Source organism: Rattus norvegicus, chromosome Y (genome assembly GCF_036323735.1).
Source record: "Rattus norvegicus strain BN/NHsdMcwi chromosome Y, GRCr8, whole genome shotgun sequence".
NCBI classification, from domain to species: domain Eukaryota; kingdom Metazoa; phylum Chordata; class Mammalia; order Rodentia; family Muridae; genus Rattus; species Rattus norvegicus.
In genome coordinates, this window is record NC_086040.1 from 57,322 (window position 1) to 129,410 (window position 72,089).

The 72,089-nt window shown below is 43.8% G+C and overlaps 1 long non-coding RNA gene and 2 pseudogenes across 1 annotated transcript; all 3 read left to right on the forward strand.

Annotated features, from left to right (window-relative positions):
- Positions 30,245 to 31,867, forward strand: LOC103694542 (sex-determining region Y protein-like; annotated as a pseudogene).
- LOC103694541 (LIM domain-containing protein 2 pseudogene) lies at positions 34,688 to 35,120 on the forward strand (annotated as a pseudogene).
- Positions 47,373 to 51,213, forward strand: LOC108353310 (uncharacterized). The gene is made up of 3 exons (XR_005498752.2): positions 47,373 to 47,900; positions 48,243 to 48,376; positions 50,529 to 51,213. It is a non-coding gene; the product is annotated as an uncharacterized LOC108353310 (long non-coding RNA).
- Positions 51,214 to 72,089: the final 20,876 nt, after the last annotated feature.

Genomic DNA, 72,089 nt, shown 5'->3' on the forward strand with positions numbered 1-72,089 from the left:
ATGAGATTAGACAGGGTTTAGATGAGCTACCTGCTGCCTTTCTAGAGTGCCTCATAGAGGCGTTCCTCTAATACATACCTTATGATCCCAACAATGAGGAGTGAATACCTTTATAGACCATGCTAGTAGAGGTATGGTGTGGGGTGGGCAGGGGAGTTTTTTTTTTGCGGGGGAGGGGGCCTCCAGAGACTATAGGAACTACAGGATAAGTCATTGAGAGATTTAGTACAGGTTGCTGAGAAAGTCTGCCATACCAGGGAGAAGTAGGAAGAGAAGGAGTAGAGAAAGAGAAAGGAAGAAGATGAAAGGGAGATGAAAAAAGAAAAGTGTCAGGAAAGAAATATACCAAGAATCTTGGCTACAGTAATTAGGGAAAGCAGAGAAGAGAGACCCCAAGCAAAGTGAGACAGAAAACCCCTTGAAAAGGACCAGTACGTGAAAGATCCCCTGGAGCGGGGAGACCCTCACTCAAGTCTCGGGATCACATGACCCCATCTCCAAGAACTCACGTGAGACCATCCTTGCTGTAATAACACTAGGTATATTGATAGGAATCAGTGCACTGGGGACGAGACTCGTATCCCACGGGGGTTTGGAGGAGTTAGCTGAGAGAAGGGGTATTTAAAGGAAAAAGCCAAAACCCATTGGGGTAGGGATGGCATACTGGGAAAATGTCGAGAATACCAGTGAAAAATCACAAGGGAAAGCTTCCTGTCTCCCAAGATTGCTTTTAAGATTGTAATCTAACTTCATGGTCAGTAGTTCCTGGGAGAAGTCTCCTGTTAGGACAGGATCACCTACTTAAGGGCCTTATATTATGCCCTTTTATCTAGTTCCTGGGAGAGCAGGCTCAAGAAAGGTGACCTTTTACCTACTCACTGGCTGAAAGCAGAATCTGGAATTTGAGGTATTAATGGCTTCTTAGGGGTGAGTAGCATTTCTAAACTTCTGACTTCTTGGCTGTATATTTTATTCTTTCATTCGCACACTGCAACTACAGGGGCCACTGGACCTGAGAATGCCCTAACAGATGAAACCTGGGGTGGGAAATCCCACAACTTGGGAAAAGTGCCCCCAAACAGCAAATGTATCAATTGGCTCTGGGGGAAGACAGTGACTAGGAACCCCATCTCCAAGCACAGGGTAACTCTGAGAGTTGAGGGGAAACCTACTCAATTCTTGGTGGACACAGAGGCACAACATTTGGTCCTCCTCCAAGATGATGACTGTTTCTAAGAGAGGATCTTGGGTCCAAGGAGCCACTGGCATCAAAATGTATTTATGGAGTGTACCCGAAGAACAGTGGACCTTGGGATGGGATGGGTATTCCATTCATTTATGGTCATATCAGACCGAACCTACCCTCTGATTGGACTAACTCTCCAAAATGGAGGCCCAGATACAGTTCTTGTCCAACTCACTGTCCCAAAATGAGGGCCCATATAAGGTATGACTACCAGACTAGATGATGAGCATAAATTATTGAAACCACCTTTACTCAGACCAGGACTTGACCTTGTGTTTGGAAACATTCCCATCAGTGTGAGCAGAAGTGGTGGTCATGGGTAAAGCAAAATGCCATGCCCCCACGGAAATAGAACTCAAGGCACAGACTACTTCGATGTATCTCAGGCAATACCCTATATCTTGGAGGCAAGAGAAGTAATGAATCCACACATCTCCAGGCTCCTCCAGCTTGGGGTGTTGCTTAAGTGCTGTTCAGCCTGAAACACACCCCTCCTGCAAGTTAAGCAGCCAGGCACTAATACTTACCACCGAATGCAGGAGGTAAGAGCAGTAAACCATCCAGGGGCTGACATCCACCCTACTGTGCCTAACCCCTACACTCTGTTAAGTTATTTGCCAGCGTCCTGAATTTGGTACATGGTCTCAGACTTGAAAGAAGCTTTCTTTTGCCTGCCTTTGTCACCCCGAAGTCAAGAATACTTCGCCTCTGAGTGGAAAGACCCAGAGGATGGGACCACCAGTCAGCTGACATGGGTCTAGATTCTTCACCACTTGGGCTCAATCCAGCTACCTTATTGCCCGATCCCACCTCAAGCCACCACATCACAAATGTCTAGGAAAACTGGCAAAATACCACGGGTGGAGAAAAGAACTATCCCATGACCCCTGCTGAGAGAAGAGGCTGCGTGGTTTAAGGGCAGGAGCAGGTTTCTCCATGAAGGTCAGAGCAAAACTGGTGATGCTGTAGTGGAGAGCACAAAGGTTATCTCATAGAACCTCTACCACCCCTATTGCCCACCAGTAACACCAGTGCCTTGGCGCAGAAAACTGAAATAACTGCCTTGGAACTTGGGGCAGGCAAGAAAATTAACATAGATGTGGATAGCAGGTATGTCTTTGCCACAGCCCAACTCTAAGTGATTGTACAAAAAGAGGACTGCTCACTTCAGAGGGAAAAGAAATAAAAGGCAGGCAGGAAATCTTGGATTTCTGGGATGCCCTGATGAAGCTGGCAACTGTGAGTTTTATTCATTGCCCAGGACATGAGAAGGGAGCAGTGGCTATGCAAGAGCATATCCTGGTTATGGACCGGCAAGAACCACCCACTGCAAAATGGAATTGGACTAATAGATGACCTCACTTACAATATATACCTAAAGAAAAGGCCCAAACGGAATTGGACTAATAGATGACCTCACTTACAATATACACCTAAAGAAAAGGCCCAAACGGCTAGCCACCCACCAGCTATTACTTAGAGGACAAAGAACAATGGTGCACTCAAGAGGGTAAAAACTATACTGCCCAGAAAACAAGCTGAGGACTTACCTAACCAAATGCATAGATGGACTCCTTTAGGGGATAAGAAGCTCATCCAAGCAGTCAAGGTATACGTAATGGACCTTAAGGTTTTAGCCAGAGAAACAGTAGAACAGTGTAAGTTAAGTCAGCAAGTAAATGCTTATGTAACCAAAGAACAAACAGGGCAAGAGACATAGGGGAGAGCAGCCTAGGGGTACATTGGGAAGTCAGTTTCACAGAAGTTAAGTGAGGTTACAAATACCTCCTAGTGTTTATAGATACTTTCTCTCGATGGGTTGAGGCTTTCCCCCACCAAGCGGTAAACAGCTACTGTGGTAGAATATATTAGAAAAAATCTTCAGAGTGCCCAAGGTAGTTGGATCAGACAAAGGTCTTGTTTTTGTTCCTAAGGTAAGTTATGGATTGGCAAAGACATTGGGGACTAATTAGAAGCTCCATTGTGCATACGGTCCCCAGAGCTCAGGGCAGGTAGAGAAAATGAACATAACCCTAAAAATAGACCTTAACTAAATTGTCCTTGGAGACTAGTGCTGAGTGGATGGTGCTCCTTCCCCTGGCGGTCTTCCGATCCCGGAACAGCCCCTACCATTTTAACCTGATCCGTTTTGAGGCCCTGTTTGGTACTGCCAACTCCCATGGTGTACAGTGGACCCTCCTTGGAGGTATCCCAACTCACTGATAGAAATCTTTTCTTGAGACTCCAAGCCTTTCATTCAATACAACATAAGATTTGGCCCAAACTGCCTTTATAGGCTTGAGGAATGCCAGAGACCCCTCTCTGTTTGCAGACTGGTGACTCGGTCTGAGTCCAGAGGCATCAGGCCCAGTTGCTGGAACCACGGCAGAAGGGACCCTTCCTGGTGCTGTCAATCACTTCCAGAGTCCTCGAGGTGGACGGTATTGAGGACTGGTTGCAGGTGTCCCATGTGAAACCTGCAGACACCCTGCACCCCGGAAGTCCCCACTGTCCCCATGTGCCACTTTTTCAAACCTGGACTGTGGTTTTCACAGGAGTTGGAGATGAGGTCACCTCCTTGACCCCCAACACCTGGTGGCCCAACCTCACTTCAGACCTGTGCCAGCTGACAGCTGGACTTTACATGTGGGACATCCCCATCTGTGACAGGAGTGCTAACAGAAGCAACTGCCCTTATGGGAGGAAGAGATGTGGGGGGATGATAGGATGTGCATTCCCTGCATAGAGGTATCACCTCTGGGAGACCCCCATTTACTTTTTTTTTCTTTTCTTTTTTTTTTTTGGAGCTGGGGATCAAACCCAGGGCCTTGGTTTGCTAGGCAAACGCTCTACCACTGAGCTAAATCCCCAACCCCGCCCCCCCATTTACTTTTACACTGGAGCTGGAAGAAGCTGGGCAGAAGTCCACTGATGCAGGGGTCCAGACCAGTTTTATTGTGCTGCCTCGAGATTCAAGACTACAGAGACATCTATAGGAACCCCTCCTCCTCTTGGAACTTGATCACGGTTAAAAGAAAAAATTACATGACGAGGAGCCCTACCCGGGGCAAGGGAGTTGGGGCCGGCACTGAAGGGTATTGGGATTCCACAGCTACAAATGCCACCTGTAACCCAATAACAATCAGATTCACTCAGAAAAGCAAAGAAGCGATAGCAAGGCTAAAGGGAAAAACTTGGGGACTAGGGCTGTACAAATTGGATTATGATAGTGGTCAAGGTGAGAGTAGGAATAGCCAAAGAGAAGAGAGCGAGAGAGAACAGAGTCAGGGCTACTCTAACTGCTCCTCTTGGCCAACCACCCTCAAGTACCTTGTTAGGACCCCTAATTGTTCTGCTATTGTTGACCTTTGGACCCTGCTTACTGAACAGGTTTAGACCCTTCATAAAAGATAGTATAGGTGCTGCTGATGGCCCTGTGCAAACAGTATGAGACCCTGAGGACCTCAAGGATATGAATTAGTCTCCAGAGGCCCCCGAGTGAACCTCCAAGATTGGAGCTTGCACAAGAAAAAGGGGGAAAACGAAGGACCCTAGAGACTTTTGCCAGCTTTAAACCCATTCACCTCAGGGCATTGCTAGGCCAGGGACACCCACAGGGACATTGTTGTGTAGAAAATTCTCAAAGTGTACTGACTGATGCTTACTAGCCAATAGATTGTAGGTTAATTTGCTCAGCCAGTAAATTTGAGTTGTAACCTCGCTGAGGTAACCTGTACATCTAAAAAGTATAAAAACTGCTTGTAATAGCCAATCATTGTCGCCTTGAGGGTTTAGTGGAAGGTTGATCCTGACTGCTGCAAAAGTAAACCTCTTGCTTTTGCATTGATCTGCATCTCGGTGTCTCACTGAGGGAAGGTGTCTTGTGGTAAGTACCACTGACCAACCAAGGGTACACTTGGCCAACCTTTGACTAGACTTTCAGCTTTCTTGGGTCCTCATGATGCCCTAGTTTCAGTTGAGATAGTTCTACAGGAGAACAAGTCCTTCCTTGTCCCCACACAGGCTGAGATGCTAAGTCAAAAAACTTCCTGGCAGGGCTGGAGATTTAGCTTAAGTAGGAAGCACAAGGCCCTGGGTTCAGTCCCCAGCTCCGAAAAAAGAACCAAAAAAAAAAAAAAAAAACCTCCCTGGCATAAGAGGCAGAACGGCTACCTACAACACCAATTGGCATACCATGAAAGTGTGCTCAGACTTATCAACAGGTAGATTCAGTAGCTAAAATATTTCTTCAACATGGTAAGACACCTGGCTTACTTTACACAGAACAAAGAGATATTATATGGCTTTATTATTTCTGTACAGACCATTCAGGATGGTAAGCTGGCGGTACTCAAAGAAATATTACAAAAGGGGACCTGGTGCCCCTTCCATTTCCAGGACTCCTAGATAGTAACTGATAATTTCGAGATCCCAAAATTAACAAATGCCTAACATAGGGTCAAAGATTTGACCTGATATGCAACTCCAGCAGGGAAATGTAATGCCCAAATTAACCTGTAAGCCCTATCTGCCAAAGGACCAAGTAACTTCCTGGAATGCTGAAAATTGTAGTTCCTGGGGAAATAACTGTGAAAGTACAGCCTCCTATAGGCTTGTAAGCCCTTGCAATGCATAGCTCCAAGCTATCCTTACTGAGAAATTCCAGAGAATGGTCCTGACTAAGGTCTACTTCTTGATCTCTAATATTAAATAAAGTTTGCTTTAAATTTGGCTCAAAAACGGTAGAGGTGATTTTTCTGCTGAATCTCAGGATTAACAGTTTTCCCTTTCTATGTAAGGACCTGAAGTGAAAGTGTTGTGTTGTTGCTGCTGTGGTTGTAGTTGTTGAGCTGTTGTGTCATGTCCCAGGTTGCTTTCTAGAGGGTGAGTTGGGGGTCACAGATTGTCAGGTCTGGCTAGCCTTCTCAAGACAAGGTTAAAGGAGCTAAAATAAAGCAGAAGCAGACAAGGGAGATTTACTCCTACTGGGAAATAGGATAATGAAATCCAGAAAACACCTCCAGCTGAAAGGGTCCATGATTTGCTGATGAACCATACCGCAAACTCAAGTAGTATATAAAGGCAAAGAATGGTTTATTGTATAGAAGTCCAGCATGCTGGCGTCTCCAGTTACCAAACTAGAGAGACAACCCCCACCTCACCCCCAAGTGAGCTCAGAGGATTGATTTATAGCACTTTAGGGGAATCCCCTAGTAGGTGGGCTTTGTCTTCCTCTAAGGTCATTCCATTCTGGGGTGTGGGAGATAGCTGGAAACTGTTGCTGACCCATTGTCCTTGCTTCAGGCCAGGGAATGGGGCAGTTTCTGACTAGCTGCCTGAAGCCTGGATTTTTAGGCTTAATTTCCTGAACTGCCAATTTGAAGGCTGTCATGGAGTCAGCCTGTCTCATCAAAGTTTATCTTACAAGTTTTGACCTAAGATAAAAGTTCATATAGAGGACCAAGGTGATGCACATTTGAAGCAGTCCTGATCAAGTTTCACCCCTCACATCTTGTAAGGTGGTTAGACAAGATGCTAGATTCATTTTAAATCTCTGTCGGAAAGACTTGGTCCCTCTGTAGTTGGTACTATTTCCTTCTCCCAGCATGAGATTCTGCCATCATTAGGGCCCATTCTTTTAAGTCTGATAACCAGATTGAGAGATATGAGTGTATCTTTAGAATCTTTGTTTCTGCCACACCCATTACAGAGGAGGGGTGATGTTCTCCAAAAAAGCCATATGTTTTACACATGACCCAGGAGCAGAGTATGGACAGGTATAAGATCTAGGTTTTGGAGTTAGTAGCACTGAAACATTTAGTGGATTTCTAGTTAGAAAGACAGACTCAAAAGAACACAGAGCCCATGTTTAAAAGGATCGATCAGTCAAATAACAGCCTAAGATGCTTGAATGATGGGTCTCAGCATGAATCACAGAATGTAGAGGTGGGGACAGATTTGGCTTCATTTGGTGATCTTTAACAGCCTCAGTTGTTCCCCTAAGCTGCCTGCAGGAATGTGAAACTGCTTTGAGATCCAAAAGCAAACCAACAACCCACTAAACTGTTTTCAAAGCACACAAGATCCCTTTAAACCAAATAGTTTGAAAACAGACCCACAATCTTGCTACCTGTCTAACTGCTACAACCGATATAAACCCTTTAACTTCTTTTATCCATACAAAACCCAAACATTTTAACTCTTCTTACAACCTTTCTAATTTTACCTCCCCTTCCCCATTTTAGCCTTTCTTTAAAAATTAAAAACCTTTTCAGTTTTTGAAGCCTTGATGTCTTTATTGTTTTCCTTTCTCTTAACGCTATGAAACACAGCACTTTAATACTACTTGAAAGAACAAGCCTCTGTTTTTCTCTTTTTATCATTAGAGGATGATGGAAGAATGAACAGCAATTTGTAGTCAGGAATAACAAAAGCATGGTAGTTGTTTTTGCTTTTTCACTGAAACCTATTTGTGAGTTCACCCCTCACAGTGGGAAACCTGTTGGTCTGGGGAAAGGCAAAGACTGACTTTTACATGTCCAATTATCTTGAGGCATGGACAATTTCCCATCTCCATGATGCAGTGGGGGAAATAAGGTGAGAGCAATCTCTTTACTGTCTTTTTACAACTTGATGTAGAAGATTGACAAAGTCTATAAAAGCCTTCCTACAGTTTTGTCTTTAAGAAAAGGAATTGCATTTACCTGTTTACTTACTTATGTAAATATCCTCCTTTAAGGAGGATATAAATAACTGAATGAAAGAAGTACAGGAAAACACAGGCAAACAGGTGAGGGATTGCATAAAGCAGTCCAAGACCTAAAAGAGGAAATAGGAACAACAAAGAAAACACAAATGGAGGCCAACCAGGTAATGGAAAACCTAGGAAAGAGGTCAGGAATTACAGATGTAAGCATCACCAATATCTCAGGCTCTAAGATCAAGACTTGATAACTGCGACTACATGAAAATGGGAAGCTTCTGTAAGGCAAAGAACATACTCAATAAGACAAATCGACATCCTACATGGGGAAAAAAATCTTCATTAAAACCACATCTCACAGAGGGCTGATAACCAAAATATATAAAGAACTCAAGAAGCTAACCCACAAAAAATCAAACAACCCAATCAAACACTGGGGTATAGAACTAAACAGAGAACTCACAACAGAGGAATCTCTGAGGCTGAGAAGCACCTAAAGAAATGTTCAAACTCCTTAGTGATCAGAGAAATGCAAACCCTGAGACCCTGAGATTCCACCTTACATCAGTCAGATGGCTAAGATGAAACTCAGGGGACAGCAGATGCTGGTGAGGATGTGGAGAAAGAGGAACACTCCTCCACTGCTGGTGAGACTGCAAACTGGTACAACCATTCTGGAAATCAGTTTGGAGGTTCCTCCGAAAATTGGACATTGAACTACCTGAGTACCCAGAAATACCACTGTTGAAAATATACTCAAAAGGTGCCCCACCATGACACAAGGACAGATGATCCACTATGTTCATAGTGGCCTTATTTGTGATAGGCAGAATCTCCAAACAACCCAGATGTCTCGTGATAGAGAAACAGACAGAGAAAAATGTGGTTCATTTACACAATGGAATGCTACTGAGCTATTATGGACGAGGGTATCATGAGTTTGCAGGCAATTGATTGGAACTAGAAAATGTCATCCTGAGTGCATTAACTTAGACCCAAAAGGGCATGCACTGTATGTTTTCACTAATAAGTGGACACTAGTCAAAAAAAAAAAAAAAAGCACTGAGTTCCCAAGATACATTCCACAAAACTGAAAACTTGCAACAGGCTGAAGGGCCCAACTGAGGAGATCTCAGTCCAACTTGGTGGGGAGAAGAAAGCAACCACAAAGGGGGAGGGACAAGGGACAGGGAAGGGAAAGGGGATGAGGGTAGGGGGAACAGGATCTGGCATTGTGTGGGGGATAAGAACTGAAGCCCTGAGGGCCAGCAGAATGAATGACTCACAAGATTAAAAGGGGGCAAGGAGAGGGGAGGGGTAGATGAAAGGCCATACAGTGGGGAGAGGGAACTTTTAGAACCTACCTCCATCAGAAAGACGGGTCAGCAAGTGAGGGTTGGGGTTGCCATCCCACAGCCAAAGTTCTGACCCATAATACTTCCTGTCTGAAAGAAATGCAGGGATAGAAATGGAGAAGATCCAGGGAAAGGCCCAAAGAGGGATCCAGATCAGGAGGAGGCCCAGAGACCTGACACCATTACTCAGGCTATGGCGTTCACAAAAAGAGACCTATCATGTCTGCCCTCCAAAAGACCCAACAAGCAGCTGAAAGAGTCAGATACAGATATGTGCACCCAACCAATGAACAGAAGCTGCTGACCCCTCTGGCTGAATTAGGGAAAAGCTGGAGGAAGCTGAGGAGGAGGGCCACCATGTAGGAGGACCAGCAGTCTCAATTAACCTGGACCCCTGTGATGTCTTAGACACTGGATCACCAACCAGGCAGCATACACCAGCTTTCATGAGGTCTCCAACACGTATACAGCAGAGGACTTGTGGGCCTGGGTTCAGACGGAGAAGAGGCACCTAACCCTCAAGAGATCCCAGGGAGTATAGAGGTCTGGTGGGCTGAGTGGAGATCAGGCAGGAGGGGTATGCAATGTGGAACTGTCAAGGGAGAGGATGTTGTGCTCCACTATGTTCATAGCAGTCTTATTCATAATAGCCAGAATCTGCAAACAACCCAGATGTCCTTCAACAGAGGAATGGATACAGAAAATATGGTCCATTTATACAGTGGAGTACAACACAGCTATCAAAAACAATGACTTCATGAAATTCTTAGGCAAATGGATGGCACTAGAAAATGTCATCCTGAGTGAGGTAGCCCAGACATAAAAACACATGGTATGCACTCACTGCTAAGTGGATATTATATTCCACAAAAGTGTGGAAAACCTAAGAAAGAATTGACAGATCATATGAAGCCTAAGAAGAAGGAAGACCAAAGAGTGGATGCTTCAATCCTCCTTAGAAGGGGGAACAATGTACTCATGGGAGGAAACACGGAGACAAAGTGTGGAGCAGAGACTGAAGAAAAGGTCATCCAGAGACTGCCCCACCTTGACATCCATCCCAAAGCAGCCACCAAACGCAGTCACTATTGCTGATGCCAAGAAGTGCTTGCTGACTGGAGTCAGATATGGATTCTCCTGAGAGGCTGTGCCAGAGGCCTCCTGACACAGATGAGGAGGGTTCCAGCTAACTATTGGATTGAGCAAGGGACCCCAACGGTGGAGATAGAGAAAAGACTGAAGGAGCTGAAGGGGTTTGCAACCCCATAGGAAGAACAACAATATCAACCGACCAGAGCCCACCATTGCTCCCAGGAAATAAGCCACAGACTAATGAGTACACATGGAGGAGCCCATGACTCCAGCCACATATGAAGCAGAAGATGGCATTGTCAGGCATCAATAGGAGGAAACACGCTTGGTCCTGTTGAAGGCTCATATCCCCAATGTAGGGGAATGTTGGACACTGATGTGGGAGTGGGTAGGTAGGGGTGCGAGCATCCTCACAGGAGCAGGGGGAGGGGCAATGGGGTATCAGTGAGGAGGGGAAGGGGATAATATTGGAAATGTAAATACATACAACACCCAAGAAACATAAATTTAATAAATCTGGGTGTAAAATAAATTAATAAATTAATTAATTAAAAGAAACGAGAAAATAAGAAATAAGAAAAGTATTTTAGTCAGTAAACTTTCCTTCAGCTCTTGAATGTGTATCACCAGCAGGCTCCGTGTCCATCTTTGCATCCAAAGTTACTGCACAGTTGTGTTTCCAGCTATGGATGGATGAACCCGTCAGGCATTGTGGGCAAAGAATGTGGTAGACATGGTTGCTGCATCTGTGGTGCTGGTGGAGATACTGAATTGTGCGATGAAGACCAGGCCTGGGACATGACTGTCCACACATAGTGTGTGCCGAGGTGAGTTTACAAGGTTCTTGTAAGAAAGATAGTTTGGAATCTCTAGGCACTCCTGAGAGGTCTGTTTTAAACCTTTCCTTGGAACTATCTTGTTTCAGGCCATCCTGTGGACTTTGAGATCAATACCCTTTTTCATTTTTTTAATCTTAGTTACTTTCATCTGAAGTAAAGAAAGGCTTTTTATAAGGGGGTGCTGAAGGACGACAAGGAATTTTAATTTCTCTAGCACTTTGCTAGCCTCTGGAAGGCAACTCAGATTTCTCTCCAACAACAACAACAGCATTTCATACACAAAGGAATTTTACAGGATTTGTTTCACCTTGTTACTATTTCACTTTTACACTTTTTCCAATTTTCTGTCATCCTTCTTCTGAAACCCACGGCACATGCCCAAATTATTGTCTAAACATGGATCGAACCCTTCCTTATTATCTTTACCTCCTCTTAACCTCCCAACACATAATTAAGTAGACAGACAGAATGTTTCAAAGAACTCCCCATGTTGTCCAGTGTTTACAGGTCAGAAGTCAGTGTGTTTCCCAAGTCCAAACCTAAACTGTGAATGTTGTGAGCAGATGAGCCAGCATCCTTCATGGTCCAGGTGGGGTGACATTTACCAGAGCCAATGCAGACATGGACATCACAGGGACCTGGAAAAGGGGTCATGGTTGACAGAGGCACAAAACACTGAGATCACTTCAAGAATGAACAATTTTTATCATCCCCACTGCCTTTTCTATATTGCTTAGCTTGTTGCTAGAGAGTTCTGCTAGCATTGCTCAATCCTAACAAAATCTTTGCTTTTCTTATCTGAATTCTTCCTCCTCGTTCACTGCCCTGTAAACAGTGCCCCTGCAAACACTTGTAAACTCTTTGGTAGTCAGATGCTTCTGGTGCACTTGAGAGTCAAGATGTGAGCTCTGGACCAGTGTGCATTTTAGAAGGATGGCCTTCCAGGAAATTTTATTGGCTCGGGTAATCACTTGTACATGCTAGAAAATCTGTTTTGGGCCCTACCTAGGTACTCAAACTTTGTGCAGTGGTGGGGTGGAGAAGGGGAGGATAAGAGGTAGGGGTGAGAAGCATTGTTAGACACTGGGAGGAGTCTAAATAGTAATTAACTCTGACCTGCAGAATATCTGAAGCTGTGAGCTGTGGGACACAATGGTCTGTGAGCAGGAAGATGAGGTAGAGGCCAGGAAACCTGAAGCTATGTAGTCTGCAGAATCACTGTGTTTTATAGAACTCATTTGTCAGCTCTTAAAAGTCATAAGCTGTGAGCTCTTAACCACCATTACTGGCTCTAGATTTAGGAGAGAGAGAGAGAGAGAGAGAGAGAGAGAGAGAGAGAGAGAGAGAGAGAGAGAGAGAGAGAGAGAGAGAGGAGCGTGGGAGGGAGGGTGGGAAGAGAGGGAGGGAGAGGGGGGAAGGAAAAGAAGAAATGCAAGGAAGGAAAGAAGGAAGGAAGGAAGGAAGGAAGGAAGGAAGGAAGGAAGGGAAAAAACAAGCAGACAAGCAAGCTGGGGTTCTTGAATGTCACATACTCTGACCTCACACTTAGTTGTTCAGACTTGTTACAACTTGTTACTTGTCTGACCGTCTTACTGATTTAGACGTGGTGGGCTCCAGAAAGAAAGCTGCTGTTTCCTCTGGACCACCAGATGCTGTCAGCCTAGGACAACCAGAAGTAGTGGGATCTAGGATGTCAGAGGCTAGGCTCTGGACCTTCAGATACTCTATACTCTGGAAAGGGGAACGTGTGGGCTATGTTGAGTAGAGATGCTGTGGGGTTGGGACAGTTGAGTGCTGAGGGTCCTAGACAGAGTGTAAGTACCTGGGAAGTTTGAAGCTATGTGCCCTGGACAGTTTAAAGCCATAGTTCTTGGAGACAGATACTGAAGGGAATCTGGCCAGGCTTACCCTACTCACCATTCCCTCTGCCTTGCTACAAATCAACTAGGTTACATTCCCAAAGCAAGCCACCAAGGGACTATTTCCTTATTTGGCCACTTACTTCCTCCTCCTGCACAGTTTAATACTGTAACTCTTTATATCAGTATAGGATGCAATCTGGAGAGTGGGTCATGGGCTATGGACTTTAGAAAGGTATTCTTCTTGAACATGCACTGAACACACAGCAGCTGGACTCTGAAGTCAGGTGTAGGCATGAGAAAGTGAGGATGTTGTTTTAATGACAGATTAATGTTAGACTATGTTAGCTCTGGGCAGGCTGCTATTGTGACCCTCCTAGAATCAGTTTGTGTCCTTCATCTCTGGTTAATTGGATAACATGGGCTATGTACCTCTGGATGCTGAGGATTGATTACAGCCCAAAGGAGCGGGCCTAAACAGCCAGCCAGTTCATTCTGTAGATGTCAAATATTGTTGTATCTGAATATAGAGGTGCTCTGTGTTCTACAGAGCCTGAAGTATAGAATGTCACCGCCTGCTGATGTATGCACCATGCAAATCCATGCATCATGTCTTCTGGACACTTCGGTGCCCTGAGTCATATAGAATTGAATGCTCTAGGCACTACATGCAGGGTGTAGAGACTTCTCAACAGTTGAACAATGTGTGCCCAGCACAGTCTCCTTCTATGAGATTCTGATCAATGCTGTGGGAACTGGATAATCAACTGCTGTGAACACTTCTTTGTCAGATTCCGTGGACTCTGGAGGACAAGAGTCATCCAGAAGCTGAGAGCTTCGATAGTGGATACTCCATGAGGACTGCTAGTTTCAAAGAGCTGTCTCTTGCCTGTGCTCCTGTTGTGTGACAAGACTTCTCGTGGGGTCAGGGAACACAGGTTTGAGCACCCCAGGTTGGGAGTTCATGACAGACCAAAGTGCACATATTAGGACAGTCCGACTTGGTGGACCAGTGGGTTTAATTGGGGTTACATACGGGTGCAGAAGTGACTCAAAGACAGCTTCCATTCAAACCAACCCCCCAGTGTGGGTGAAAGTTCACGAAGCTGGGAACATGGAGCACAGACTGCAGGGTAGAGAATGTCCTTTTCAAGAGATTGCTGGTCTAAACCTCTTCCAGGTGACTCAACTTGTGTTTGCTTCTTCTGGGCAACTGGTCTTGTCTCAAGAGTTTTCTTTGAGGCTTGGCTTCTTTGCACTGGGGGGAGGGGCCTACTGAATCTAGTCAGTTTCAGATGCTTGCTGAGCTCTTTTGAGTGGCTTTATCTCTGCCTATGGAGCTTCCCTGCGAGCTGGAATAGAGTTGTCTTCTCACTCTGCTTCCCTGCAGGATGGAATGTCCCACAACTGTTCAGGATCCTCGGGAACGTCAGTTACTGAAGGTTCTGGACAATGTAGATTTAGAAATTTGGGGTTGTCAGTCATCGAGAGATCTGGACAATGATTGCCTTTTCCCCCTGCAAAGTCCTAATCTGTAGGCTTGTGGGCAGTCACACCAGGTTGGCTCTGACCGTGACATGATGCCTGACATACGGACGATGTGAGGAATGGACATCATTTAGTCACTTTGTGCTGGTGGCTATCAGAAGGTCCAGATTACGGACAGTCATAAGATTAGGGCTGTGGGCTGTCAGACCCTTGGGGTTCTGAAAATTGGACAGCAGACTGTATGCACATATTAACTCTAGCTGGCCAAAGGCTGTGGGTTATACACTGTCAGAAATCATTGCTCATGCTGGGCCGTTGACCATGCATATTCCTGGAAGCTAGATCCTGTGGACAGTGGGCAGTCAGATACTCTGGGACCTAAAGTCACACAGACTGTCTATAAAGGTAGAAGCTGTTGACCTTGCATAGTAAGAGAGTGAGGGGTTCTGTATACTTGGAAGCTATGGGCTTTGGGCAGTTAAATGCTGTGGTCTCTCAACAGTGACAAGCTGTGAGACTGGAAGATGAAGGACTGCACTTGTGAGGGAGGTGGAAGTTGTGAACTGAGACAGTTAATAGTGGTGGATTTAGAATTGACAGACTCTGTGGTCTCTGGCCAGTCATTTGCTTTCAAGTCTGTGGAGTTTCATTCACTGTCTTACATAGTCAGAAGCTGTGAGGACTGGGCATTATAGGCACTGTGAAGTCTAAAGCTGTGGGAACCAGAAACTCTACAGATGGGTCCTCTGCAGAGCTAGACCTGGGTATGAGCTTTTTTTTTTTTTTTTGATTACTTTTTACTCATTCACTTTCCATCACTTCCCTTCACCAGGTCACTCCCTACCCTAATCCTACTCCCCTGCTCTTCTAAATGTGTGGGGTTGGGGGGACAGTAACAAGTCTTAACAGTCACTTGTGTGGACTTTTACATGGGTGATAGGAGGTTTGGACTGTCTGAAGCTCTAGTCTTTCCACAGTGAGACTTTGGATGCTCTGGTGATTAGACCGGTGACAGCCTGAGTTTGCATGCAGATGATATGGTGGTGCTGGACAGTTAGGTTTTGTTTGTTCTGAACAGCTCTCTATGTATGACATTTTTTCACAGCATACCATGACAATGACCGCCACTTAAAAAAGGTGGCATCTGAGACCCTGAGAAGCAGGACACACATCACTCCAGGGGCCTGACCATCTGAAATAAGAGGCTGCCTGCAGTAGGCTGGGATGGAGACATCTCAGTAACCTGAAGCAGCTCTTTATAAAAAACCAGTTGTTCCCATTTCTCCTAAACTTAGTCCTGCACAACAGCTGTGTAGCTTTCATTTGTACGTGGCTGTTTTGCAGTTGGCCTTGGTGTGCATAATTATTCCATAACAGCTGACCTTCCTACTTCTTTCTCCTTCTGCTCTGGTGAATTCTGTGTAACTAGATGTTCCCTGATGCAATGATTCTTAAACAATTGGAAATTGAGAGATAAGGGCACAGCACAGCACAGTCCTAATGGCCCAGGTGCATGCTGTGTGTGCTCATCTTGGAATCAATGTAGTAACTGCACAATAATAGTCCAGATTAATGCTTGACTTGCACAGAAACTTTAAAGGATTTATTAGAAAATGAATTAGAGACAACATTGGGACTCCAAGAAAGGAAAAAAAGTTATTGAAGTAACAAAAAACGTTTTATATAACATTTAACAGTGGATCCTAGATAAGGAAGTATAAAATACGTAAAATTACATACTAGTAAAACTAAGTCAAAATAGTGGAATTCTTAGGAGAGTGTTTATGTGCAATATAAAGGAGCAGAAAGCTAGCAGAACTATTGAGTTAAGGGTTAACTTGATTCTTTCTGACTACTGCCTGGCAGTTTTGTCTGTCATTTATCATTAGAGCTTCCCAGGAAAATGCAACAAGCTGAGCTCGGAGCTCTGAGCTCTGAAGTATAGTAGGTCGAAAGTTAGAGTTTAACTAATGATAAGTTTGCAATTGTTATTATTTTGGTCACAGGCCTGAGAATAGGGAAAGCTTGAAACTTTGGGTAACAACTGTAATTCTTAATTCTTTGTGCAATGTGGTTATTCTTTTGAATTTGATTTGGCAATGATTGTGCAATGTCTTTTCTTTAAACCTGCTTTTGGAGTAACATTAAAATAGTGGGGTAAGAAAGAGGCGAGAGAGAACGAGAGGAGCATGTGAAGCTAAGCGTGAGTGAAGAGAGAGTGTGAAGAGTGAATGAAGAGAGAATGTGAGGTGTGTATGAAGAATGTGTGTGTGAGTGAAAGGAAAGTGCATGTGATGTGTGTGAGATATGTGTGAGGTGTGTATGATGAGTGTGTGTGAGAGTGAAAGAGGAATTAAGACATCTGTGTATGTGTGTGTGAGTTTGAGAAAAGAAAAGTACAGAGGAGAAAAGAAGAGCATACAAGAAAGTGCAGAGTGTGCAGCCTCAAGCTGCAGGTGTATGTGTGTTTGTGTGTTTGTGTGTGTGTGTGTGTGTGTGTTTGTTTGTGTGTGTATGAGAGAGACAGACAGACAGACAGACAGAGACAGAGAGACAGAGAGGGAGAGAGAGAGATGGAGGAGGAGAAGAAGAATGAAAGGAAGAAGAGGAAGAAGAGGGAGGGAGGAGGAGGAAGATGATGAAGACAACAAAGAAGAAGAATTGAAGAAACTTTAAGCATTGAAAAATTGCCTGTCGGTTTGTACTCCAAAGTAGTCTTTTATACTTTTTCCCCTGCTTCCAGTTGAGAACTGTCATTCAGAATTGAGGCTGGACCCTGACAATAGTCAGAGACGGCCAGCTGCACTTGGCTCTGGATGGTTGCTAAATGCTCTGAGCACAATTCTGTGTGCCTGCCTGCCAGCCTATCTCCATCATAGTCAAGGACGCCAGCCCTCTGGTACTGTGAGCTCCCAGTGAATCAATCTTAGCTTCTTGAGGTACCTTGTTCATGGGGTACTTCATGACAATACAAGGATAAGAAAGACACTGGAATTTAGTGTGGCTTCAGATGTCACATGCGTACTTGTAACTATTGCAATAGTCTTCTGCATGACTTCAGAACCTCTGTGAGTTCATATGTGCAGCTGCCCTGCTGTATGAGAAGGAATACCATTGACCTGTAGCCATCCACATCCTCTGGCTCTCATATTCTGTCTTTTCCACCCCTACCATTCCACAATGGATCTCTGATCCTTGGAAGGCAGAGTGCAGTCTAGAAGTTTTCCACTGGCTTTGCTGCAACTGGTGAGTCTGACAAAAGCCACCTAATGGGTTAAGAGACTTGAGAGATGGCTTCGTGGTTAAGAGTGATTTGTGTTCTGACACAGGAGTTTGGCATACAAATGCCTGTAGGAATTCCAGCTCCAGGGGACCCAACACTCTCTGCTGGCTTATGCTGGCACCTAAGACATATGCCCCAACCATGCACAGCCAGGCAATTAAGCACTTGACTAAAGGTTTTTTAAAAGTCCTGCTACTCTAAAAGAACACAGTCTTTGTTGTGATACTGTCTGCCTCTCTGCCTTCTTAGTAGTCTTCTAAATAAAACTTTTTCTTTCTCCAACAACTGCCCTGGCTGTTTGCCCTTTCTAGCTGACAAGGAGTAAATGAACTTAGGTTTGTGATTATAACACTGGCAGCAGGTGACAACAGTCCCCAAAGTATATCATGGACTTGCATAGAGAAGCAAAACACACAAAGTCAAAAAGCAAACAAGCTATAAAACACCAAACCAACGGGCGCAAAGAGCTATTCTCCAGGTTTTTCAACTGCAATGGCTGAGCCCAAATGAATGATTTTTTCTTTTGAATGTCAAGTGACATCTGATATCCTTTGTTTAGACAGGCTGACCCCCTGCCATTGTGACAGGGGACAAATGAATGATTTTAGAAAAGCAAATGTGTGCTGCATAACCATATAACAAAAGCTAGGTATGGATTTTGAGCACCTCACTACACTTTCACCACAGAACTGGCATCCACACCAATGTTTATCACGCCCTTGTGAGGCAGAGGAGGGGAGGAAGGCTAAGACTAGCCTGGAATTCATAGCAAGACCCTGCCTCCAATTCAAACAAACAGGCCCTTGATAAGTAGTGTGAAATCACATGGTTTTATATTCTTTTTATAAAGTGAAGAGCTTGCACAGCGTACATAGTTGGTGTCCAAGTTTAAGTACCTCTTGGGTTAACGTCCATGGTCATCTATTGCTTCAGTGTCACACTTGGAATCCAAACCTAGTTTTCCCTTCTGTTCAGGCCAAATAGTAGTTATCAAGTTTTAATTCACTGGCTCCCTGAAGACTCCTGGAGGTATGGGTACACAGAGAGGCAAGGAATGGTTCTTTCAGTAAACTAGATGTAGCCCAAGGTAAGGTAAGTAGCGTCTGGACCTGTCACATTCCAATCTCTGCACAGGAAACACAGCTTCTTTTCTAACATTGACCCCACAATCGCCTAAAACTCATACTGATTGTGGCCAGTATGAGTCACACAGTGAGTCTGAGGCCAGCCTACAGTGCATAGTGAGAACTTGCCTCACTGGTGCTCATAGGCCTCACTGGGTTTACAGGAGATGCTAGGCCTCCTCTTCTCTCTCTTAGCTGGTGTCTGGTACATGTTGGACTCAGCACTCTGTTACACATTTTACAGGGGAATATCAGGAAAGGGGGAAGCAACCTCTAGCCCAAGATTGTTTATTGGATGAGGCATGTGTACTTGGCCAATGAGATGTGAAGTTTGGTTCCACCATACAGACAGAGAGAGGGGGCAGACATTTCTCCCCATGGGAGGACTGTAAAACCCACTCTCTTGCCCCTAAACCAATGTTCCAGAGACGTTTTTGCCCCTGGTCTCCATGACAGTGTGTACACATTCCCTTTCTGCAGAACTCGGTGCTGAGAATGACTTTTTCTTTCATCAGTCTCTGAATTTGTTACTGTTTTATTCCCAACAGAGATTAAGTGCACATGGGAGAGAGCACAACATTGTTACCCTGTGTACTTTTGTATTTTGATGGCTTAATGGGGAGAAGAACTGGACAGATGGGACTCAGAGATACATTTAAGGGTGCTTGTTGTACCATCCTGAGTGTAAGAAAAGTAAGGCAGAGAGGCAGAATGACTCCATCTCAACAGGCTGAGACTGTTTTGTTGCAATAGTGAGTGGCGTCAACCTTTTCATGGGATGAACGTTGAGTGCACTTAGTGGCGTGAAGGAAAATATTTTTATACATAAACACATACTTGGGTAGCTACCAGGAACTTCCAGCTTGTGTGTACTCTGTGTGTGTGTGTGTGTGTGTGTGTGTGTGTGTGCGTGTGTGTGTGTGTGTGTGATTTGAGTGGAATCTGTGTAGTTTGCTTTTGAGGCCCAGACATATTGTTTCTGCAGGTGGACAGAAATGAGCAGGCAGGATGGACCTAAGTCACTCTTTTTGACTGAGGGTTGTTGACCCTTACATCTTGACTTGATTCCTCATGACCTGAGGCTATTATCATTATCCAACATAACCCAATTCTGGAAGGGTAAAAAGAAGATGGGAGAGGGGTCATAGTTTCATGTGAGTGGGAAGGCCGGGTGGCAAGTGGGGATGGGACACCATCCATCTAGAGGAGTCAAGGAGATGGGTATGTTCTGAATGGTGGATGGAGCATGCTGAGACCCTTCCAGGTAGGATAGGCAGGGACTGTGAGGTTTGGACCATAAAGGACTCTGTGACCCTCTGAGCAGTGCAAGCTTGTAGTCTACATTGGAGAAACTTGGTGAGACAGCAGAAAGAACCGGAAACAAAGAGTGAAGTTAGCACAAATCATAATGTTAGTACCTGACTAGGAAGCAAAACCATCACTTGGCAGTCAGGTAAATGCTGTCTGCCCCTTTTCTGTTTTTAATTCTGTTCAGTGATGGCTTAGCTTTCTCTGGTACTTGGCCAGATCGGTCACAGAAAGCCAGCATCCTTCCTCTAGCAAGGCAGAGACACCTTCCTTTTCGGCAATCATTACATCTAATGCATTGCATTTTGGGAGGAACACTGCAGCCAGGCAATCTATTTGGTTCAGTAAGGTGACTATACTTTGCTGTACCAAAGTCAGGTCTTCCTTTGGCTGTCTTGTACCGCTTGGAGCTCAATTGCTCGTACGTGGGTGCCTCTTAATGCCTCGTGCTGGTGAGATCCACTGGGAGAGCTGCTTACATGGAGGGTTTCTTTGGGTATGAGGTGAATTTCAGTAGGGTGAAGACCGTGTAAAAGTGTGAAAATGCAGATGATAATGAGGAAAGGAGTGATCCAGGGAAGGAGACAGACTGAGAGAGAACTCATGGCCCATGCATAAAAGGAGGCTTGTGGTTGTATTTTTGTCTGTCCTTGTGTGTTTCAACCACCTTTCAAACCAGTTAGGGTTTGTTGGTGCATGAGCAGCATTGTTGGATGAAGAGGGCACCGATCCTCTCTTTAGCAGTAGTCAGATCTAGTCTTGGGGTAGATATTGCAGCAGCCATGGTTCTGAAGGGCTAGAAACTTCTCTAAGGTTTTTGAGAACTGGTGAAGCAGAGACATTAAAAGGATATAGTTCACCTGTTTTAGCTCTGAGACCTGAAAACAGTGCTCAGTGTGGCCAAAAGAGTGAAGAGGTGGATCCAGGAGTCAGAGGTTGCCAGAATTGCCTTTAGGAGTTTAGCATGCAGATTCCTTTTTGAGCTGGCAAAAGGGACTGTGTAGAAAGGGCAGCAGCTGTTGCACCCTAAAATAGTGTCTGCTGAAACATTGAAAGAATGGTCCAATGTGAGCAATGCCTTGGGGACTGTGAGAGATGATACCGGAAAAGGGCAGAGGACCTTATTTTTTCCCCCTCATGTCCACTTTGTCCCCTAGATTGTTGTTGGATGTGATTTTGTGCCTCCTGTGACAAACATTTTCATTCAATTCATAAGGCATGTTTTATTCTTGTTGGATGTCAGTCCACAGCTATAGGTTCCAATCTGGTCGGTGTACTTGAATCTAGACTTGGCCTTCTGCTTTGCTTTCATGCTTTCCCAGATATAATCTACAGTACATGCCAGGCAGTTGTGTTTAACTTTGGTCTGTCCAGACCGAGATCTGGGAAATTGCTGCTCTTGTTAATATTTTGTATGTTCTTACTGGTGTTTATTTACATGCTTTTCTCAGTTCAAACAACTGTCCTTGGGTCATTGCTTTCTTTGTCACATCCGTGTACAAAAGTACCTTCATGTATACAAGTACACAGAAACTAAAGTAAGGGTGGGTACACTATTGCAGCATAGTCAATCACATTCTTTCAGGTCCTAGGTTGTCAGGTCCAACAAGAAGAATAGCAGGAGACAACGGTGACAGGGTCCATCCAAGGGGTCACGATAAAACTCAACAGATGGCAAAGATCCAGGACAAAAGTCAGGAGGTAATAACTGTACAACTTTGTAGGGAACATTAAGAGACAGTCCAAAATAACTTTTGTTTAGTAACCTCAAATGCCATTGTACAACTGGCTGGAGGATGTACCAGAGTTTTGTAGGAAAAAACAACTGTAATAGCAGTGTGCTACATCAGGACTCCCAGATAAAGAAAGACCACCTGGAAGCGTTTTTTTAAAAAAAAACTCCATGGAATTCGGCATCTAATCGGCAATTTACAAGACAAATAGAACCCCATTCTGAGTTATGTTTACAAAATTGTCTAGCTAAGTTTCCAAAGGCACCACTTCAGTACACAGAATCATTGCCCTAAACTATGAGTTTGATGGCAGAGAACTTGGCAGCCCCCTTTAGTCATGGATCATTTGTGGTTAGTGTGTGGACCATGAAATTAGCTCCTGTTAAAATGAAGACTTGAAAGGCATAGCAGAGGGCATGGTCAATTGAACTAGCACGCAGGTCCCATACCAGTCCAGTGATAGGCTTACTTTCCAGGTTCCACTGTTTATAGCATCCTCACATGTCAGTGTAGGAGACAGTGAGGCCAGAGTAGTTGATTTTTCACTCTCTGTTCTTTGGGAAATAAAGGAAGCTTGTGAGACTGGAAGATCCTCCATGAGGCAGGAGCTGGTCAGGTCTACAACAGTCAGAGCTGGTCAGGCCTGAACAGACAAAGACAGCACCATCAGCCTTTTGACATCCTATTTTCCTATGCATATTTCTCCTGCAACAAAGCTAGCCTGGGGCTTACTCTTGTCTTCCATACAATGGACCTACTTATAGGCCTACGGAAATCCTGCTATGCAAGTGTATTATAAATGAAACCTATTTTACCCAAGCATTTATTTTTTCATAAAAATAGTTTTGTTTTTGCTTCTAGTATTCCAATTTTGAATATTATTTTACATTAAAGAGAGTAAGTTTACTTGCTTCGAGATACTTGATTCGGACTTAACTTTGACAACATATACAGATGGGAGATGTAGTTTGTCCATCCTGCCAAGCTAGTCTCGGTAAAAGAAATAGATCTGCATTAGCTTGACTACAATCACAGTTCTGAGTACATGAAAGAACGTGATCGTTTATAAGGAGACTGACCATTAATTTGTATGGCTTAAATGTCTTTAAGAGCTTACAATTACTAATGTTCAGGACACTAGATTTTTATAATTTTATCTTAATGAGTCGTAGAAATTATCATTTTGAATTGAAGCTCTTTTACAATGAAAATAAACTTTGGACTATCGATTACAGTATAGAGAGAGAGTAGGAACCCCATTTCTTTCTATGAATCCTTCTACAAACCACCAAGGCTTTTTATGTGACTCAGGGACTCTAAATAGATAAAGCTTCACAAAGTTAACAAAGATATAAGGGATTAGACATACATCTTTCAGTCATATCTTGTCAACATGTGTTGACTACGATAATTATGGGAATGTATGCTGGCATATTGTACAAGAGAAGATTACCTTATATGGATATTTAAGTATTAAGTTTTTGTCGTAGGTGCTAGGTTAACAAGAACTAAGAAGGTGCAGGCAGTAGACAGAGCGGTAGACACCCATAATTATTTTTATGCATTTGAAAATACTCTTCAATGTATGTGTGTGTGTGTGTGTCTGTGTGTGTGTGTGTGTGTGTGTGTGTGAGAGAGAGAGAGAGAGAGATTTATGTGATTTTAATGTATATACGACATTGAATACAACATCTTAACTACCATGAGATATAAAATAGTAGGCAGAGACATCATTTGTTATAAGAAAATTTTCAAGGGGAAATGTTAGGCAATATTTGAGGCCTTTCTTCAGTATATCTTCTTTGAAGGGATCCTCCCTATTTCGAGTTTTTAGCCTGTATACCCAGAAAACCTTGCGGTCTCATATAACTAGAGCCTAATCTCATACAACCAGGTGGGAGGATTGACAAGATACACAGTTGAAAGCCCAGTGATCTTGCCTGTCTCCTCCCTTTGGAAGGAATAAGAACAGTTAACAAGTCCAGCTGTGTTTTAGGCAGTCTCACTAGAGTTCTGAAGACAGAATTTATCAAGACATTTTGCCACATCTCCTTATTAAGAGAAGACTGAAACCCTTTCCACACAGAGTGTAACGAAGCAAATTAATATTAACTGTGTACAACCTGCAAAACCTTTAGGCTTGCAAGCACCCAGGCAAACCTTGTAGAAGGCATAACCCAGTCTTTATGACTTATATAGCATGTAGTCTCTTAGTTTTGTTCGGCTTGTATCAGAGTCATCATTACATTTATGTTCACATCATCTAAAAGAATTTAGCTGTGGGAACCCAGTTAAAACTATGGTGCTGGAACAATGATTAAGAGACTCTGAGCTGAAGCCCCCTTTATTCTTCATATGTATGAGCATGCTTAGACACAAGATACAATATAGTTTTCCTTTTCGCTGGTTTTAAGAATATAATGTCTCTACACACATACATTGTTTGGTGGTTTTGCAAGGAGAGACAAGAGGGCAGATGGAGAGAATCTGGGTTAAGGAGGAGAAAAAGAAAGACAAACAAAAAAGGGAGGATACGAGGAAGAACTTCCTAACTTTCTACTTCCCGTCTACCTACCTTCCATAATAAAACAACCTTTTCTCCTGTTGTTTATATTTTCTTCCTTAACTGAGTGAAGTGACAGTCTATTTTTCTTTGTAGGTTAGACATTACACATATTTTACTAATTCAATTATGCAGATTTAGCTCAATTATCAGATATAATTTCAACAAAGTCAAAAAGGAGAACTATTAAAAAAATTAGAACATTAGGGGAAATCAATTCATGCTGACGAACAAAATAGTCACTCTGGGCATGAGAGGTTTTTTTTTTATATATAAATACTTGTTATTGGATTATATTATTTACACTCTAAATGTTTTCGCTTTGCCAGTTTTTTCTCCAGAAATCCGCTATCCCATCCTCCCTCAGCTTCTATGAGGGTGCTCCTTCACCCACACCCCCACTCCGTCCCACCTCTGCCACCCAACATTGACCTACACTGGGACATCAAGCTTTGAAACAAGGGCCTCTCTTACTGTTGATGGCCAACAAAGCCATCCTCTGCTACATATGCAACTGGAGCCATCCCTATGTACTCCTGGGACATTGGTTTAGTCCCTGGGAGCCCTCGGGGGGCTATTGGCTGATACTGTTGTTGTTCTTATGGGGTTGTAAACCCCTTCAGCTCCTTCAGTCTTTTCTCTATCTCCTCCATTGGGGATCCCATTCTCAGTTCAATGGTTGGCTGAGAGCATCTGCCTCTGCATTTGTCAAGCTCTGGCAGAGCCTCTTAGGAGACAGCTCCTTAGGAGGCTCCTGTCAGCTGAGAGGTGTTTCTTAGAGTCCTTCAGCCAAAGTCCTAGGACCAAGCAGAAATTGTCTAATCAGCTTCCTACAGAGTCAGGGCCATGTCAATTTCCTGACTCCAGTGGCCTGCAAGAATGTCTAACATGACCTCCTTCATATTCTGTCACAGACAGAATTTATGAATCTGTGTGTCACTCAGAATTTATGAGGATCTCAAAGTTGTGGCAATGACATGGAAATGGATACCTTCTTCATATACCTTCCTGGGCAGCCCCTAGTCTCTATACCCTTAGGCGCCAGCAGGAGTGAATGGTTTCCTGGGACTGTGGTGGGTCCTTTTGCCTAATTCCTTCCTATGATGATTATAACCAAATGGCTAGCATACTTGTCTGATCCCGTTGCTAGCGTGGCACTGGTGGGGAGCATCGACACCTACATGAATGTTCCTATAAGCATTGCAATACCTAGAAGCACCTTAGGAGTCATTCCTGGCAGGGCACCCTGTATCTTACAGTTCTGAGTGTGTACCTACAAATATGGGATAGAAGGTGACATTGGGACTACAAGCAGGACACGTGATGTGGAGTAGTTGTTGATGATAAGGAAGGTAAAGTATTTGATGGATATACAGCCTACGTAGGTGACTATTGGGGTGTGTGTGTGTGTGTGTGTGTGTGTGTGTGTGTGTGTGTGTGTGTGTGTGTCTGTTGTTGTTGTCAAAATATAAAAAATAAAAAAGTATGGTGGTCATTTATCACCACTTTAGGTCTATTCCACAGTGTCCCAAGATATCTGCTGGATATCTTAACTGTCAGTCAGCAAAGCCTCTCACTTGCTCTGCTCCAACCCATATCACACTACCGAAGGCCTCTCTGTGAGCCATCAGCAATCTTTCTTCCTATTTAGTTCCCAAGGCAGGTTTCCATGCCAGAAACACACATCCCAACTCTGTGGTGGCCAGACAGCCAGTGCCCACTTTCTTACACTAAAATCACTACATGAAAGAACACACAACACAATAACCTTTGGCCCAATTAATAAGATACAATCGCCCACCTAAACATACAAAGCCCAATACATATCCATCCCTTAAAAACATCCATAACAACCTGTAAAGGTACAGCATGGAATCTTAACATCCCCTGTCATATTGTTCTGTCACGGCTTCTGTCCCTCCCCCTCCTGTTTCTTCTTTTCCGTTCCAATCTTCTCATCTTCCTTCAAACTTTTCTCCTGCCTGTCCTTCCTTCTCATTCAAACACAGACCTCCTTCTATCCTGTACCTGCCTCACCTGTGACATCATCCCAAATGTGTGTTTTTCTATCTCCCTCTCACTCTCTGTCTCTCTCCATCTCCCTGTCTCTCTCTGTCTCTGTCTCTCTCTTCCTGTTTTTCTTTGTATGTGTTTGTGTGTGTTTGTTTCCCTCTCTCTCAACCTCTCTCTCTCCCTGCTTTTCTTTGTGTGTTCCTCTCTCTCAGTCTGTCTCTGTCTGTCTTTCTCTGTCTGTCTCTCTATATCTATATCTATCTATCTATCTATCTATCTATCTATCTATCTATCTATCTATCTATCTATCTATCTATAGACCACTCTCTCTACCTCTTTTTCTTGTGTGTGTGTGTTAGCACATATGTGAATAATGTTGACTTTCTTCTATATACATATATGTCATTTGAGTGTAAAGAACAATGAGAGATATGCTCATCAACAGGTAGATATTTATTTGAGAGTGGCATCTGACACCAGCAGTGCTGTTCCTGAAGTGTTAGGAGACATTCAGAGGGTGCTTCTCAGTACATTCTGAGATGAGCTATAGCTGATGTCCATACCAAGAAGGCAGTTGGGCAGGAAAAGGAGAGGTGCTTCTAATGTCAGGATAGAGGGGGTTCCAGGCCAGAATAATCAAGGGTTTGGAAGAGAGGCTAGTACATATTTTGGCTATTTGCTGTGTGTGGATTTCCGTGGAATGCTGGATCTTTTCCCTTGGCCGTCTAGCCTTAGTCACTGCAACTTCAGGAATGTCAATGCAGGATAGAGTGTCTCAAACACTTGAGGTCCTTTGGTTGTTGTATTGGCTTCCCCAGCCCTTGTTTGTCCTCTTTGTTCTGAAGAATTGAAACAGTTTTGGTCCTTGAGGGACATTCTATGTCAGACCTGTCACTGACCCCAAGGACCACACAGGTCAACAAGACAGGGTCGGAGTAGGGCCATTGTACTCAGGTTTCAAGCTAGACTGTGGATGATGATAGGACCCCCCAGTCCTCTTGTCCTGTGTGATGGGTTTGACACAAGCAATAGATAACTACATTTGACTTGGTAAACTTGGGGGAAATAGACAGGGCCCCTCTCCTAACCCTGACAAAGAAACATTATTGGAAAGCACCTGGAGAAGGCTGGAAGAACAAAAGTACTCAAGGACCTGGTTCTCTAAGCCATTATCATATTGTTTTGGGGTAGTCCTGTGAGGAGAATTATAAAGGCAGAGGCTATCCATGGAATAAATAGCAGGCAAAAAGAATCCATGGCCAAGTGCAGCCTGTACACATTACCTTAGGTCTCTGCTAGGAAAGTTAGAAGGCAGTCTCAGGTAGGGAGTCCTCTGATGCCCTTGATGGGAGAAAAGGGACTCTGGATGCTATGATCTGGATGGCTGGCAGCGTGTGCTTGGAGAAATGAGACAGGACTGGGACTGACATGCCATTCAGTGACACTACTCCCTCAGCAACTGGTAGTCATGAGGTGTTATCCACGTGAGGAAATAGGGGTAGAGAAGGGCTGTACTTGAGGATACAAAGTGGCAAGATGCCAAAACATGCCTTTGCCAGTGGATGGAGAGCCAAAGCCAAGGGCAGTGGCTTGGCAGAATGGACGGGGTCCTTTCTGGAGCTGAGTGAGGAAGTCAGAGAGAAAGGTATTTCCTCCTCCTAATAGGTTACATGCACTCTCTTAGGAAGACAGCACACAGATCATCAATGCCTCCATCAAGAGCAACCAGGCAATAACAGGCTACCAGACAAGGCATTTGGGGCACTTTAACTCCTGCTTCAGAGTCCTGGAGGACACACTAATTGCTCCTGCCTCATGTGGGAAATCACAGAATGTTGGCCTTGACAGAATTCCCTGTGCCACCCTCCAGTGCAGTTCTCAATGTTGGGATGTGACCTCACTAGACACACTGACTCAGACACAGGATTTAAGAGTAAAGTCTGGGTTTCTGAGAGTAACCCAGAAAGCCCATCCCCGCAGTGTTAGGAAAGGTGCAGCTTCATTGTCAGCACGGTTATGGAACTCCCCAACTTCCATCCCATCAGTGCCCTCAAACTGACTTTCTCCACAAGTATCAGCTTTTCCTGTTATTGTGTCCACAACACAGGAAAACTGCTAGGCCTCACCTGGGTGTCTGGTGCCCCTCCACCTTGACTTATATTGACACAGCAGCTGCAGAGCAGGGATTGATGAGTCTGAGGATCATGGGGGCTTCTCCAGATCTTCCCTTGCTGATTCTCAAGAAGATGTGGCCCCTTCCTACTTCAAGGTCTACTTCTTCAAGGTCTGGCCAAGACCTATCCGGCATGAATATACACAGAATATGAAATGCCAGCACACAATTGAGGAAGGCTGGCTGGGCATTACTCACAGTGTTTCCTTTACTCTTACTTGAATTGAGCTGGCATTCAGACTCTCTGCCTGAAAGGACTTTGCCTCAGCATTTCCCGAACACCCTTCCTGCCCAAGAGCTGACAAACCTTTCTGTGCCTTCTTGGGCCAAGCAGACAAATGTGGTAGGTCCTTCTTGGGCCAAGCAGACATATGTGGTAGGTCCATCTTGGGCCAAGCAGACATATGTGGTAGGTCCTTCTTGGGCCAAGCAGACATATGTGGTAGGTCATTCTTGGGCCAAGCACACATATGTGGTAGGTCATTCTTGGGCCAAGCACACATATGTGGTAGGTCCTTCTTGGGCAAAGCAGACATATGTGGTAGGTCCTTGAAGCAAACTGAGAGAGACATAGGCTTGGCTGTGGATGTTGAGAAATACCTGTCCTATTGCCTCACAGGAGGGACCTCTAGCAAATGGCTTTTCCCTGACCTGGAGGTCTGCATCTTCTGCTCCCCACATTACTCTACTTACTGACATTGGCTCCTCTGGTAGGCCATCTACCGTCCACTGAACTAAGAGATGGTTTGTCTGGCACTCTGTGAAGTGTCTCTGCCTGTGCTAAGAGTCCCCCTACCATCCCTTGTATACACTGCTTATCTTCTGGACAATGTGGTCAAATCCAGATAGGTCAGCAGCTCTGTGAACTCTCATATACCAGGCTGCTCAGCCAGGATTGCATGTGTTCTCCCTCCAGCCTTCTCTGTCGGAGAGAGAAGTACTTCTGGATATCCAGACAGATGTCTTCTGCAGTGACCTGAGGCAAATGTCTCTAGCTTCTGGATGGGGGTCCCTCTGCAGCCCACCAAGGCTCAGGACACATTTTTTCAGAGTAGAGAATACAGTAGTGTGTTTCTGTTGTATTTGTCTGAGTGTCTGTGTGATTATCTGAATGTGGAGTGTGTGTGTGTCTGTGTGTATCTGTAAATAATTGAGTCTCAAATGCACTTTAGCAACATGCCAGCAACAACTGTTGGGTGTATTGAAATAATCCTAATAACAATATTTTTAGTATTACTACATAGGAAATTTGTACAAACGAGCTTTATGATGCATGTATATGACAAAGAGAGAAAGAAAACTTCCTTGAGATATATGTTGAGTTTTAGGTTTTGTAGCTTTCAATTCTAAAATTCAGCATTACTACTGTTTTTGTTTTTGGTTTTTCTTTGTCCCATTGTGTAGATCTTTATAGTGGGCTATTGCCCTGGACAGACTGATTCTTTTTCTTCATGCCATCTCGCTTACTGGACTAGGATACAATTGATTGTTTTCCTACTTATCTTTGACCCTCTCTACCACTTGTACATGCTTGTTTATTTCTCAGTTAGTCCATCATAAATATCATGTATGCTACAGGGCAAAAAGAACGGCTTAGTATGCTCATTGTTGTATCTTAATGCTTGTTGCGAAGAAATGACCAAAGAGAAAGTTGTATGTTTTTAAGGAGTGTAAAAGTGCAGTCTCTACATTTACAATCCACAGGGGTTTTGGTTGACAATATGTAGGTTTGTGTGGTGGCTTCAAAGTAGATTAGTTGGGCTGGACGTGGGAGGTCCCGAGGGAGGAGGGATGAATATTTTCTTACACACTTTAAATACTAAAATCTTTGTTACAAACACAGTTCGGATACTAGCTTTTACCCCTTACACTTTATATCTTGATTTCTGTCTCTGTCTGTCTCTGTCTCTCTGTTTCTGTCTCTATCTCTGTCTCTCTCATCCCATCTCTGACTTCCTGGTTGCAATCCTAATTCTTCCACTACATTCAGCATTTCAGATCTTCACTTTCAGTGTTCAGCCCTACAGCCTGAGGACATATTAATCTCTGGAGAAGGGAGAGCTTTGGGAGCAGTGACAGTTGTCTAGATAGCATGGAGGGCCATGTCAAGCGCCCCATGAATGCATTTATGGTGTGGTCCCGTGGAGAGAGGCGCAAGTTGGCTCAACAGAATCCCAGCATGCAGAATTCAGAGATCAGCAAGCAGCTGGGATATCAGTGGAAAAGCCTTACAGAAGCCGAAAAAAGGCCCTTTTTCCAGGAGGCGCAGAGACTGAAGACCCTACACAGAGAGAAATATCCAAACTATAAATATCAGCCTCATCGAAGGGTTAAAGTGCCACAGAGGAGTTATACTTTGCAGCGTGAAGTTGCCTCAACAAAACTGTACAACCTGCTGCAATGGGACAACAACCTACACACTATCATATACGGACAGGACTGGGCTAGAGCTGCACACCAGTCCTCCAAGAACCAGAAAAGCATTTATTTACAGCCTGTGGACATCCCCACTGGATACCCACTACAGCAGAAACAGCAGCAGCAGCAGCAGCAGCAGCAGCAGCAGCAGCACATGCACCAGCAGCAGCAGTAGCAGCAGCACCAGTTCCACTAGCAGCAGCTAACCTACTTACTGTCCACTGATATCACTGGTGACCCTACACCATAGCAGGAGCACCTCAGCAAAGCCCTGTGATAGGTAATCTCATGATACTGGCTCTGCTCCTACCTATCCCAACACTCCCCCCTTCTGTTATTTACAGCTTGAGATTCCTACTTGGTTTGGATACTGATTTCCCTCTGTTGTAATAAAGGACAGCTCCTTTTTTTGGGGGGGTGGTTGGAGGAGGAGACCAAAATGTGTGTAAGGATGTGTAGTGTGTAAGAAAGGAGAATGCTTAGAAGGGCTTACTACATACTTTTTCTTTAACAGCGTACTAATCGCATTGTTATTGCATTTAATCCATGGAAGAAACTAGGTTTAGACTCATAATGAATTTATTTGTACTGCCAGCTCAAAGGCAGCAAACAGCTTTAGAGCCAATACAGCTTGACATGCAAGAGATTTCACTGAAAATCTAAACTAGACAGGGAAAACTATAAATAAATAAATACTAAAAGTATAAATAAGTAAATACCAAGTATCCTTGTTCTTTTTGTTTTGTTATGTTTTTCCACAAAGTATATTGAAACTCTGGAATTGTGACAAGAAGTATTATTTTGGCTTTATGTCCAAGGTTTCAAAGCACTTAATGACACAAACTGTAAAATTAAACTGCTGTTAGCTAATTTTGTTTAACTAAAGAAGTTTCTTTTATCTCTGAAATAAGCAGTTTTTGGTCCCTGGATATTAACTTCCTACTGACCAGGGACTGTGAGATCCTTTGTTCTCTGATAATTGAAATTCAAAACAAAGACAATCAACATTACAAACCACACACACACACACACACACACACACACACACACACACACACATACACAGACACAGACACACACAGACACACACACACAGACACACACACACACGCACACACACACACACACACGCACACACACACACACACACACACACACACACACACACACACACACACACCATTAGAAAAAGAATTTCCTGAGAGACTGTTCTTCTAGGAACCAAGCTTAGTTAGCACCTGGCTTTCAGACATCAACAGTTGCTTGTTACAAAGGTAAGGGAAAACTCACCCAAATGAAGTCTAAATGCTACTGAGCCAGAACCACAAATTCTGATTGTCATTCTTGTCAATTACTCATCTTTACAAGTAGTTCAAATGCCAGTAATAAAGGATTTCTGAAATGTTATTGATGGCAAACTTTGATTTCCAAATACAGCAAGGCTGAGAAAGAAAACCATAAGGGGCATAGCCAAGCCAGCTTAGGGTATTGGTGGTGGGAGGCCAAGTAGGGAACTGGCTCAGACTGCATGTGAGGGGAGCAGGGTCAGGGAGCCTGAGGTGGCCAGTGGCAATTTGTGGGTGGACAGGTGGCGGCAGCCCAGACCATCTGAGACAGCATTTGGTTCAGTTTTTGTTTTTCTGGGAATGTCCTTCTATGTCACTCTGTGTGTGTATTCTGTTTGTGCTTTTTGTCCTCTCCTACAAATTTTTCTTTAATTCCTAGGACGGGGCAGGCACAAAGCATTCCACTGGGGCTGATCCTGAACCATTTTAGGACCTCACAGAGTCACAGAAGACTTGGGTCTGGTTGTTTATGATGTGTTTATGAAAAGATAAAGAGTGGGGATATGTTCTATGGAGGTGTGGTGAGGTATAGGGGAAAGGGGTGCCTCTGCAGGCCCATGCTGAGACATCCCTTCCCCTGAGGAACCAACCCAGGATAATACAGTATAGTATAAAGTTTATCCAGGGCATGGGGAGAGGAGTTAAGAGGGTAGTAGAGGCACAGGAGAGAGGGAGAGTGGGAGAGAGAGGGTGAGTGGGAGGGAGAGGGAGACAGAGGGGGAGGAGGAGGAGGAGAGGGAGGGACAAAGGGAGTGAGGGAGAGGGAGGGAGGGAGAGAGAGAGGGGGAGGGGGAGGGAGAGGGAGGGGGAGAGGTGGAGGGAGAAGGAGTAGAGGAGTAGAGAAGTAGAGAGGCAGAGAGGCCAGCTGTGAGCATGTGGAGGTGGAGGGGAGGGAATGGGGGGAGAAGGGACAAGGGAAAGAGTTGGTAAGAAAGCAAGAGGGAGGAAGAGAACAAGAGAGTGAGGAGGGGAAGCATCCCCTTTTATATAGTCAGGCATACCTGACTCTTGTTGCCAGGTAACCTATGGGGTGGAGCTTAGACAGAATGCTAACATTCCCCTGTTTGGGTTTAATAAAAAAAGAAAAATTCAAAAGAGATGATGGTGAAGCAGGAATAGGGTTGTCATTGTTGTGATCTCTACTTCCTGTTTGCTTTACAGCCATATGTCTCTAGGGAACCTAGAAAAGTGGGCATGGGGATGTTTGTCCAGTCTTAGAGTTGGCTGTTTCCTTGTTGTCCAGGGTCTGTTGAACCGTCTGTGGATAGGTGAGAAGGAACAGGTCCAATCGAAGCGTCTGTGTCTGTGAGGGGACAGTTCAGCATCTGGAGGTTGCTTCTCTGGAGCTGTCCTAGATGTACTAAGTGTCTGGACTTGGCAAGATGCTGGAACACACACACACACACACACACACACACACACACACACACACACACACATATATATATATATATATATATATATATATATATATATATTATAGGCAGAGAATAAGATTAAGTGTATTTGGGAGAAAAGTAAATTTTTCTTAGATGTACATTTGAAACCCAGAGGAATCCCACCCTTTGGAATAGGTAGTAAGTGGGAACATTAGACAGATAGACAGATTACCCAGATTATCTGGGTGGAGTCTATTTGGTCCATAAGGGATAGATCTGAGTGGGTTTCCTGTAGTTTACAAGTTTACAAAAGAGATAACAACAAAAGTTAATTTAACAACATGGGGCTGGAGAGGTGGCCCAGAGGTTAAGAGAACTGACTGTTCTTCCCAAGATCCTGAGTTCAAATCCCAGCAACCACATGGTGGCACACAACCATCTGAAATGAGATCTAATGCCCTCTTCTGGTGTGTCTGAAGACAGAGACAGTGTAATCGCATATATAAATAAAATAATCCTTAAAAAAAAAAAGAGTTAACGACATGAACATTCTTTAAGATAATCTGTTTGTGGAACAGAAGGAATAAGAATTTGCGATTATACAGTTAGATCCATGTAGTGAAAAGTTTAACAAGAAGAGGAAATACGGGGCTGCTGCTCAGGGACTACTGGCAGCTATGGCAGCTAGAGCCCGAGCCTCTTGCACCGGAAGCGGTCCCCCAGCGACCTACCCCCGCCCTGCGGCGCAGGCCAGCCCGAGCCTTCTTGGCTTGGCATCTCCTCCAGGGCCGCCAAGCACCTCTGAAGAGCCATGTTCCAGGCTGCTGGAGCCGCCCAGGCCACCTTGTCTCATGAAGCCAAAGGCAGCAGTGGCAACAGCACGGTGCAGCTATCTAAGTCCTTTAGCTTGCAGACTCAGGTGAAGGAGACCTGTGCAGCCTGCCAGAAGACTGTGTACCCTATGGAGCGGCTGGTGGCAGACAAGCTCATTTTCCACAACTCCAGTTTCTGTTGCGAACACTGCCGCACCAAATTCAGCCTGGGCAGTTATGCTGCAATGCACGTGCATTTTACTGCAAACCTCACTTTCAGCAGCTGTTTAAGAGCAAAGGCAACTAAGATGAGGGGTTTGGTCCAAAACACCACGTGGAGCTCTGGGCCCACGAGGAGGTGGGCTGAGGCACCAAGACAGCCTGAGACCCCTTTAACATCCATTCTCTCCCAGCACATGGCCTACAGCTGGGCAATGGGAAGGACTTGGGCTTGGGGGAGCAGGGTGGGAAAGGATGAGGCTCCCTCAGACAGGTTTCAGGCATAAGGCTCTGCTCCAGGATTCCTTGCCTTTCCTTGTAGGATGTTGGCAGTGGGAACCAGAATTGGAGTTTTCACCATACTGCTCCCTTTAACCCGTGTCTCCCTGGGAGGCCCACAAGTCCAGCTTCCCTATTTAGGTGCCTTTTCTCCAGCAAGGAGTCAGCATGCCCTCCTCAGGGTTCCAAGCTCCCTCACTGCCACCTGGGCCTCGTGTACCCCCTTGTCTCCCCAGCTACCTCTGCCCCTTAGCCTGGTTGTGAGCCACAGAGACTGGAAGAGGGAGAGTGCCATCTGCTGGGCCTCATAGATGCCACCTCGCTGGTGGGGGGAGGCCAGGGGGAGAGGGAAGACAGCCTGCAGCCTTGGGGGTCTAGGGGTCCCTTGTATCACAAAGCTAAAGCTCTTCCTAGAGCCTCAGGTGACCGGGTTGGCAATAGCTATGCTCCCCCTCTGTTGTGCTGTTGACTGTTGTGATCAACCCTGGTTTAAAAATGTTTAAACTGGGGGCTGGGGATTTAGCTCAGTGGTAGAGCGCTTACCTAGGAAGCGCAAGGCCCTGGGTTCGGTCCCCAGCTCCGAAAAAAAGAACCAAAAAAAAAAAAAAAATGTTTAAACTGAAAACAAAAAAAGGGGGGGGGGGATATGAAACATTTAATCAACGGGATCCAGGTTTAGATAAGGAAACAACCAATTCCATCTGTGAAGGCTTACGGCTGAACTAGTCGCTAGAAACTGAGTTTAGAGTCTGTGTCCTAGTTGTTAAGCTACAGCTACCTTAGCTGTCAATGTAGTCAGAAATCTGGGAATAGCTTATAATCTAGCAGTCATATGTTATTTAAAACATGACAGAGTGTACTACCCAACAGTTCCCTAAGGTCTCCATGGCAACTTGGGCAGACTCAGTCTGGCTTTGGAGCCCAGAAGACACAGAGCTTTTTCTCTGTGTAATGGATAGGTGTGACATGAGATTTTTGACTTACCTTAATTTAGATAAATCATTTGACTCTAAGGGTATCCAGTTTTGTACACTGTGTTTCTCAGTGGCTATCATATCACAATCCAAGCAGACTCTTGAAGCTGTGTTCATATCTTCTGAAACCTTTTGGGGCAAACTGTTAGAGATTTCAGAAGATTCTGTCTCATAAACTTAAATATATTAATAATTAGCAGATTTCTAACAAGATCGGGGGCTATATTGCCTAGTAATATCTGAATAGAGCATACCATAATTTAAAGGCAGTAGCAAAAATCCTATCAGACAGGATAAGAATGAAAGTCATAATACGGAACTTTGACAGGTTTTGTAGGTAGAGAAAAGGAATAAGAAAGTTGTGCTGTGAGGGAGAGAGTGATGGAACTGAACACAGGCCAGTCTTGGTAATGGCTAGTCTGTGGAGCTAGGTAGGGACAGGAGTGGGCACACGCATGCATGCATACACGCATGCACATAGTTGAGGTAGAGGGCAGCCGAGAGGTTGGTTCTTTGGTTCTGCGGTGCACGCTCCTAGTTCCACCTGGCATGTGGGCAGAGTTTCCACCTGGCATCTGCAAGCCCCTGACCACTGTTTCAGGCCCAGCCCTGGTTGGGGTGGGGGACAAGGAGGACTCAAAGTAGCCTGTTTCCCATCCCAGCAATGAGTATGCTATTATTGCGGTGGGTGACAAACAGATTATGAAAGGGGACAGGGCGAAAGCTGGATTTTTTTTCTTTTGAGCCTGCTGTGGGCAGAGAGCAGGAGCAGAGTCCCAAACACACATACACACGCAGGACACACAGACAGAGACAGAGAGAGGGAGAGAGAGACAGAGAGGGAGACAGAAAGAGAGAGTCATGGAGAGAGACAGAGAGACTGAGAGTCAGAGAGAGAGAGACACAGAGAGAGAGAGAGAGAGAGAGACAGAGAGAGAGTCAGAGGGAGACAGAGACAAAGATAGAGAGATAGAGAGAGTCAGAGAGGAGAGACAGAAGGACAGAGAGGCAGACAGAGAGAGAAAGAGAGACAGAGAGATAGACAGCGGAGAAACAGAGAAAGACAGAAAGACAGAGGCAGAGTGACAGAGAGAGACAGACAGAGAGTCAGAGAGACTGAGGAGAAAGAGAAAGACAGAGAGAGACAGAGAGACAGACACAGAGAGACAGACAGAGACAGACAGAGAGACAGACAAACAGAGAGACAGAGAGAAATAGAGAGATAGAGAGATAGAGACAGAGAAAGAGAGAGCGAGAAAGAGAAATAGAGAAAGCAACATAGAGACAGAGAGAATCCGTGAGAGACAGAGAACGAGAGAGACACAGACAGAGAGAGAATAGAGACAGACAGAGAGACAGAGAAATAGAGAGTCAAAGAAAGACAGAGAGGGAGAGACAGAGGGAGACAGAGAGAGAAAGAGAGAGATACAGAGAGAGACAGAAAGACAGAGAAAGAGAAAGACAGGGAGACAGAGACCATGAGAGACAGAGACAGAGAGAGACATAGTCAGAGAGACAGACAGACACAGAGGCAGAGAGACAGACAGATACAGACAGAGAGACAGAGAGAGAAATAGAGAGATAGAGAGATAGAGAGAGTCAGAGAGGAGAGACAGAGGGACAGAGAGGCAGACAGAGAGAGAAAGAGAGACAGAGAGATAGACAGAGGAGAAACAGAGAAAGACAGAAAGACAGAGGCAGAGTGACAGAGATAGATAGACAGAGAGTCAGAGAGACTGAGGAGAAAGAGAAAGACAGAGAGAGACAGAGAGACAGAGGCAGAGAGACAGACAGAGACAGACAGAGAGACAGACAAACGGAGAGACAGAGAGAGAAATAGAGATAGAGAAATAGAGACAGAGAGAAAGAGAGAGAGAAAGAGAAATAGAGAAAGCAAGAGACAGAGAAAGTCCATGAGAGACAGAGACCGAGAGAGACACGGAGAGAGAGAATAGAGACAGACAGAGAGACAGAGAAATAGAGAGACAAAGAAAGACAGAGAGAGAGACAGAGGGAGACAGAGAGAGAGAAAGAGAGAGATACAGAGAGAGACAGAGTAACAGAGAAAGAGAAAGACAGGGAGACAGAGAAAGCAAGAGAGAGCCAGAAACAGAGAGAATAGAGACAGAGACATAGAGAGACAGACAGATGGAGACACACAGAGAGAAAGAGAGAGACAGAAGGAGAAAGAGAGAGACAGAGAGACACAGAGAAAGACAGAGAGAAAGAGAGAGACAGAGAAAGAGAAATAGAGAAAACAAGAGACAGAGAGAGACCATGAGAGACAGAGGCAGAGAGAGACAGAGGCAGAGAGAATAGAAACAGAGAGACAGAGAGAGAAATACAGAGACAGAGAAATAGAGAGACAGAGAGACACACACAGAGAGAGAAGGAGAGACAGAAGGAGAAAGAGAGACAGAGAGACAGAGAAAGAGAGACAGAGAGAATAGAGTCAGACAGAGACATAGACAGACAGATGGAGACACAGAGGGAAAGAGAGCGAGACAGAAGGAGAGAGACAGAGAGACAGAGAAATAGAGAGACAGAGAAAGCAAGAGAGATAGAGACAGAGAGAACAGAGAAAGACAGAGACATAGACAGACAGATGGAGACACGGAAAGAGAAAGAGAGCAAGACAGAAGGAGAAAGAGAGAGAGAGAGATAGGGAGAGAGAGACAGAGAGCTAGCGAGCACTGGAACACTTGGGAGGGAAGATGGCTGCACACAGGGAAAGAGAAGGTCTCCTCAGCCAGTCTCCAGCAGGACTCAAGGGGCTAGGCCAGACCTGCTTCTGCTCTCCCAGCCCACCATTAGAACTAGAGGCTGCAAAGTCAGCAACCAGGCAGGGAGGGTGGCAGAAGCCTAGAGAGACTGGGGGTGGGGGAATAAGAGTAGAGAAATAGAGAAGTAGAGGCTGTCTATGAGTACTTGGAAGAGTAGGGGAGAGGGGAATGTGGAGAGACGGACAAAGGGGGAAGAGAGTAAGAGCAAGAGAGCAACAGAATGAGGAGGGGGCCATCAGCCCCTTTTATAGTGTCATGCATACCTGGCTGTTGCCAGGTAACTGGGGGGGGTGGAGCTTAGACCAATGCTAGCAGTTTGTCCCTACAAGCTAGGCATAACTGCAGGAATGAATGACCCACCTATAGACTGAGGAGGGGACTTTCCATCTCTCCATCATTTACAGGGTGAAGGTTTAGTTTATGAGACTTTGAGGCCACCCAGACCAACTGTCATACATCTCCACGTGGCAATACCTGGTTGAGAAGTCCCTGTTTGGATGAGGTCTTTTTTTGTTATGGGCCTCTCTGCTCCCCACCCTTCTTCTTCTAAAGGAGAATCAGCCTCGGCCCCTTTGCCTTGCTTCCTCTTTCTGCTCCCAAGGATTTCTGTCCCCTTCCTATGTTCCTCATCATGCCCTCTCTGCCACTACCCTTCCTCAGCCAGCACAGGCAGAGGGAAGAGCAGCCCCTGACCTCCCCGACCCCACTTGGAGTCCACCTCACATTCAGGCCCATACTCTCCAGAGGGCAGTCTACTAAGGCCTTACCTCTCCAGGCTATGGAACCCAGGTAGTATCTCCCCCCAGATGTTCAGGGGAATATGTGTTCATGACACATGTGCCATTTGCAGGAACTGGCAGAAACCCCCCTCCCATTTTTAGATAGAACATGAGCTCTCACAGGTCTTCTAGATTCAGTCATGTTGACTTACCTGGGATGAGTGTCAGTCAACCCAGGTGTCAGCTCTAGCTGCACTACACAACAGAGGAAAGAGAGAGAGGGTTCTTGGGAGCCACCCAGAAAATGGTTCTGGGAGCAAATGGGCTGCCTACTCTAGTTCAGGCTGATATAGGTGCAGCCTTTCCTTGGACTGGACCTGACTGAGAATTTAGCAATGCTGTTAAAGAACAGGTGCCAGATTCTGATGGGCGGGGTGGGGGCTCTGAGAGGCCACCGGATAGCCCACAAATTTATGTAAGGTTAGCCAGGTGATGCAGGGAAAGAATGAGGACCCCAGGGAATATCTAGAGTTTTTTAAACCTATAGGACCTATACTGCTTTTGACCCAGAAGCCAGAGAGTAACAGTCAGCTGTGAACATGGCTTTTGTTAACCAAACTGCCCCTGACATCCTTTTGAAAGCTTCAGACACTGAATAGCTTTGTGGCCTAAAGCCAGCCTCTATTTGTCTTTGAATGGCAAGACTGGGAGAGAGGCTTCAAGGGACAACTGACATGGACACACCTGCATCAAGGATTCAGGACTGCAGGCTGTTAGTGCCACTAAATATTAAACCGGACAGGAGCTGATCCAATGCAGTCTCACATGAGGGTTTATTCTAGTTAAGCTAGCTCAGCCCCTCAGTTAACCTCAGGCAGGCAGGACTTCTTTTGTTGGAATAAGGGGCCCTGAGCATCTATCCAGGATTAAGCTTTACAGCAAGCAGCAAAGGGGTGGGGGGAGCAGATAAGTGTGCAAGCATCTAAATTGGAAAGATACTAAGGCCTTTAGTTTAACTGGCTGGTGCTGGAGATCAAATTGTAGACTCAATTTCTATTTCTCTCTGCATTGGTGCTCATTAGGCAGTGGGGGTGAGGAGATGGGGAAGGGAGTTGGGGGCTTGTAACCTGGGGCTGCAGATCTGTTGGGGTAATAACCTGGAGCCACTGGTCTTGTTGGGGGTGTAACCTGGAGTGCAGATCTTACTGGGGTGAGCCTAGAGACTGGAGAGAGGCCCAGGTTTTGTTGGGGGTGGGGGCTGGGGCGTAACTTGGAAACTAATGCCTGTTTGAACCTGAGTTCAAACTTAGGGCAGGTTCTCTAAAATGGAGTCTGGATTTAAAAGATCTGGTCTCTGAACCTATCACCTTGGAGGAGGCACTGCCTGAGTACTTGGGTCAGCACCTGTGGGCCCACCCCCAAATAACTGTGGTCCTGTGTGTATTGCAGGGCTCCCGGCTTGGAGACATGCCAGGAGGCCTCATGAGACTCCTACAGGAACTGAGACAACTTGGCTGCCCAGTGTCTGCTAAGAAGGCAGGCCCAGCTTTGTCATCTTGAGGTCCCCTATGTGGGATGCATAGTCAACGGGGGCCAGCCAACATGCTGTTGGACACCTGGAAGCAAACCATCCTCAGCATCCCAGTTGCAACAACCCTAAAGCAAGTACAGGAATTTCTGGGATCTCACAGGTTTTGTAGACTTTGGGTGCAAAGGTCTTGAGCTAGCCAAAGCCTTATGAGGTCTTCCAGGACCAAGAAAACAAAGTAGATGGACCCTTAAGAGGAATGTAGCTCTTAAGACTCTAAGAAGAGCCTTACTGGAGATGGCAGCATTGGCCCTCCTAGAGAGTCACAAACCATTTCACCTGTATGTGGATCAGAGAGAGGGGACAGCAAAGGGGGTGCTCACCCAAACTTTGGGATCATAGAAAAGACCTGAGTCTGATTTATCTAAGAAGCTGGACCCGGTGGGCCAAAAATGGCCAGCCTGCTTCTGGACCACAGCTGCCACTGTCCTTCTAGTCAAAGATGCTGGCAACGTAACCATGGGTCAGGGACTTGTTATCACTATCTCCCCTCCCCCATGCTACTGAGGGGACCCTCAAGAATCCACCCAGCCAGTGGCTGTCCAACCCCAGTTGGTGCACTTTCAGGCTCTACTTTTGAGTCCCCTCACATAAGATATAACCCATCTTCTGCCCTAAACCCAGCCATCCTCCTCTCTGACCCAGCCACAGATGTGCAGCATGTTTGCTCTCTGTATAGTACTGGGGCACATCCAGAGTGTCAGGCTGATGGGGAACGTATGTACCACAGGGATAGGAGCAGCTTCATCCAGAATGGAGTCAGGGACGCAGGGGTGGTGGTAGTGGACTTGGACCTGTTATTTGGACCACTGATTTGCTGCTGGGAACTTCAGCTCAGAAAGCTGAGCAAAAGGCTCTTACCCAGGCTTTAAGACTGGCAAAAAGAGCCATAGCCAACATTTACACTGACAGCAGATAGGACTAATAACTGCCCAAGGAAAAACCATCAAAAATAAGGAAGGAATACTTGCTTTATTCAAAACACTCTCAAAATGGCTATAGTTCATTGCCCTGGGCATCAATCAGACAGGGACATCAGAAATTGTCTGAGGGAACAGGCTAGCTGATAAAGCCAAAAGGGAGGCTACTCAAGCTGCCAACTCCTGATAGCTTTGCTGCCCAATGCACTCCTAACCATCCCTGAGTATACTACTGAAGACAAACGACATCAGGTGAAATGCCAAGGAGTTTTCAGAAGAGACTGACGGTTGCTGACCTCTGAAGGCTGCACCATCCTACCTAAGAAGTTTGCTAAGCCAGTCATCCATCAGATCCATTAAACTTCACTGTTGGTCACTGCAAACTGAAGTAATTTTTGTGAGGGGCAAGGTACAAAATATTTGACTTAGGACACGTGGTTGATCAGGTAATCTCAGACTGAGCCATCTGCCAGGCTGTGAACTCCTCAGACTACAGGAACCAGAATCAGGGGTCAACAGCCAGGGGCTAATTGGGAAATAGACTACAGAAATAAAACCAGGAACTTATGGACACAAGTATTTGCTAATTGTTATGGATACCTTTTCAGGATGGGTTGAAGCCTACCTCACAGAGAGGGAGTCTGCCAAAATAGTGGGAAAAAAAGCTTCTGGAGGACATCATACCCAGATATGGTTTGCCTACCCTGCTTCGGTCTGACAATGAACCAGCATTCCTCTCTTAGGTAACTCCACCTCTACCATAGGTAGAGATTCTGGGGAACCAATAGAAAATTATATTATGCATACCTTCCCCATGGTTCAGGGCAAGTAGAAGGGATGAATCGGACCCTGAAGGAGGCCTTTACCAAATCTACACCTGAAACTGGCAGCGACTGGGAATCTCTCCTACTTTATGCCTTATTTACAGCTAGGAACACTGCCTATATTTTAGGTTTCTCTGCTTTTTGAGATCCTATATGGGAGGCCCCCTCCCATGCTGCCCTACCTCCAGTCGGTATCTTAGCTGAATATGACCAGCAAACGTTTTAAAAATCCTTGGGAGCCCTCCATAGGATCTACACGCAACTCTGGCCTTCCATCAGCCAGGTTTATGAGTTTGTCCCTCTACGTAGCCCCCATTACTTTGAACCATGTGACAAATCTGGATTAACAGATATAACCACAAGACTCTGGAACCTTGCTGGAAAGGGCCTTACATCGTGTTCCTGACCACACATAGGGCTGATAAGGTGGACAGGATCAGAATGTGGATACATCACTCTCGTGTTAACCCTACGAGGAGAGACGATCCAGCAGTCAAGGTCCAGCACAGGAGACTTCCAGGCAACAGGAACAATGGAAGGTCACTCCATACCCTGTTGATACTGAAACTGTGACTCCAGTACTCCAGTGATCCTGCTTGCTTGCTGCCTACATTTTGCTGCACCAGCCACTACCCCATTACTATCTGGATTCCCCCAATGGAGATGCTACAAACCTTGTCATCAAGTTCACAGTGGCTGGCAAGAAGGCAGATCAGATTGCTGGTTCTTAACTCCTCTCTCCCTGGACTTAACAAAGAACCGTTGGTTACCAGACAGGGACTCTGCATTGGAAAGAAGATATCCCCAACTGATTCCCACCTCTGCCACTGCACTGTAACGCGTACTTCAGGGCTTACTACATACATTTATGGCCTGGCTATAAATGCAACTGAGGATTTTTATGTTCTAGTACAGCTTGTACCCAGAATGACTTACTACTCTGGGTAGGATGTCTCCAGCCAGCTAGCACCTCCACACAATCAGGTCACTTCTGTTGTGTTTCTAGGTTCTCTCCTTGGCCTATAGGGCTGGCTGGAGCTGCTATTGTAGGTGCCTCAGTCCTAATACTCCTAGATAAAAATTTCAAGGCCCTACGGATAGAGATAGATACAGGAAAATAGGAGATGAAATAGTGCATCCCTGACAGAAGTGGTCTGAGAGAACAGAAGAGGCCTAGACTTGCTGTTCCTCTAGTAGGGAGGACTCTGTGCAGCCTTAGATGACGAATGATGTTTCTATGTTGGCTGCTCAGGGGTGGTCAAAGAATCCATGCCAGATTCTACTGATGTTAGCTTGGACTTACTGTCTCTGCATAATCAGTGCTTTAGTTTGGTTTGTTTCAGAACAGTTTTATTAAAATCTCTCAAGGATTGGAGATGGCCCAAACTGAGGGTGAAATGATGAGACAGGCTGACTCCATGACAGGTCTCAAATTGGCAGTTCAAGAGATTAGGACTAAAAACTGAGGCTTCATGCAACTAGTCAGAAACTGCCCCACCACTTGGCCTAAAGTAAGGACAATGGCTCAGCAACAGTATCCAGCCTTCACACCCAGGTAATAGTTCTGAATGTCCTTAAGAGATAGAACAAGGTCAGGCCACCTACCCCTGAATTACTCAACAACAGATTCCAGGCTCCATGCTCCAATAACATTCCCTAAGAGATAGAGCGGGATAAGGTCACCTACCTGGGAATTCCCCAATGTGCTTTAAATCAAACCTGCAAGCTCACTCGGGTATCTATCTTGATAATGGGAGACCCCAGCATGCAGAACTTCTACAGAATAAAACACTCCTTGCATTTACATGCTACTTGAATCTGGATATCATTCTTCTTGGAATCATGGATGCTTACAAAAGGACTGAAGGACAGGTACATGTACATACACACATATGGGGAACTTACAGCTATTTTTAACCCTGGCCTCTTGTAATGCTCTTGCAGCTGATGTAGAAAGGTCAGTGTTTTAGATTCAAGTGCATGGGATTCCTTCCTTACCCTTTTGCTGGACCGTTGCTCTTCATATTTCACTGAAAAATTTGGTTGATTACGGATGGGTCCCATGATTCTCTGAACTATTTCACTTGGCTCATTCTGTCTTCTGACATCGGACTCCGCCTCCTACGATGATTAAGCAAACTTAAGATTTTGATGTTTCAGCATTAATGAATAGTGTTTACATCTATTTCCACATCTGTGGTTCAATTATGTGCTGGGAAGAGCGGTATTGTGAGCCTCATGTAGCTGAGACTGTGCTCACTCACTCATGTGTGCTTATTTGTTCCTGAAGGCCAGCAGAAGGTACCAACCACAAATCTTTTGATGTATAATGCTATCCTACCTCCAAGACATGCTATGGTATCTATGTCACATATTTGAGGGCTAACTAGTAAATATTTGACTTGACTTACGGCTCCCTCCATCAGACCTATATCTGACACTGCTTGGGTGGCCAAGAAGTTGAGACTAAAGAGCCCAGTGACCTAAAAGCAAATACTACCAATCTATAGAAAAATAAAATTAAAAGATCCCAACAAATTACTGTTAAGGGCATTTTGCTGTACTCATACAGCTTTGTTCAGTCATCAAAGCTTCCTCCTGCAGCGGATGGGAGAAAAATACAGAATGGGGGGGGTAGAAAGAGGGCATGGGGAGGGAGAAGCTTTGGTACACTCAGCCCTAAGTGGGATTTCTTCATCAAATCCTCCTGTCAGGACTCAGGGAACCTCATGAAAGAGTAACTGGAATGATTGTAAGAGCCAAAGGGAATGGAGGACAGAAAGAAAAGACAAGGCTCTCTAAATTAACTGAGCAAAGCTCATATGAACTCACAGAGACTGAGGCTGGATGCACAGGACCTCCATAGGTCTCCACCAGGTCCTCTGTGTATATATTATGGGTTTCAGTTTAGTGTTTGTATGGTATTTGTGAGTGGGTCTCTGATTCTTGTATCTACTTTTTGTTTCTTTTCTTTCTGTTATTTTTTTAGTATGTTTTATCTTGTTATAATTTATTATTAAACATTAAAATCCTGTTTTTTACAATAAGAGACAGAAAGGAAGGGGATCAAGAAGGGACAGAAGTGATGGATGCAGGTATTGGGAAGTGTAGAAGGAGGAGATACCATAATCAGGATATATGAAGTGAGAAAGAGATCTATTTTAAATAAATGGAAAAAACAAACCACAACCAATCAAAGAAGAACAAACCAAAACACCTCTCTCTTCAGTACATTAAAATCAAATGTCGCCTGCTTCCTGCCCTTAAACCAGGTAGCCTCGTCTCCAAGCAGGGGTCAGTGGGAGAGTTCTTTTCTCCACCCATGGGATTCTGCAGTTTTCCTTGACATTTGTGATGTGGTGGCTTGAGGTGGGATCGGGCAGTAAGGTAGCTGGATTGAGCCCAAGTGGTAAAGAATCTAGTCCCATGTCAGCTGACTGGTGGTCCCATCCTCTGGGTCTTTCCACTCAGAGGCGAAGTATTCTTGACTTCGGGGTGCCAAAGGCAGGCAGAAGAAAGCTTCTTTCAAGTCTGAGACTAGGTACCAAATTCTGGACGGTGGCTAAAAGCTCAGCAGGGTGTAGGGGTTAGGCACAGTAGGGCGGATGTCAGCCACTGGATGGTTTACCGCTCCTATGTCCTGCATTCAGTAGTAAGTATTAGTGCCTGGCTGCTTAACTTGCAGGAGGGATATGTTTCAGGCCCCAGAATTGTATGTTCCAAGAAGCCTCTCCTAGGGCTATAAAATGGGTAATTACATTGGCCAGCTCAACAGCTTTCTCCCAGAAACTAGCTGACCATAAATCTTAGAGAACAATGTTGAGAAGCAGGAAGCAACTTCTCCTAGGAACGAGCAGACCATGAAGTTAAACAATCTGAGAAGCAGGAGATGGCTCCTCCTACAAGACAATCTTGGGAGACAGAGAGTTTTTCCTTGTGATTTTTCACTGTTACTCTACACACTTTCCAATGACACCATCCCTGCCCCCTCGGGTTGTGGTTTCTCCCTTTAAATAGCTCTTCTCCCAGCCTCTAGGGGTCGAACCCCACTGCCCCTGCGTGGGATACAAGTCTCGACCCCAGTGCACTGGTTGCTATCCATAAACCTCATGTGATTACAGCAAGGATGGTCTTGTGTGAGTTCTTATGGGGTCGAGTTATCCCAAGACTTGAGTGAGGGTGTCATCACTCCGGGGGTCTTTCGCTACTGACAAGTTTTCTCCTCTTTCCCTACCTTCCCTCCAGTGGTTAACTAGGATGTTTAATGGGGTAGATTCAGTCTGTCCCATGTCCAAAAATATTGTGACTTCAAGTCCAAGAACACAAAATGAGATAACTAACACCAACAAACACAGAGAAAGACAACACACAAACACTTTGGCCCTGCTGTGAGTGTAGAAACCAGGTAACCTGGCGACTCCCTTGGATCCTACCAGTATGGAGTTTAGCAAGTTTCAATAGTGCAGAGTCCTCCTGACTCCCTCCAGGGGCCTGAAGTGTCCTCCAGAATCCCCAGGGTCACAGAGTTAAGCCACATCTGCCCTCTGCAATTGACCCACACCAGGGTAGAGGCTTTCCAGCCAACACCATGCTCAGGAGTCAAAAGTGAAAGCAAAAGACCAGAGACAAACAGCAGTAGGTGCCTGTTGCTGAGTTTGTCCTTTTGCACTCTGATAGGTCTCCAGGGATGGGGGCAGGGGTGTCTACCCAAATTCAGGACGACCCTCCCACCCCACAACCCTCTTTCAGTGGTACTTACTTCGAGATAACCCCGAGTGAGACACCGAGATGCAGATCAATGGAAAAGCAAGAGGTTTATTTTTCATCACTTCAGGGTCAACCTTCAATTAGTCCCTCAAGGTGAGTGACTAGAAAGTGACTCCGAATGGCTATTACAAGCAGTTCTTATGCCTTTTATGGGAACAGGTTACCTCAGCAAGGTTACTGCTTATCGGCTAAGAATATTAACCTTTAAAGCCATCAAGCATCAGTCAGTACAGTCTGAGAATTTTCTACTCAAAAATGTTCCTGTGGGTGGAGAATAGAACTTGGCCTAGTCTTGCCCCGGAGACAGGGGGTGTAAGGCTGGCCAAAGGCCCTAGGGTTCTTCACAAGTAAGCATTTATTTGAAGATTAGCTGATTAGCTGATCCAGTCGAAGAGATAGGAAACAATCACAACAGCTGATCTGTTTTACTTTCAGCAAGTGCAGACAGAGCTCAGCAGTTTGCAGTCCTCTGGTGATCCCTGGATGGAGTTTGCCAGCCACTTGAGAATCTGCTGAGATATCATAGACTCCCAGGGGCACAAGGTATAATTTCCTAGTAATTGGAGAAGGTAAGGAATCTCCTGGAGAAAGAGGGGGAATCTCATTTTGAGGGACAGACATGTGCAGAAAGTTTGGATGTACTTATCTAGAGTCATTTGACATGTGGCGGGTAGATCAAGGTCTTGAGATTTCTTTGACTCCCTGAAGTTTATATGAAATTTAGCTCACAGATGGAGATATATAAGCATACCATATTAAAATTCATATTTTAAAAAAGCAGTTAACATGTGTCTGTATGACAGCAAGAGCAGACTCATGCCTTTGAGTCTTAGCAAAAACGATAGCTTTAGATTAAAAGATATGTTTGGTTTGGTTTGGTGTTTTGTCCAGAGAGCTAGGTACAAAGGTTGGACAGAAATGTTTTAGCCTAATGAAAACCATTTGTAAGTCAGGAGACAACTAAAGAAAACTCAGAATTCTGAGCTTGTGACTGAGTAGTGGGCAGTCTTACTCCAGCAAATCTTGCATCTTCAAGATCCCAGGGCAATAACAGCATAGGAGGGTCAAGAAATCTGAAATATTACACACACACACACACACACACACCCGTTTAATAGTTTTTGAGACCCTCAGAACTTATCTTCAAACCTCTACATATCTTAGAACATTTTTTTATCTAATCATTTATCAGAGACATGAATAGCGATTAGTGATACTTTATTTCTCTGCTGGTGAAATGAGCCAGTTCAAGCCAATTAGATCATATTAAAAGGAATAATTCTGGAAAGCTGCTTTGGGTTGAATTCATTGAGCTCAAGGTCTGAGGTCAGGGGAGTTGCCATGCTGAGTCAGGAGAGAGAAGAGAAAAAGAGAAAGGGTGAGTGTGTGGAGAGAAAAGAGAAAGAAAGAGGAAGAAGAAAGTAAAGGAGAAACAAGAGGAGCAGGAGGAGAAGAGAGAGGGAGAGAGAGAGACAGAGACAGAGAGACACAGAGACAGAGAGAGACAGAGAGAGAGACAGAGAGACAGAGACAGAGAGAGACAGAGATTCGTCCATAGTTCATAACCCAGACCAGTCATCCCAGGCTCCTGTGGTCTCTATGGCATATCTCAGTTAAGCGATCCTTGTCTGTGTGTGTTTTTTTTGTTTTTTTGGTTTTTTTTGGCAATCTGAACATATTCAACAATTTGGTCATTTATAAGGTGACTATGAACATGCATTTTTAAATTGTCGCTAAATGTCTACAGTAATTTAATAGCTTTTGTAAGACTAGGACTTTACGTTAAACCTCTCTTGGGTTTAGATTTAACATAACTATTTTAAATGGAAGCTATAAGGTTTTTAACTTATAAACATAATTCATAAAGAGTCTGGGGAATTTTTTAATCTTTATGTAGTGTAGAACATAACAGTTTCCTGCATGGGTTAGTGTATAAAACATAGCTATATCGTAGTAATGCCAGCAGAGCAAGGCTAGACTTATATTGTTAAATCAATCTCTGTTAGCGTGAATAGACCTGAGGTCACGAGAGACATATTTTAAACCCTTTTAATGATTTTTAATCAACCCCAAACCCTTCCCCAGCAGGTCATTGGTAAATATTTTAGCTTCTTCTTTTATTGTTTTTCAGTTTTAAAATTAGTTATTTTCTTTATTTACACCCAAATGTTGCCTCCTCCCAGTCTCCCGTCCCAGAGCTCTTCACCCCATTCCCCATCCTTTCACCTCTGAGATGGTGCGCCCATCCCTGGGCATCCCCCTTCCCTGGGGCATCGAGTCTTGACAGGATTAGCTGAGTCCTCTGCCACTGGGGACAGACAAGGCAGTTGGTCCACTTGAACCAGCCCATGTACGCTCTTTGGTTGGTGACTGAGTCTTTGGGAGCTACCAGGGGTCCAGGTTAGTTGGTACTGTTGTTCTTCCTCTGAGGTTGCCCTTCCCTTCACTTCTTTTAATTCTTCTCCTAACTTTCCCACACTGCACCACCGACCTCAGTCGAGTGGTTGGCTTTAAGGATCTGCATCTGTCTCAGTCAGCTGCTGGCAGAGCCTCTCAGAAGACAGCCTTGCTAGGCTCCTGTCTGAGAGCACAGCAGAGCATCAGTAACAGTGTCAGTAAGAGTTGGTGCCTGCTCATGGGATGGATCCACATTGGACCAGTCATGGGATCGCCTTTCCTTCACTGTGTGTTCCATTGTGTCTCTGCATTTCTTTTACACAGGAACAATTGTGGGTCAAAATCTGCAGGTGGATTGGTGTCCCCATCCCTCCACTGGTGACCCTGTCTGACTACTAGAGGTGAGCACTTCCGGTCCCATCTCCTCACTGGTGGGCATTTGGGCCAAGGTCTCTCACATCTCAGATCTCTAGGACTTTCTAGGGGTTACCACCTTCCATGATGGCATACCCCCCTCTCCCCGAGTGCCTCAACTCCCATCACCCACCCCTGAGAACAGCATGTTTCTATTCATTCTCCTGGCCCTCTGGGCTTCTCTCTCCTGTCTTCCCCCCAATGTCTGATCCTGTTCTCCCTTTTCCCTTCTCCCTCCCCTCTGCCACTCAGGTCCCTCCCTCCCTCTGCCTCCCATGATTATTTTGTTCCCCCTTGTAAGTGAGATTGAAGCACCCTCACTTGGGAGTTCCTTCTTGTTTAACTCTTCAGACTGTGGGATGTATCATGAGTCTTCTGTACATTTTGGCTGATATCCATTTTTCAGTCAAGGGACAATCTGATTTGCTTCCAGTTTCTGGGTATTATGAATAAGGCTGCTGTGAACATAATGGAGCATGTGTCCTTGTGGTATTGTGGAGCATCTTTTGGGCATATGCCCAGGAGTTGTATAGCTGAATCTTCAGGTAGAACAATTTCCAGTTTTCTGGGGGAACTGCCAGACTGATTTCCAGAGTGGTTGAACAAGTTTGCAATCCTGTTTTCAATGGACGAGTGGGGTTCTTTTGGTTGTTTGTTTGTTTGCTTTTTACATTTTCAAATTCTGATCTATTTTATGTTAATTTTTAAAATGTTCTTATTAGATATATATCTTTACTTTCATTTTAAACATTAATCCTTTTCCCTGTTTCCTGTCCACAAGACCCCCCCATAAGGGTATTCCCCCTATAAACTCCCCTTCTACACCACCCCCATATCCCCTGCACTTGGGTTCCAACCTTGGCAGGACCAAGGCTTCAGATTCCACCCTTGCCCCAAGAAGTCTATTCTCTGCTACATATGCTGTTGGAGCTATGGGTCAGTTCATGTATAGGTTTTCAGTAGTAGTTTAGTCCCTGGACACTCAGGTTTGCATTGTTGTTCTTAGTGGGATGCGAGCCCCTTGGGCTCTTTCAATCCTTCCTGTAATTCCCCCAATGGGTCCTGTTCTCAGTTCAATGATTTGCTGCTAGCATTGACCTCTGTATTGGACATGCTTTGGATGTGTCTCTCAGGAGAGATCTATATCCGGTCCCTTTCAGCATGCACTCTTTAGCTTCATTATTCCTAACTAGTTTGGTGGCTGTATATATATATGGGCCAGATGTGGGTCAGGTTCTGAATAACCATTCCTTGAGTCACTGCTCTAAATGTGGCTTCCATATCCCCTCCTATGGATATTTTTTCCACTTTTAAAAAGGAGTGGGAGCATCCGCATTTTGGTGTTCCTTCTTGAGCTTCCTGTGGCCTGTGGATTTTATCTTGGGTAATTCGAGCTTTTAGACTAATATTCACTGATCAATGAGTGCACACCATGTGTGTTTTTCTGTGATTGGGTTAACCTCACTCAGGATGATGTTTTCTAGTTCCAACCATTTGCCTATGAATTTCATAAAGCCGTTGTTTTTGATAGCTGAGTAATATTCCATTGTGTAGATGTACCACATTTTCTGTATCCATTTCTCTGTTGAAGGGCATCTGGGTTCTTTCCAGCTTCTGGCTATTATGAATACTATGCTATGACTGCTATGAACATAGTGGAGCACGTGTCTTTTTTATATGTTGGGGCATCTTTTGGGTATATGCCCAAGAGAGGTATAGGTGGGTCCTCAGGTAGTTCAATGCCTAATTTTCTGAGGAAACTCCAGACTGATTTCCAGAATGGTTGTACCAGTTTGCAATCCCAACAACAATGGAGGAGTGTTCCTCTTTCTCCACATCCTCACCAGCATCTGCTGTCACCTGAGTTTTTATCTTAGCCATCCTGACTGGTATGAAGTAGAATCTCAGGGTTGTTTTGATTTGCATGTCCCTTATGACTAAGGATGTTGAACATTTCTTTAGGTGCTTCTCAGCCATTCAGCAGTGAATTCTTTGTTTAGCTCTGAACCCCATTTATTAATAGGGTCATTTGTCTCCCTGCGGTCTAACTTCTTGAGTTCTTTGTATATTGTGGATATTAGCTCTCTCTCAGTTGTAGGATTGGTAAAGATGTTTTCCAATCTGTTGATTGCCGTTTTGTCCTGACAACAGTGTCCTTTGCCTTACAGAAGCTTTCCAGTTTTATGAGATCCCATTTGTCGATTCTTGATCTTAGAGCATAAGCCGTTGGCGTTTTGTTCAGGAAAATTTCCCCATTACCCATGTGTTTGAGACTTTCCCCCACTTTTTCTTCTATTAGTTTGAGTGTATCTGGTTTGATGTGGAAGTCCTTGATCCACTTGGACTTAAGCTTTGTACAGGGTGATAAGAATGCATGCCATTGAACCAGCACCATTTGCTGAAAATGCTATCTTTTTTGATTTGATGGTTTAGCTACTTTGTCAAAAATCAAGTGACCATAGGTGTGTGGGTTCATTTCTGGGTCTTCAATTCTATTCCATTGGTCTATCTGTCTGTCTCTGTACCAATACCATGCAGTTTTTATCACTATTGCTCTGTAATACTGCTTGAGTTCAGGGATAGTGATTCCCCCTGAAGTCCTTTTATTGTTGAGGATACTTTAGCTATCCTGGGTTTTTTGTTATTCCAGATGAATTTGCAAATTGTTTTGTCTAACTCTTTGAAGAATGGGATCGGTATTTTGATGGGGATTGCATTGAATCTGTAGATTGCTTTTGGTAAAATGGCCATTTTTACTATATTAATCTTGCCAATCCATGAGCATGGAATATCTTTTCCATCTTCTGAGGTCTTCTTCAATTTCTTTCTTCAGAGTCTTGAAGTTCTTATTGTACAGATCTTTTACTTGCTAGGTTAAAGTCACACCGAGGTACTTTATATTATTTGGGACTATTATGAAGGGTGTCATTTCCCTAATTTCTTTCTCGGCTTGTTTCTCTTTTGTGTAGAGGAAGGCAACTGATTTATTTGAGTTAATTTTATACCGAGTCACGTTACTGAAGGTGTTTATCAGCTTTAGTAGTTCTCTGGTGGAACTTTTGGGATCACTTAAATATACAATCATATCATCTGCAAATAGTGATATTTTGACTTCTTCCTTTCCAAGCTGTATCCCCTTTTTTGTCTCCTTTTGTTGTCTGATTGCTCTGGCTAGGACTTCAAGAACTATATTGAATAAATAGGGAGAGAATGGGCAGCCTTGTCTAGTCCCTGATTTTAGTGGGATCGCTTCAAGTTTCTCTCCATTTAGTTTATTATTACCTACTTGTTGGCCATACATGGCTTTTACTATGTTCAGATATTGACCTTGAATTCCTGTTCTTTCCAGGATTTTTATCATGAAGGAGTGTTGAATTTCTTCAAATGCTTTCTCAGCATCTAGTGGGATGATCATGTGGTTTTTATCTTTCAGTTTGTTTATATAATGGATTATGTTGATTGTATTCTATATATTAAACCATCCTTGCATCATTGGAATGAAGCCTACTTGATCATGGTGGATGATTGTTTTGATGTGCTCTTGAATTCAGTTTGCAAAAATTTATTGAGGATTTTTGAATCAATATTCATAAGTGAAATTGGTCTGATGTTCTCTTTCTTTATTAGTTCTTTGTGTGTTTTAGGTATAAGAGTAATTGTGGCTTCATAGAAGGAATACGGTAGTGCTCCATCTGTTTCAATTTTGTGGAATAGTTTGGATAGTATTGGTATGAGGTCCTCTATGAATGTGTGATAGAATTCTGCACTGAACCCGTCTGGACCTGGGCTCTTTTTGTTTGAGAGACTTTTTTTTTTTTTTTTGGTTCTTTTTTTCAGAGCCGGGGACCGAACCCAGGGCCTTGCGCTTCCTAGATAAGCGCGTTTGAGAGACTTTTAATGACTGCTTCTATTTCTTTAGGAGTTATGGGCTTGTTTAAATGGTTTATCTGTTCCTGACTTAACTTCAGTACCTGGTATCTGTCTAGGAAATTGTCCATTTCCTGCAGATTTTCAAGTTTAGTTGAATATAGGCTTTTGTAGTAGTATCTGATGGTTTTTTGAATTTTCTCTGAATCTGTAGTTATGTCTCCCTTTTCATTTCTGATTTTGTTAATTTGTACACACTCTCTGTGTCCTCTCGTTAGTCTGGCTAAAGCTTTATCTATCTTGTTGATTTTCTCAAAGAACCAACTTTTGGTTCTGTTGATTCTTTCTATAGTCCTTTTTGTTTCTACTTGGTTGATTTCAGCTCTGAGTTTGATTATTTCCTGCATTCTACTCCTCCTGAGTGTATTTGCTTCTTTTTGTTCTAGAGCTTTTAGGTGTGCTCTCAAGCTGCTGACATATGCTCTTTCCTGTTTCTTTCTGCAGGCACTCAGAGCTATGAGTTTTCCTCTTAGCACAGCTTTCATTGTGTCCCATAAGTTTGGGTATGTTGTGCTTTCATTTTCATTAAATTCTAAGAAGTCTTTAATTTCTTTCCTTATTTCTTCCTTGACCAGGTTATCATTGAGTAGAGCATTGTTCAACTTCCATGTATATGTGGGCGTTCTTTCCTTATTATTTTTGAAGACCAGCTTTACCCAGTGGTGATCTGATAGGATGCATGGGATTATTTCTATCTTTCTGTATCTATTGAGGCCTGTTTTATGACCGATTATGTGGTCAGTTTTGGAGAAAGTACCATGAGGTGGTGAGAACAAGGTATATCCTTTTGTTTTAGGATAGAATGTTCTATAAATATTTGTTAAATCCATTTGGTTCATGACTTCTCTTAGTCTGTCTATGTCTCAGCTTGATTTCTGTTTCCATGATCTGTCGACACATTGATGAGAGTGGGGTGTTGAAATCTCCTACTATCATTGTGTGATGTGCCATATGTGATTTGAGCTTTAGTAAGGTTTCTTTTATGTATGTAGGTGCCCTTGTATTTGGGGCATAGATATTTAGGATTGAGAGTTCATCTTGGTGGATTTTTCCTTTGATGAATATGAAGTGTCCTTATCTTTTTTGATGAATTTTAGTTGAAAATCGATTTTATTCGATATTAGAATGTCTACTCCAGCTTGCTTCTTCAGACCAATGCTTGGAAAGCTGTTTTTATACTGTCACTCAGAGGTACTGTCTATCTTTGTCTCTGAGGTGTGTTTCCTGTAGGCAGCAGAATGCAGGGTCCTCATTGCATATCCAATTTGTTATCTGTGTCTTTTTATGAGGGAGTTGAGGCCATTGATACTGAGAGATATTAAGGAATAGTGATTGTTGCTTCCTGTTATATTTATGTTTGGAAGTGAGATTATGTTTGTGTGCTTGTCTTCTCTTTGTTTTGTTGCAAAATGATTAGTTTCTTGCTTTTTCTAGCGTGTAGCTTGTGTCCTTGTGTTGGGCTTTAACATTTATTATGCCTTTCAGGACTTTATTTGTAGAAAAATATTGTGTAAATTTGGTTTTGTCATGGAATATCTTGGTTTCTCCTTCTATGTTAATTGAGAGTTTTGCAGGATACAGTAACCTGGGCTGGCATTTGTGTTCTCTTAGGGTCTGTATGACATCTGTCCAGGATCTTCTGGCTTTCATAGTCCCTGATGAGAAGTCTGGTGTAATTCTGATAGGTCTGCCTTTGAATGTCACTTGACCTTTTTCCCTTACTGCTTTTAATATTCTTTCTTTGTCTTGTGTATTTGGTGTATTGACTATTATGTGATGGGAGGAGTTTCTTTTCTGGTCCAATCTATTTGGAGTTCTGTAGGCTTCTTGTATGCCTATTGGTATCTCTTTTTTTAGGTTAGGGAAGTTTTCTTCTATGATTTGTTGAAGATATTTACTGGTCCTTTGAGCTGGGAGTCTTCACTCTCTTCTATACCTATTATCCTTAGGTTTGATCTTCTCATTGAGTCCTGGATTTCCTGTATGTTTTGGGCCAGTATCTTTTTCTGTTTTCCATTATCTTTGACAGTTGAGTCGATGATTTCTATGGAATCTTCTGCTCCTGAAATTCTCTCTTCTATCTCTTGTATTCTGTTGGTGATGCTTGTATCTACTGCTCCTGATCTCTTCCTTTGGTTTTGTATATCCCAGGTTGTCTCCCTTTGTGCTTTCTTTATTGCTTTTATTTCCATTTTTAATTCCTTCACCTGTTTGATTGTGTTGTCCTGTAATTCTTTCAGGGATTTTGTTATTTCTTCTCTATTGGCTTCTGCTTTTTTATTTGTGTTTTCCTGCATTTCTCTGAGGGAGTTCTTTATGTCTTTCTTGAAGTCCTCCATCATCATGATCAAATGTGATTGTAAATCTAAATCTTGCTTTTCTGTTGTGTTTGGATATTCAGTGCTTTGGTGGAAGAATTGGGCTCTGATGATGCCATGCAGTCTTGGTTTCTGTTGCTTGGGTTCCTGCGCTTGCCTCTCGCCATCAGATTATCTCTAGTGTTACTTTGTTCTGCTATTTCCAACCGTGGTTAGACTGTCCTATAGGCCTGTGTGTCAGGAGCGCTGTAGACTTATTTTTCTGTTTTCTTTCAGCCAGATATGGGAACAGAGTGTTCTGCTTTCAGGCTTGTAGTTGTTTCTGTCTACTGGTCTTCAGGTGTTCCTGTGGAAGTGTGTCCTGAGTCTACCAGGCAGGTCACTTGGAGCAGAAAAGTTGGTCTTACCTCTGGTCTGGGGCCTGAAGTCGCTCCTTGGGTCTGGGTTTCAGCTCTCAGTGAGGGCAGTAACCAGAAGGGCCTGCCCCATCTTATCTTGGGTCCCTGTGCACAGGGGGCCCAGATGGCACCAGGTATTTTCCTCTAGAGTCAGAAATGTGGGCAGAGAGTAGCCAGAGCAGCTGACTACTGCGTGTCTGCCCCTCTGAAGGTCTAGCTCTCCCTCCCACGGGATTTGGGTGCAGGAAGTTGTTTGACCAGGTCCCTTCAGTTCCAGGCAGAGTCTGGACCGCAGCTTTCCTGCAGCTTGAGTGCCCCTATCTTCATGTTTCTAGAGGCCCTGTACAGTTTCCTCTTGGGCCAGGGATGTGGGCAAGGGTGGGCAGTACTGGTGGTCTCTCCTGCCCTGCAGTCTCGGGAGTGCCCACATGTCTGGGCGAAGAGCTCTCTCTCCCATGGGGTTTGGGAGCAGGGAGCTGTGGGCCAGGATCAGCAAGGCCCCTGCATTTCTTTAAGGGAGTTCTTTATGTCTTTCTTAAAGTCCTCCATCATTATCAAAAAATGTGATTTTAAATCTAAATTTTGCTTTTCTGGTGTGTTGGATATCCAGTATTTTCTTTGGTGAGAGAACTGGGCTCTGATGATGCCAAGTAGTCTTGGTTTTTGTTGCTTAGGCTCTTGGGCTCGCCTCTAGCCATTGGGTTGTCTCTGATACCAGGTGCTCTGATTTCAGATGTGTTGGTGCTCCTGGAGACTGTCTTCCAGCTCTATTCCAGGTTCTGCCCCTGATTGCTTATGTACTTCCTTGCACCCAGTGAGCACAGTTGGCACAATGCGATTCCCTCTTGGGTCTGGACTGTGGGCAGAGGGTATTCTCCTCTGACTTCTCAGGAGTATCCACACTTCTGAGGTTCCAGCTCTCTCCCCCATTGGATTTTGGCGCAGGGAGCTGTTTGGACGGTTCAGTTCAGTCCTGGTTGCAGACCAGAACCATGGGTACCAGTGGCTATCTGTTCCTATATCTCTGTGTCCAGAGGCACTGTGCACTTTCCCCTTGGACCAGGGATATGGGCCGAGGTGGGCAGAGGTGGCAGTCTGTCCTGAGGTCTTGGGATGTCTCCTAGGTGGTCTGCTCTCTTCCCCATGGAATTTGGGTGCCCCCATTGTGTTTTATATATTGCTTAGCTAGTTACTAGAGAGTTCTGCTTGCGTTGCTCAGTCCTACAAAATCTTTGCTTCTCTTGTCTGAATTCTTCCTCCTCGTTCACTGCCCTGTAAACAGTGCCCCTGCAAACACTTGTAAGCTCTTTGGTAGTCAGATGCTTCTGGTGCACTTGAGAGTCAAGATGTGAGCTCTGGACCAGTGTGCATTTTAGAAGGATGGCCTTTCGAGAAATTTTATTGGCTCTAGATTGTCAGTTACTTGTGCAAGCTAGAAAGTCTGTTTTGGGCCCTACCTAGGTACTCAAACTTTGTGCAGTGGTGGGGTGGAGAAGGGGAGGATAAGAGGTAGGGGTGAGAAGCATTGTTAGACACTGGGAGGAGTCTAAATAGTAATTAACTCTGACCTGCAGAATATCTGAAGCTGTGAGCTGTGGGACACAATGGTCTGTGAGCAGGAAGATGAGGTAGAGGCCAGGAAACCTGAAGCTATGTAGTCTGCAGAATCACTGTGTTTTATAGAACTCATTTGTCAGCTCTTAAAAGTCATAAGCTGTGAGCTCTTAACCACCATTACTGGCTCTAGATTTAGAAGAGAGAGAGAGAGAGAGAGAGAGAGAGGAGCGTGGGAGGGAGGGTAGGAGAGAGGGAGGGAGAGAGGGGGAAGAAAGGAAAAGAAGAAATGCAAGGAAGGAAGGAAAGAAGGAAGGAAGGAAGGAAGGAAGGAAGGAAGGGAAAAAACAAGCAGACAAGCAAGCTGGGGTTCTTGAATGTCACATACTCTGACCTCACACTTAGTTGTTCAGACTTGTTACTTGTCTGACCGTCTTACTTACATGGTGGGCTCCAGAAGGAAAGCCGCTGTTTCCTCTGGACCACCAGATGCTGTCAGCCTAGGACAACCAGAAGTAGTGGGATCTAGGATGTCAGAGGCTAGGCTCTGGTCTTCCTTGGGGTTGCAAACCCCTTCAGGTTTTCCTCTAACTCCTCCATTGCAGTCCCTGTTCTCGGTCTGATGGTTAGTTTCAATTCTCCTCATCTGTATCAGTAGGGTTCATCAGAACCTCTCAGGAGATAGGCTTTGAAACAGCCCATTCTTCCCCCTCCCTCTCACTGGCACATAAGTCCATTTCATTTTTTTGTTGAATTCCTTTTTATTTACATTTTAAATGTTATCCCCTTTCCCAGTTTCCTGTCCACAAACCGTCTATCCTATATCCCCTCCCCCTCCTTCCATGATGTTGTTCTTCCACCTAACTACCTATCCTTCCCACCTCCCTGCCCTGACATCTCCCTACAATGGGGGATCCAGCCTTGGCAGGGCCAAGGTCTTCTCCTTCAATTGGTGCCCAACAGGGCCATCCTCTGCTAAATGTTCAGCTGGCACTATGGGTCTATCCTTGTGTATTCTTTGGATGGTGGTTTAGCCTGGGAGCTCTGGTTGGTCGGTATTGTTTTTCTCATGGGGTTACAAGCTCCTTCAGCTCCTTCAATCCTTTCTCTAACTTATCCAATGGGAACACAGTTCAATTGTTGTTCACCTCCATATTTGTCATGATATTTGGCAGAGCCTTTCAGGAGCCTATCAGGCTCCTGTCAGTATGCACTTCTTGGCATCAGAAATATTTCAGAAATATTGTCTGGTATGTATGTGGGTTGTATTCCCAGGTGGGGCAGACTCTGAATGGCCATTCTTTCTATCTCTGGTCCAAACTTTGTCTATATATCCTTTCCTATGAATATTTTTGTTCCCCCTTTTAAGAAGGACTGAAGCATCTGCACTTAGGTCATCCTTTTTCTTGAGGTTCATGTGTGCTGGGTACAACATACGATGACAGGGACTGCCAGCAGAAGGCTGGGATAGAGATATCTCAGAAGCCCACACACAGCAGCTCTTTGTAAAAACTGGTTTTTCCTATTTCTCCTAACCTTGGCCCTGGACAACGGCTGTATAGATTTCATTTGTGTGTGACTGCCTTTCAGTTGACCTGGCTGTGCATGATTATTCTATTATATCTGACTTTCCTACTTCTTTCTCCTTCTGCTCTAGTGATTTCTGTGAAACTGGATGTTCCTTGATGTAATGATTCTTCAACAATTGGAAATTGAGGCATTAGGGGCACAGTACAGCACAGCCCTAAAAGCCCAGGTGTGTGCTATGTGTTCTCATCTTGGAAACAATGTAATAACTGCACAATAGTAGTTCCAGGTTAATGTTTGACTTGCAAAGAAACTTTAAAGAAATTATTAGAAAATGAATTAGAGCCGATATTGGGATCTTAAGAAAGGAAAAAGTTATTAAAGTTAGAAATTAAGTTTTTTATAACATTTGAGAGTGGTTCCTGGATAAGGAAGTATGGAATATATAAAATTATATACTAGTAAACTAAGTCAAAATACTGAGACACTCTTACAAGTGTCATTGTGTGCAAGGAACAGAAAGCTAGCAGAACTACTGAATTAAGGGTTAACTTGATTCTTTCTGACTACTGCCTGGCAGTTTTGTCTGTCATTTATCATTAGAGCTTCCCAGGAAAATGCAACAAGCTGAGCTCGGAGCTCTGAGCTCTGAAGTATAATAAGTTAAAAGCTAAAGTTTAAATAATGATAAGTTTGCAATTGTTATTATTTTGGCCACAGGCTTGAGAATAGGGAAAGCTTGAAACTTTGGGGAACAACTGTAATTCTTAATTGGTTATTCTTCTGAATTTGATTTGGCAATGATTATATATAATGTCTTTTTTCTACATGCTTTTGAAATATCAATAAAAGACTGGGGCAAGAGAAAGGTGAGAGAGCACGTGAAGAGTGAGTGAAGAGAGAATATGAAGAGCAAATGAGAGAGCCAGTGTGAGAGCAAATGTGAGAGCTAATGAGCGAGCATGAGAATAACATGTAAAGAGAGTATGAAAAGTGAGTGAAGCGAGAATGTGAGGTATATATGAAGATTGTGTGTGTGAGAGAAAGGAGAGTGCATGTGGTGTGTGTGACATATGTGTGAGGTGTGTATGACGAGTATGTGAGAATTAAAGAGTAATGAACACAGGTGTGCATGAGTGTGGGAGTTTGAGAAAAGAAAAGCACAATGGAGAAAAGCAGAGTGTGCAAGAGAATGCAGAGTGTGTGCAGCCTCAAGCTGCAAAGGAGGGAGGCAGTGAGGGAAGGAGGGGGGAGGGGGGAGCTTTAAGTCTTGAAATTTCCTGTCAGTTTGTACCCAAAGAGTAGTCTGTGTATATTTATTATGCGCCTTACAGATATCCCTGCTTCCAGTTGAGAACTCCAGTCCTGTGTTGAGGCTGGACTCTAGCACATGTGGTCTGTGGATAGTATCTTGGGTAATTGAGCTTTTGGACTAACATACACTTATCAGTGAGTGCATACCACGTGTGGGTTTTTTTGATTGGGTTACCTCACTCAGGAAGATATTTTCTAGTTCCATTAATTTTCCTGTTAATTTCATGAAGTCATTGTTTTTGATAGCTGAGTAGTATTCCATTGTGTAGATGTACCACATTTTCTGTATCCATTCCTCTGTTGAAGGACATCTGGGTTCTTTCCAGCTTCTGGCTATTATAAATAAGGCTGCTATGAACATAGTGGAGTACGTGTCTTTGTTGTATGTTGGAGCATCTTTTGGGTATATGCTCAGGAGAGGTCCTCAGGTAGTGGAATTCCAATTTTCTGAGGAACCCCCAGACTGATTTCCAGAATGGTTGTACCAGTCTGCAATCCCACCAACAATGGAGGAGTGTTCCTCTTTCTCCGCATCCTCGCCAGCATCTGCTGTCCCCTGAGTTTTTTATCTTAGCCATTCTCACTGGTATGAGGTAGAATCTCAGGGTTGTTTTGATTTGCATTTCCCTAATGACTAAGGATATTGAACATTTCTTTAGGTACTTCTCAGCCATTTGATATTCCTCAGCTGAGAATTCTTTTTTAACCTTGAGACAGCATATTCTTGAAATAACCATTACAGTGCCATATCTGGTTGAAATATCATATGATGGGTAAACTACACAGTGCACAATAACATTCTGCCTACATCATTCTAACTTTATAACTTTTTCCCCTTTATACACCACCATCTACCTATGTGGGACTTTGATAGTCAGATGCAAATAGGCGATAGGCTGTCTAAATTTTTGGTAATCAGTACAATTTATAGAAATGCAGATCCTGAAAAGACTTGAATTGTGGCACAGTGAAAGTCAAATGTTTATGGTATATGGACACTAGTCACTTATTTCTATGGGCAGAGGGAAGATATAAGCTTTAGAGAGTCATGTGACATTGCTTCTGGAAACTCAGATACTATAAGTTCTGGATATTAGAATCTGTGGTATCTTTGAAGATGCAGCCTCTGGGCTGCAACCCAGAGCTATCTCTAAAGCTGTCATCTCTGAACTTCCAAAGACTTGTGATCTGAACAGCCTTATGCTTTCTACATAGTAGACCTAGGAGCAATTTAATGCTGTGGTTTCAGAAAAGTCAGACACTGCTGACTCTATTCAGTCAAACACTGTGGAATCTGCATAGTAAAGCACTCAGTTCTCAACTGACAGTCTCTGCTGTCTGTACACATTGAATGCTTTGGGCTCTGCTCAGTTCAAGACTATGTTGTGGCCTCTGGATAACCAGAAGTGGTGTGGTGGGCATTTTGGAAGCTGCAGAGTCTCAAGGGAAAGTAAGGTGCTAGGGTGCTATTACTCTGAATATTTTAAAAGTGTGAGCTTGAATACTTATCTAGTGTGTGCTCCAGGCATTTGGAACATCTAGGCTCCAGAAAGATTGAAGCTTCCAGCACATGACAGAATCTATGGACTGTGGAGAGTCAGAACATATAGGTAATCAGACCCCACAGGATCTTAGCACTGTGATTCTTTGGAAGCTATAAAGTCTCAAACTGTGGCCTGTAGATAGAAAGATGTTCTGGCTTAAGGAAGTCAGACGTAAGAGACACTGAACAGTTTAGAGTATTGTTGAGTCTGGACAGTTTGGATATGTAGTCTGTAAACAGCTGGTTACAATGTGTTCTTGGAAGATGGAGTCTGTGGGAAGCTTTTTGTTCTGGGAAACAGAATATACTCATTGGGCAGTCTGATGCTGTGAACTATGGAATATAATAAACGGTCTTCACTAGTCAGAAGGGGCAGACTCTAAAACCTTCAAAGCTATGCACTGTAGACTTTTGAATACTGCTTTCTAAGGACATCTTAACAGAAATGCGGTTTGTTTATTGAATTTATTCTTTCCTTCCTTCTTTCTTTCTTTCTTTCTTTCTTTCTTTCTTTCTTTCTTTCTTTCTTTCTTTCTTTCTTTCTTTCTTTCTTTCTTTTTATACTCCAGATTTAATTCCCTTCCAGTTCACCATCCCAAGTGATCCACATCCCATACCTCCTCCCTACCCTTTCCCTCTCCCCTTTCTTTCTCCTTCCTCTCCCCTGCCCTCCATCCCCACAAGGATGTCTCTATTCCCCGGCCCCACCCACCTCACCAAACTTCTAAAATTCCTGAGGCCTCCAGTCTCTTGAAGGTTAGATGCTTCTTCTCTGGCTGAACCCAGAGAGTCCTGGGAGTCCTCTGCTATATATGTGTTGGAGACCTCATCTCAGCTGGTGTATTCTACCTGGTTGGTGATCCAGTGTCTGAGAGATCACAGGGGTCCAGGTTAATTGAGACTGCTGGTTCTGCTACAGGGTCCCCCTCTTCCTCAGCTTCCTCCAGTTTTTCCCTATTTCAGCCAGAGGGGTCAGCAGCTTCTGTTCATTGTTTGGGTGCACATATCTGTATCTGACTCTTTCAGCTGCTTGTTGAGTACTTTGGAGAGCAGTCACGGTAGGTCTCTTTTTATTAATGCCACATAGCTTCAGTAATGGTGTCAGATCCTGGGAACTCCTGTTGAGCTGTTGCCCACTTTGGGCCTGTCGCTAGACCTTCTTTTCCTCAGGCTCTTCTCCATTTTCATCCCTGCATTGGGTCAAAGTTTTTGGCTATGGAGTAGTAACCCCATCCCTCGCTTGGTACCCTGTGTTTTTGCTGGAGGTGGGCTCAATAAGTTTCCTCTCCCCACTGTAGAATCTTTCATCTGGGGTCCTCCCTTTGAGTCCTGAGAGTCTCTCACTTCCAAGGTCTCTGCTACATTCTAGAGGATCTTCCCAAACTTCTCCTTCCCAAAGTTGCCTGTTTCCTTTCATTCTGCAGGGTTTCAGTCCTTTTCCCCCACTGATATTAGATCATGTTCCCCTCTCCCCTTCCCCTCATCTCCTTTCCCTCCACTGTGCTCCCTCCATTTCCCCTTGTGGTTGCTTTCTTCTCCCCCCCCCAAGTGGGATTGAGGAGTCCTCACTTGGGCCCTTCAGCTTGTTGACCTTTTGGAGTTCTACAGATTGTATCTTGGGTATTCTGTACGTTTTTGGGTGGGGGGTTCATATCTATGTATTATTGAGACCACGCTATGCATGTCCGTTTGGTTCTGAGTTACCTCACTCAGGATGACATTTTATAGTTCCCTCCATTTGCCTGCAAAACTCAGGATGTCCTCGTTCTTAATAACTGAGTAGTATTCCATTGTGTAAATGAACCACATTTTCTTTATCCTTTCTGTCATAGGACATCTGCATTGTTTCCAGCTTCTGGCTATCACAAATAAGGGTGCTGTGAACATAGAACATCTGCCCCTGTGGCACAGTGGTACATCTTTGGGGTATATTCCCAAGAGTGTTATTTCTGGGTCCTTAATTAGGTCTACTTCCAATTTTCTGAGGAACCTCTAGACTGATTTCCAGAGATGTTGTATCAGTTTGCAATCTCACCAACAATGGAGGAGTGTTCCCCTTGCTCCACATCCTTGCCAACATGTGTTGTCACCTGAGGCTTTGATCTTAGCCATTCTGAAAGGTAGAATTTCAGGGTTGTTGTGATTTGACTTCCTCTGATCACTAAGGGCTTTGAACATAACTTTAGGTGCTTCTCACCCATTTAAGATTCCTCTATTCTGAATACTCTGTTTAGTTCTATACCCCATTTTTTGATTGGGTCATTGGTTTATTGGTAGTAAGCTTCTTGAGTTCTTTATATATTTTGGATATCAGCCCTCTATCAGATGTGGGGTTAGTGAAGATTTTTTTCTCAATCTGTAGGATGCCAATTTGTCTTATTGACTATGTCTTTGCCCCACAGAAGCTTTCCAGTTTCCTGAGGTTCCATTATCAATTCTTAATAGTAGAGCATGAGCCATTGGAGTTCTGTTTAGGAAATTTCCCCTGTGCCAATGAGTTCAAGGCTCTTTCCCACTTTCTCTTGTATTAAATTCATTGTATCTGGTTTTATGTTGAGGTCCTTGATCCACTTGGACTTGAGCTTTGTGCATGGTGACAAATATGGGTCTATTTTCATTTTTCTACATACACACTCAGTCAGACCAGCACCATTTATTGAAGATGCTTTCTTTTTTCCATTGTATATTTTTGGCTTCTTTGTCAAAGACCAAGTGTGCAAAGTGTGTGGTTTTATTTTTGGGTCTTCAATTCTATTCCATTGACCAACAGTCTGTTTCTGTACCAATACCATGCAGTTTCTATCTACTACTATTGTTCTGTAGTAGAGCTTGAGGTCAAGCTCTGAGGTGATTTTTGAGGTGATTCCCCTAGCCATTCTTTTATTGTTTAGAATTGTTTTCTCTATTCTGGGTTTTTCCAGATGAACTTGATTTTTGCTCTTTCTATATGTTTGAAGAATTATGTTGGAATTTCGATGGGGATTACATTGAATCTGTAGATTTCCTTCGGTAGGATGGCCATTTTTACTGTTAATTCTGCTAATCCATGAGCATGGGAGATCTCTCCATTTTCTGAGATCTTCTTGGATTTCTTTCTTGATAGACTTGAAGTTTTTATCATAAAGGTCTTTCACTTGTTTGGTTAGAATTACCCCAAGATATTTTATATTATCTGTAGCTATTGAAAAGAGAATTGTTTCCCTAATTTCTTTTTTAGTCTGTTTATCCTTTGTATAAAGGAAGGATACGGATTTAATTGTGTTAATTTTATATACAGCCACTTTGCAGAAGTTGTTTATCAGCTGGAGAAGTTCTATGGTAGAATTTTTGGGGTCATTTTTGTATAGTATTATATCATCTGCAAATAGGCATACCTTTAATTCTTCATTTCCAATTTATATCCCCTTAATTTCTTTTTGTTGGCTTATTTTTCTAGCTAGCACTTCTAGTACTACATTGAATAGATATGAGGAGAGTGGGCATCCTTGTCTTGTCCCAGATTTTTAGTGGGATTGCTTCAAGTATCTCTTCATTTAATTTGATATTGGTTATTGGTTCGCAGAAAATTGCTTTTATTATGTTTAGGGATGGGCCTCGAACTCCTGATCTTTCCAATACTTTTAACATGAAGTGTTGTTGTACTTTGTCAAATGCTTTTTCTGCATCTAAAAAGATGACCATGTGATTTTTTTCTTTGAGTTTGTTTATATGGATTATATTAATGGATTTCCGTATATTAAACCGACCTTGCTTCCCTGGGATGAAGGCTACTTGATCATGGTGAATGATGGTTTTAATGTGCTCTTGTATTCAGTTTGCAAGAATTTTATTGAATATTTTTGCACTGACATTCATAAGTGAGATTGGTCTGAAGTTCTCTTTTTCGGTAGGGTCCTAGTGTGGTTTAGTTGTCAGAGTAATTGTGGCTTCATAGAATGAATTAGGTAATGTTCCTTCTGTTTCTATTTTATGGAGTAGTTTGAAGATATTGGTATTAGGTCTTCTTTGAAGGTCTGGTGGAATTCTGAACTAAATCCATCTGGTCCTGGACTTTTTTTTAGTTTGGAGGTTTTCTTTTCTTTCTTTCTTTCTTTTTTTTTTATTAACTTGAGTATTTCTTATATACATTTCGAGTGTTATTCCCTTTCCAGGTTTCCAAGCCAACAACCCACTAACCCCTCCCCCTCCCTTCTCTATGTCTGTTCCCCTCCCCATCCTCCCCCCATTGCCGCCCTCCACCCAACAATCACATTCACTGGGGGTTCAGTCATAGCAGGACCCAGGGCTTCCCCTTCCACTGGTGATCTTACTAGGATATTCATTGCTACCTATGGGGTCAGATCCAGGGTCAGTCCATGTATAGTCTTTAGGTAGTGGCTTAGTCCCTGGAAGCTCTGGTTGCTTGGCATTGTTGTTCATATGGGGTCTCGAGCCCCTTCAAGCTCTTCCAGTCCTTTCTCTGATTCCTACAACGGGGGTCCCGTTCTCAGTTCAGTGGTTTGCTGCTGGCATTCGCTTCTGTGTTTGCTGTATTCTGGCTGTGTCTCTCAGGAGAGATCTACATCCGGCTCCTGTCGGCCTGCACTTCTTTGCTTCATCCATCTTGTCTAATTGGGTGGCTGTATATGTATGGGCCACATGTGGGGCAGGCTCTGAATGGGTGTTCCTTCAGTCTCTGTTTTAATCTTTGCCTCTCTCTTCCCTGCCAAGGGTATTCTTGTTCCCCTTTTAAAGAAGGAGTGAAGCATTCCCATTTTGATCATCCATCTTGAGTTTCATTTGTTCTAGACATCTAGGGTAATTCACGCATTTGGGCTAATAGCCACTTATCAATGAGTGCATACCATGTGTGTTTTTCTGTAATTGTGTTACCTCACTCAGGATGATGTTTTCCAGTTCTGACCATTTGCCTACGAATTTCATAAAGTCATTGTTTTTGATAGCTGAGTAATATTCCATTGTGTAGATGTACCACATTTTCTGTATCCATTCCTCTGTTGAAGGGCATCTGGGTTCTTTCCAGCTTCTGGCTATTATAAATAAGGCTGCGATGAACATAGTGGAGCACGTGTCTCTTTTATATGTTGAGGCATCTTTTGGGTATATGCCCAAGAGAGGTATAGCTGGATCATCCTCAGGCAGTTCAATGTCCAATTTTCTGAGCAACCTCCAGACTGATTTCCAGAATGGTTGTACCAGTCTGCAATCCCACCAACAATGGAGGAGTGTTCCTCTTTCTCCACATCCTCACCAGCATCTGCTGTCACCTGAGTTTTTGATCTTAGCCATTCTCACTGGTGTGAGGTGAAATCTCAGGGTTATTTTGATTTGCATTTCCCTTATGACTAAAGATGTTGAACATTTCTTTAGGTGTTTCTCAGCCATTCGGCATTCCTCAGCTGCGAATTCTTTGTTTAGCTCTGAACCCTATTTTTAATAGGGTTATTTGACTCCCTGCGGTCTAACTTCTTGAGTTCTTTGTATATTTTGGATATAAGGCCTCTATCTGTTGTAGGATTGGTAAAGATCTTTTCCCAATCTGTTGGTTGCCGTTTTGTCCTAACCACAGTGTCCTTTGCCTTACAGAAGCTTTGCAGTTTTATGAGATCCCATTTGTCGATTCTTGATCTTAGAGCATAAGCCATTGGTGTTTTGTTCAGGAAATTTTTTCCAGTGCCCATGTGTTCCAAATGCTTCCCTAGTTTTTCTTCTATTAGTTTGAGTGTGTCTAGTTTGATGTGGAGGTCCTTGATCCACTTGGACTTAAGCTTTGTACAGGGTGATAAGCATGGATCGATCTTCATTTTTCTACATGTTGACCTCCAGTTGAACCAGCACCATTTGCTGAAAATGCTATCTTTTTTCCATTTGATGGTTTTGGCTCCTTTGTCAAAAATCAAGTGACCATAGGTGTGTGGGTTCATTTCTGGGTCTTCAATTCTATTCCATTGGTCTATCTGTCTGTCTCTGTACCAATACCATGCAGTTTTTATCACTATTGCTCTGTAATACTGCTTGAGTTCAGGGATAGTGATTCCCCCTGAAGTCCTTTTATTGTTGAGGATAGCTTTAGCTATCCTGGGTTTTTTGTTATTCCAGATGAATTTGCAAATTGTTTTGTCTAACTCTTTGAAGAATGGGATCGGTATTTTGATGGGGATTGCATTGAATCTGTAGATTGCTTTTGGTAAAATGGCCACTTTTACTATATTAATCCTGCCAATCCATGAGCATGGAATATCTTTCCATCTTCTGAGGTCTTCTTCAATTTCCTTCTTCAGTGTCTTGAAGTTCTTATTGTACAGATCTTTTACTTGCTTGGTTAAAGTCACACCGAGGTACTTTATATTATTTGGGTCTATTATGAAGGGTGTAGTTTCCCTAATTTCTTTCTCGGCTTGTTTCTCTTTTGTGTAGAGGAAGGCTACTGATTTATTTGAGTTAATTTTATACCCAGCCACTTTGCTGAAGTTGTCTATCAGCTTTAGTAGTTCTCTGGTGGAACTTTTGGGATCACTTAAATATACTATCATATTATCTGCAAATAGTGATATTTTGACTTCTTTTCCGATCTGTATCCCCTTGACCTCCTTTTGTTGTCTGATTGCTCTGGCTAGAACTTCAAGAACTATATTGAATAAGTAGGGAGAGAGTGGGCAGCCTTGTCTAGTCCCTGATTTTAGTGGGATTGCTTCAAGTTTCTCTCCATTTAGTTTAATGTTAGCAACTGGTTTGCTGTATATGGCTTTTACTATGTTTAGGTATGGGCCTTGAATTCCTATTCTTTCCAGGACTTTTATCATGAAGGGGTGTTGAATTTTGTCAAATGCTTTCTCAGCATCTAATGAAATGATTATGTGGTTTTGTTCTTTCAGTTTGTTTATATAATGGATCACGTTGATGGTTTTCCTTATATTAAACCATCCCTGCATGCCTGGGATGAAGCCTACTTGATCATGGTGGATGATTGTTTCGATGTGCTCTTGGATTCGGTTTGCCAGAATTTTATTGAGTATTTTTGCACCGATATTCATTAGGGAAATTGGTCTGAAGTTCTCTTTCTTTGTTGGGTCTTTGTGTGGTTTAGGTATAAGAGTAATTGTGGCTTCATAGAAGGAATTCGGTAGGGCTCCATCTGTTTCAATTTTGTGGAATAGTTTGGATAATATTGGTATGAGGTCTTCTATGAAGGTTTGATAGAATTCTGCACTAAACCCGTCTGGACCTGGGCTCTTTTTGGTTGGGAGACCTTTAATGACTGCTTCTATTTCCTTAGGAGTTATGGGGTTGTTTAACTGGTTTATCTGTTCCTGATTTAACTTCGGTACCTGGTATCTGTCTAGGAAATTGTCCATTTCCTGCAGATTTTCAAGTTTTGTTGAATAAAGGCTTTTATAGTAAGATCTGATGATTTTTTGAATTTCCTCTGAATCTGTAGTTATGTCTCCCTTTTCATTTCTGTTTTTGTTAATTTTGATACACTCTCTGTGTCCTCTGGTTAGTCTTGCTAAGGGTTTATCTATCTTGTTGATTTCCTCAAAGAACCAAATTTGGTTCTGTTGATTCTTTGTGTAGTCCTTTTTGTTCCTACTTGGTTGATTTCAGCTCCGAGTTTGATTATTTCCTGCCTTCTACTCCTCCTGGGTGTATTTGCTTCTTTTTGTTCTAGAGCTTTTAGGTGTGCTGTCAAGCTGGTGACATATGCTCTCTCCTGTTTCTTTCTGCAGGCACTCAGCGCTATGAGTTTTCCTCTTAGCACAGCTTTCATTGTGTCCCATAAGTTTGGGTATGGTGTACCTTCATTTTCATTAAATTCTAAAAAGTCTTTAATTTCTTTCTTTATTTTTTCCTTGACCAGGTTATCATTGAGTAGAGCATTGTTCAATTTCCACGTATATGTGGGCATTCTTCCCTTATTGTTATTGAAGACCAGTTTTAGGCCGTGGTGGTCCTATAGCATGCATGGGATTATTTCTATCTTTCTGTACCTGCTGAGGCCCGTTTTTTGACCAATTATATGGTCAATTTTAGAGAAAGTACCATGAGGACCTGAGAAGAAGTTATATCCTTTTGCTTTAGGGTAGAATGTTCTATAAATATCTAAGTCCATTTGGCTCATGACTTCTCTTAGTCTGTCTACGTCTCTGTTTAATTTCTGTTTCCATGATCTGTCCTTTGATGAGAGTGGGGTGTTGAAGTCTTCTACTATTATTGTGTGAGGTGCAATGTGTGTTTTGAGCTTTAGTAAGGTTTCTTTTACATATGTAGGTGCCCTTGTATTTGGGGCATACATATTTAGGATTGAGAGTTCATCTTGGTGGATTTCTTTCTTTGATGAATATGAAGTGTCCTTCCTTATCTTTTGTGATGACTTTTAGTTGAAAAATGATTTTATTTGATATTAGAATGGCTACTCCAGCTTGCTTCTTCCGACCATTTGCTTGGAAAGTTGTTTTCCAGCCTTTCACTCTGAGGCAAGTGTCTGTCTTTGTCTGTGAGGTGTGTTTCCTGTAGGCAGCAGATTGCAGGGTCTTAGTTGCGTATCCAGTTTGTTAATCTATGTCTTTTTATTGGAGAGTTGAGGCCATTGATGTTGAGAGATATTAAGGAATAGTGATTATTGCTTCCTGTTATATTCATATTTGGATGTGAGGTTATGTTTGTGTGCTTTTCTTCTCTTTGTTTTGCTCCCAAGACGATTAGTTTCTTGCTTCTTCTAGGGTATAGTTTGCCTCCTTATGTTGGGCTTTACCCTTTATTATCCTTTGTAGTGCTGGATTTGTAGAAAGATATTGTGTAAATTTGGTTTTGTCATGGAATATCTTGGTTTCTCCATCTATGTTAATTGAGAGTTTTGCAGGATACAGTAACCTGGGCTGGCATTTGTGTT